The sequence below is a fragment of the Glycine max genome, chromosome 13, assembly GCF_000004515.6.
Source record: "Glycine max cultivar Williams 82 chromosome 13, Glycine_max_v4.0, whole genome shotgun sequence".
In the NCBI taxonomy this organism is placed as follows: Eukaryota; Viridiplantae; Streptophyta; class Magnoliopsida; order Fabales; family Fabaceae; genus Glycine; species Glycine max.
Window position 1 is genome coordinate 30,130,047 of NC_038249.2, and position 72,089 is coordinate 30,202,135.

Consider the following 72,089-nt stretch of genomic DNA (forward strand, 5'->3'; position numbering starts at 1 on the left):
TTTTAAATAATGATATTATGTGAAGTATACTGATATACAAAAATTGATTAATCATTTATAATAATTTTTTTCTTTCAATTACATTTTATCTTTTTTGTTTCCAACACTTAGAATTCAAGATTTATATAAGAATAATCAAACTCAATTTCACTCATATAAATATATCAATGGTATGTTGGTGGTTAAATTGATACTAATAAAATAAAAAATATCTGAGGTTTATTTTTGTTTTTTTAGAAAAATTGAAATAACATTATATTGACCATTATTGATCCATTATGAACCTTTTTTTTCGGTTTATAATTGTTTCGTTTTTACTAATTTTCTGATTTTTAACAAGTTTTTCTTAAAGTTGACTTTGTAATTTTTTTGAACCGAATATTTAGCAATCGTAAGTTTTCGATCTAGTCTCCCAATCTCCCATCCTGTTTTCAAAATGCTACTTTAAACAATTGAAAAAGTATTTTACGAATGTAAATTGTACTTGAAAGGATAAAATATAGTCTTTTTTAGTATTTTTTTTACTAGTACTTGATAATAGTTTTGACTTTATACAAATCTAGTTGCTTTTATCATTCATTAGTGGCTAACTAGCTATGAGTTTGTTCTTCATTTTTCTATGGGTAAACTTTTTTTTGGGTCAATGATATATCTTGAATTTTAGCCCAATGAAACGAATATTTTGGAAAATTAAAAAACAAAATGATTTCATTGTCTAGGTTTTCTAGAGGCAACTCACTTCCCTCATTTGACTAAATTTAACCGCTTGTAATTAAAAATATAATCAAATCAATTTAAATTAAGCATTTGAAAGTTAATTTCAGTTAAATTATTTATATGATAAAAAGGTAGTATTTAAATTTTACTCATTTGTCTAAATGAATTAAATTTGAAATATAGACATAATTTATTTGAAGTTATAAAATTAGAATTTAATTAACTTCTTTAATAAAAATCAACATCTGGTTGATACAAGTAACATTGAATTCAACCCTCTTAAATAAGATGTTGAATTTGAATTTGTGGATAAAAAAATATAATTAAAATAAAAAACTTTATTAAGTAGTTACTTTTTTGATAAAAAATAGTCATAGATAAAATTAGTGGATATTCTACAACAATATTATGTTATAGAAAATATTTTTTTATAAAATAAAATAAATATAAGAAGACAAAACAAGAGTAAGAATCTTTTTAACAGAAAAATTACACGCACATTTTTTTTTCCGCTGAAGGCAATATATCACATGGCCGAAGTTATAAAACTAATCCCCTAAGTTCACATACAAGACATATTTTATCTTATTTTTTATTTAATTTTTTTAATCAAGTATATCTCTGGACATGTAATACAAAATCACTTGAGAGCTTATTTTACACATGAAATTAAAATTATAGTTTAAATTTCTAATTTTAGTTCTAATATTTCTCTTCTAATAATGCTAGCTAGGATTATAATCCGTTCAATATATTGTTGGTGTAAAGTGATTCAAGTGAGTATTTTTTACTATTATTATTTTATAGATGTGAAGTATTTAATGATGGTTAGTTTCCATTTGTGATTTTTTTTCTTCCGATTATATTTTTTATATATGTTGGAAATTAAGAGATATTTAAGAAATCTGAACCTAATTTTATTTGAATCAATGTCAGGTTGATCATGTAAAATGAGTATAATATATACAAAAATAAAATATATTTTTCGTCCTTGTCAAATTCACAAAATTTGAATTTCATCTATACAGATTTTTTTTATTTTTATTTTTGCCTTTGGCAAGATTTGGTTGTATGTGAACCTACAATGATTTTTACAGGTTAAACATATAACTTTGTTGGCCTTTGGTTTTGCCACTTTAGTGGGTGCTGCGGGTTTCACTTTGGTTTAAGTTTCCATTTTCATTTTATTAAAATTCAAATTTGTTTATTGAAGACTTGTGTTGTACATTTTTGTTTTTGATTTTGTATTGATTAGAGATTTGAGAAACTTTGAACATTATAAAGTTTTGTTTGTTTTGAATTTTTTTGTGCTTTGCCTTCTCTGTTCTCTACACATTGTTGTTTTAACTCTTGGAATTTTAAGATGAAGGGGAAAAAAGGATGAAGGTGGCTTACATGTTCCGTAGGGAACGGTAACTTAGCTCTTGTGATGAGAGAGAAGAGAGAATTAGGGGCAAATGAGAAAAACAAGGAGAAAAAAGAAAAGAGGAAAAGAACAAAAATCTAAACCCTTTGATTAAAATGAACAGCTACAATGAACTTTAGCATCGTGCCCAACAAGTTGTTTCACTTGTACATCTTAGCCATTTTAGTGAAACTCATGATCAACTTCTAAGTAAAACAAAAGGAGAAATAATTAGTACTTTAAAAAAAAAAGACCAAATGATTCTTATTTTTTCATACTTCTTTTATTTTTAAAGTTTTTATATTTTTTTCCCACTTTCTATACAAGCAAACAAAAAAAACATTTTCTTTTCTTTTACTTTTTTATGTTTAACAATTTAAAGAATCGTCTTATTTTTTTTAGTCTTTTTGTTTTTCTCTTTTCCTTTCAGTTTCTTTCTTAAACTAAACATACTCATCTGGTTCAATTAAGATGTACACTAATATATTTCCTCCATGCCGCTTCATGTAAGCAGGATAAAGCAAGGATTGTGGTGGCTCCTCTTTTGTGATGAAGTTCTTAACCTAGAGGCCTTAGATAATTTTTAATGGAGTTTTTGAGTTGAGTTTTTTTAGCTCAAGAACTTGCCCACCAGATCTATTAGTATTCTTGCTCAAGAATTTTGCATGGTTACGGTTAAGTTTCAGGGAAAAAATTCATATTTTTTCTCCGTGAAATAAAATCTAATAACTCAAATTAGGTTATACCACTAGAAAAAAAATGACTTTTTTTTTTAATCTTATGTGACATTATGAGATTCACAAAAAATAATTCAAATAGTATTATAAAAATCGGGTAGATCATCGATTCAATCAAAGCTTTAGATCAGAAGTCCAATTAATAGGTTTTTATTAACCCACTTAACTTGATATATATAAACTATATGTAATATATTTAAGAAAATGTGATCAATCTATATTTTTATACTTCAAAATTAAATTATTTTCCTGATCAAACTATAAATATTATATAATTATTTATTATTATAAATTATTTTATGAGTATTATCATTAAATAACTAAAAAAACTCTTATTTTTCAATACTAAATAAAAAATTTATCATATGAACAAAAGTAAATCCGGCAAAATAATATAAATTACATAAATATTAAATCATATCATAATCAATAGAATAATAATTAGTTATTATATATATTATTATCACGATAAAAAAATTTATAGAAACATATTATATATTATTCAATAATTAATTATTAATAATTTAATATGTTATAGGAATTATAAAAAAATAATTAAAAAAATTAAGTCAGGTTAAATTGGATCAACTTAGTTCGGGTCACCAATTTTATCAAATTCAATCGGATCAAATCGATGCAAAACATATTACTTGCTTTTCCAACCTAATCTGACTACCCAATAGACTAAGATCTGGGCTTAAAAAAACTGAGCACGATAAGACAAGTGAATTACAACTTGAGGGGGACGAGGAAATAATGCAAAAAGACAGAGGCCTCGATCACCAAAAAACCAAAGCACTGTTCATCGAAAAGTAATCAATTAAGCCTAGCCAACCCTTGCTAGTTGCTACTATCAGAGTACCTTTGAATTTTGAAGTTTAGACTCTTGGGTAGCCTAATGGTATTTGTTGGATTGGATAATGGATATCCCTTCTAAACTTGTTTCAAGCCATTTGAGTTGAGTTATTGCGCCTGTTATTCAGTTATTCTTCAATAATTTTGTCTAAAACTTAAAGGTTAAAGTTGTTTTTTTTTATGCCAAAAGTTGAATTATTATATTATTAAAAATATATTTTATTGCATCTCAAATCTGGACATAATTTTCTTTTAGTCCTTTCTTTTTAAAAGAGATTATTTTCATCTCCAAATTTAAAAATAACCCACTTTTGGTAATAAGGGGTGCCAAACAGATCATAAAATAACTTTAAGGACCAAAACTAAAGTGAGATACTTTGAAATTAGGGGATAAAAATAATCACTTTTAAATTTGAAGGATAAAATATAAATTAATTTTAAATTTGAGGATAAATAGATATTTAAGTCCAAAAAAATAATGATAATCAGGTTTTACTCGTTAAAAGAAAAAAATGAAAGTTGAGTTTTGTTTGCTTAGTTCTTTTATAACTTAATAATTTTTTTATATTAAATATTTTTTATGTTTACTAATTTAATATTTAATAGACACTTTTACCTTAAAAAAGAGATAAAATTAAGTAGAAAAAGATAATAAAAGATATTTAAACTTACTATTGTTATAAATGAGAGACTAAAAAAAATAATTTTAATTTAATAAAATTGTATAATATTTTTCAAATTTGAGAAAATATTATAAGAACCTCCACAAATTCAAACACTAAAGAAAGGGATTACTCCTTTTAAAATTTATCTTGATTAACGATCAACGTTCAGTGGGCTGACCTCCCATTTCAGATTTTGGGCTTAGGCCCATACAAATTACAGCCGAGTGAAGTGGGCCGGCCCATTTAAACATCTCTCCCTAAACCCCTTAAACCCTAAAACCATTTCTGAAGCGCAGAAGCTACATAGGAGACTAACCATTTTTGATCTTGGGAATCAGATCCTCAACGTTAGTGCTTTCTACTCTCTCTTTACGCAAATATCATCTTTCTACAATTTAGTGTCACAATGTGTATATAATTTGTAAAAACATTGATTCCTTTGTTATTAATTATTATTTTCAGACACCGAAATAAGAATCAAAGTAGCGTGCGTGCGTGAATTCGATGATGTCTGGGTACGTTAGACGAGCATTCTCGTACCGGAACATGCTGTGGCTCCGAAACTCAGGTGTTGTTCGTGGTTGCGACGTGTGGTCTCCCATTCAGATGTGCGATAGCAACAGAGTGTTGACTCTTCCGGCAACGCCTAATTTTGTTGCGGAAAGTCGCAGAGCCTTTGCCAAAGGGCGAAAGTCAAGTACGTCTTTGTTTCTTATCTCGGCACAAGTGATGGTTTTTCTTGTTACCGTTTGTTTAGGTTTGAGCTTTGTTGGTTTAGTTTATGGAGGGGAATTGAATATGGACATGTAGAGGTAGTTTGGTAGGGTCATTTTGGCATTGTTTTCGGATTGAAATTGTAGTTCCAGCTGTGCAACTCTTATAATAATTAATAAATTAATAAATGTCAACATTTTAGTATTTTGAGTAATAAACATGCTCTATTCTCTTTAATTTTTTTATTCATTTTAAGTGTTCTGATTTTGATTTTCTGTTGTGAATGGATTTTCTTGGTGCTATTACGTGTTTTTTTTATGGGAATTTAGCCTAAATTTCAAGCACCAAACAAAAATTCTAGGGTGGATTTAGTTGAGACATTTCTGAAACACTGAATGGCAGTTCTGAAGATGAAGAATAAGAGAAAGTTGGGATAGTTTCTTGAATTTCACAGCATTTTTGTATGAATCAGATGCATGTGATTTTTCTAGGGTTGTTGGTGGAATTTGCTTATTGAATTGAGTTTGCAGTCTGTGAAAATGAAATGTTTAAGTAATGAGGGTTTGTAAAGTTTTATGATTGTAAGTACAAACCTACGAGGCATGCAATTCTCTTTACTGGTTGGAAATTGCAATCAGCGAACTCCAAGGATCAAGCTGTTAGATTTTGAAATTGATATGGGTTTTTTCTGATTGAAACATGTTGATATTTGATAGCTTGCCTGAACAATTTTCTTTGTTGAACTATTGTAGTGTGCAGAACTTTTAATGTCTAACTATTATCATGCATTATAAATGTTGATTTTAATGGTCATTGGTTTATACATTTTAGAGGATGAAGGGGGTGCCAGTACAATTGAAGTTCCACCAAATGCTGGTCCTACTATCAAGGCAAATGCTGTCTCGCAGATGGAGGCTGCAATGGCTGCATTATCAACAGAACTAAGCAAGCTACGAACAGGAAGGGCATCCCCAGGTATATTAATGCGTGTTTATAGATCATCTGTGTCTCTTGATAGTTAATGATCGAATGCAATAATGATGGGCATGCCTCTACAGGAATGCTTGACCATATCATTGTTGAAACTAGTGGTTTGAAGATGCCTTTGAATCGGCTTGCTGTTGTTTCAGTCTTGGATCCAAAAACCTTGTCTGTTAATCCGTATGATCCAGAGGTACTTTACCTTAGGACTTCGAGTTTGTTATTACTTATTTGTAGATTGCTTAGTACTAAACTAGTATTACTTTTGCATATGATATGCCTAACTTCTGCAGACACTTAAACAATTAGAGAATGCTATTGTTTCATCTCCATTGGGGTTAAATCCTAAATCAGATGGTGAAAGATTGATTGCTGTTATTCCACCGTAAGCACGTATTCTATTGACATTCAATTACTCATGCCTGTCCGAGTGAATTTGGTTGGATATAATAGCTATTAAAGAACTTGAATTTCAAGCTCAATATTAATTAACTAATTTACTTCTTCACTTTGAAATGACCAGATTGACCAAAGAGCATATGCAGGTAAACTCATTACACTCCAGTTAATTATTGTTTACCCTTTAAACATCTCATTTCATATATCATGCTGATATATCCTTTTTGTTTGACATTTATTTCAGGCTATGACTAAGTTGGTTGCTAAATCATGTGAAGATGCTCGTCAAAGTATTAGAAGAGCTAGGCAAAAGGTTTGGTGTGGTTTTGGTTTTGGTTTTCCTTGACATTTTTTTGGAAGGTTTGCCTTTTAGCAATTTAAGGGAATAAGAATGGTGTAGTTGTTGAAATAATGGAATTCTCCGTCACTCTGAAATCTGAATATTATCGGCTTCTTTAACTTGAATTATTTTTGCTCTGGCATTGATTTGCACTATCTTTTATGCTTAAGCATTCTTATGAGTATTGAGTTTTCAAATATGGAATTGGTGTTTTTCCGTTCACCACTCCATTCGCCCTTGAAGAAGTAGCTGCTTATGTCCTGTTCTAAAATGCATTTTTCTTAATCATTAGAGCAAATTAAATATTTCGAAACCTTAAAAAATGAAATACAGGAGATCCTGGTCTGATAGTTCTGGGCTATCTTTATATTTTCAAATTAAAAAGGGTGGTCCTGTAGTCATTATTTTTTCGGATTATACCATAATTTTCTGCAGACTCTGATGGAAGTTGTTAATTTTACAGGCAATGGATGCGATAAAGAAGTTGTATTCAAGTCTCCCCAAAGATGACATAAAAAGATTGGAGAAAGAAGTATCTAACACATGCTAATTGCAGCTGATAAGATAACTGTAATCCATAGCTTAGGGTGTCTGATTTCTGATATTTTCTTCTTACAGGTTGATGATTTGACAAAGAAATTTATCAAGAGTGCGGAAGATATATGCAAGGCAAAAGAGAAGGAAATTAGTCAAGGTTGAGATACGGCATTTTTGTTATTTTTTGGTGGAGGATTAACTGCTTCGTTTCTCCTCTTAATTTGGTAGGACCTGACATTTTGTGGTCTTAGCCTAGTGTCAGTCAATCAGTAGTCATATATATAAGGATTATTATAGTGTTCTGGCAATCTTTTGAATACATAAAACATGATTCCCCCAGTTGAGTTGCCACATTGGTGCAGGCTGCCGTGCATTGTGGTTGATCAAAATCTTGTGCTTAATGTAACTCCGTTTGTTAGGCGAAATTTGTGAATGTTATGTTCTAATCATTGAGGGTGTGTATAGATTCAAGTGGGGGATATATAAACTAGTCGAAGCTGACACTCAATCAAGAGGGGTTTGTTGGCATCAAGTTCATTGTTTCACATGTTTTGTAGACTTGCTATTATCATTGCTTGATGCTGTTCATACTCAGTAGAATTTGTTACCATGAGTTCAAATGACATTTGATGAAATTTTAATTGAATTTTTGCATTTTAATTCATGTAGTTTTTATTTATTTGTTTACTTTTCGGTTTCATTAACAATTCATTTATATATATATATATATATATATATATATTAATTTTCTTCCTTTTTAATAAAGAGATATCATATATTTCTTTATCATATTTATAGCATTAATTTAGGAATAATTTAATTAGTAATATTAGAAATACATTATATTTTTTTGTCCATACTTTTAAAAAATCTATAATTTTAATCTCCTGATCAATTTCAAACTCGATTATATATGTATTAAATTTTTTTTTTTGAATAAATTAAGTTTGTTAGTACTTAAATAATTTTCTTAAAAAATATTTGTGATATGAATAATCAACAAACATGTATCAATTAACATTTATGGAATACATTGATTAATGTTTAAATTATACATTAGAATTGAAATTGTAAATTTTTAATCATGAGACCATAATGTTTCAATTAAATAATAAGAGATTAAAATCATAATTTTTTATAAATGAGAGATGAAATATTTTAATTAAAAAAGAAATTAAAATCACTTATTAAAAAACAAGAAATGAAAATTAGATTTAGTCTTTCTTCTATAAGGAAAAACATATGTATTCAAAAGAAAAAGATCATTATTGAATTATTGAATTAAAACCTGAGGTTTTTATATTTTTTTAATCTTTGATATCCTCTTGAATCAACCCGTGGTTAAACCCTATCTGAACCTCTTAGAATTCTTATTCATCAACGAGCTATTCTTGCTAATCTTGTTGATCAGGGAAAAACTAAAGCTACACAATATGTAATTAGTTAAAGAACTTAATACCTGCAACATTTGAGTATTTCTCATATTTATTATATTTTGTAGATACTTCATTTTAATAACCAGAAAAGCTCTTTGAAACAACGTTGTTGGTATTCTTCAAAGGCTATATATACCGCAGGACATGCAATAGTCTATAGAATTTTTTGAATTTGCAGATTTATGCATGCTTCTTTCTCCTTTCTATTTTTTTTTATTTTTTCCTTATTGGTTAGAGTGTTGACCCTCTGAGTAGTGAATACCATGCTCTTCAAACATGACGGAATATTCATTCACATTCACAGGGAATTCGAAATGCTGGTTAAAGATTAAAATGTAGATTTTTATTTTTATTTTTATTGGAAGCATAAATACGTACTCTTCCATAAGCGCGCGAAGGTTATTTGTGTGTGTTTGGAAGTGGAGAGGTCTAGAAAGAATCAGATGCTTGCTATGGAAGATTGTTCATGGAATGCTTTCAACAAATTCGTTACGCAGCTGTGGAATGACTCAGGATGATGTCTTTCATACACAAAGATTGTTCTTTGAGATAATATTGTACACAAAAAGTTGGTGAGAGAGGGTCCATGGACAGTGTGTGGGACAAATAATAATTTGAAAAGAGATTCTTTTTTACCCTCAGGAAAACTATTGCCTCATTCATTCATGGAACACAACTGTTAAGTTAAAGTTTGTGTTGTCGGAAAGATCGTCCAATATTGTAGTTTTCACAAAGTAGTTTTAACAAAGCTTATGTAAAATGTGCACAAATAATACTCAAGCTATTAATGAATTCTCCAACTTTTGAGATATTTTTATATTTCCATTTGGTTGTTGCTGTGTTGATGCATGATTAGTAAGTTGAATGCTCTTTCGGTCATATGTATAACTTTTTGATGTTTATGTTGCATTTCACTTTTCGATCTATGGAATAACCTCAATTTGGTGTTTTAGGGATACAGGTATTTTATTGAAGAGATGGCGATCAACAACAAGGGATTCTTGGGGAAAGAAAAAAACAATGCTGCCGTGAATAATTGCCTCTGACGGCGGCAAACGATGGTCGGAAGGTTGCTGGGAGGGAGGAGAAATACATCTAGTGTGAGTAATGTAAATTGCAACCATATAAATCAGATGAATCTAACCGTTGATAAAATTGGTTTATCATGAACCACTTAAAAAGCTTTTCCACCGTAGTTAGGACAAATAATTTGGAAATATATTATTTTTTTACACTCAGGAAATTTATAGCCGCTCATTTATTCATGGAATACAGCTGTTACAGTTTGTGTTGTCGGAAAGACTTAACAATTATTGGTTCATTGACCCATCAAAGAAAACGATGTTCAACCCACTACCTCAAAGTAAAGCCATGATCCATAGTTACTCATTTTCATTCATATGCATTGAGACATTGGCATAAGCTGCACTTTCATTCATCCATTTTCAACCATGGCAGTAGAATTAATTGCTGGTGCTCTTCTTTCTTCTTTCCTTCAAGTTGCATTTGAGAAGCTTGCTTCTCCTCAAGTTCTGGACTTCTTTCACGGAAAAAAACTTGATGAGACGCTTCTGAGAAAGTTGAAAATTAAGCTGCAGTCCATCGATGCTCTGGCTGATGATGCAGAACGAAAGCAGTTCGCAGATCCACGCGTGAGAAACTGGCTTCTTGAGGTCAAAGATATGGTTTTTGATGCAGAGGATCTCTTGGATGAAATACAACATGAATCATCCAAATGGGAACTGGAAGCTGAATCTGAATCTCAGACCTGTACGAGCTGTACTTGCAAGGTACCAAATTTCTTCAAATCTTCTCCTGCTAGTTTCTTTAACAGGGAAATTAAATCCAGGATGGAAAAAATCCTTGATAGCTTAGAATTTCTCTCAAGCCAAAAGGATGATCTAGGCTTGAAAAATGCTAGTGGTGTTGGCGTTGGATCAGAATTGGGTAGTGCAGTACCACAGATATCACAATCAACATCTTCGGTGGTTGAAAGTGATATTTATGGCAGAGATGAAGACAAAAAAATGATTTTTGATTGGCTGACATCTGACAATGGCAATCCTAACCAGCCATGGATACTTTCTATTGTGGGCATGGGTGGGATGGGTAAGACCACACTTGCTCAACATGTATTCAATGACCCTAGGATCCAGGAGGCTAGATTTGATGTCAAAGCTTGGGTCTGTGTTTCAGATGATTTTGATGCTTTCAGGGTAACAAGAACAATTCTTGAGGCCATCACTAAATCGACTGATGATAGTAGAGACCTAGAGATGGTTCACGGAAGATTGAAAGAAAAATTGACGGGGAAGAGATTTCTTCTTGTTTTGGATGACGTTTGGAACGAAAACCGACTTAAATGGGAAGCTGTGCTAAAACATCTTGTTTTTGGGGCTCAGGGGAGTAGAATTATTGCCACCACACGTAGTAAGGAAGTTGCTTCTACCATGAGGTCAAGAGAACACCTCCTGGAGCAATTACAAGAAGATCATTGCTGGAAGTTGTTTGCTAAACATGCATTCCAAGATGATAATATTCAACCAAATCCAGATTGCAAGGAGATTGGTACGAAGATAGTTGAAAAATGTAAAGGACTTCCTCTGGCCTTGAAAACAATGGGAAGTCTATTACACGACAAGTCATCTGTTACGGAATGGAAAAGCATATTGCAGAGCGAGATATGGGAATTTTCAACAGAGCGTAGTGATATTGTACCTGCTTTAGCACTAAGCTATCACCATCTTCCTTCTCATCTCAAGAGATGTTTTGCTTATTGTGCCTTATTCCCCAAAGATTATTTGTTTGATAAGGAGTGCTTAATACAATTGTGGATGGCTGAAAAATTTCTACAATGTTCTCAACAGGATAAGAGTCCAGAAGAAGTTGGTGAACAATACTTCAATGATCTATTATCAAGGTGTTTCTTTCAACAATCAAGCAACACAAAGAGAACACAATTTGTCATGCATGACCTTCTCAACGATTTGGCAAGATTTATTTGTGGGGACATTTGTTTCAGATTGGATGGTGATCAAACAAAAGGTACACCAAAAGCAACCCGTCATTTTTCAGTTGCAATCGAACACGTTCGATACTTTGATGGGTTTGGAACTCCATGTGACGCAAAAAAGTTACGTTCATATATGCCAACAAGTGAGAAAATGAATTTTGGTTACTTCCCTTATTGGGATTGCAATATGTCGATACATGAATTATTCTCCAAGTTTAAGTTCTTACGTGTCTTATCTTTATCTGATTGTTCTAACCTAAGAGAGGTGCCTGACTCTGTGGGTAATCTTAAATATCTCCATTCCTTAGACCTCTCAAATACTGGCATAAAAAAACTACCTGAATCAACATGTTCACTCTACAACTTGCAAATACTGAAGCTAAATGGTTGTAATAAATTGAAGGAGCTGCCCTCAAATTTACATAAACTCACTGATTTGCATCGCCTTGAATTAATAAACACTGGAGTGAGAAAGGTACCAGCACATTTGGGAAAACTGAAGTATCTTCAGGTATCAATGAGTCCGTTTAAGGTTGGCAAAAGTAGGGAGTTCAGTATCCAGCAGCTAGGAGAACTCAATCTTCATGGAAGTCTATCAATTCAGAACCTGCAGAATGTCGAGAGTCCCTCGGATGCATTAGCAGTGGATTTGAAAAATAAAACACACCTTGTCAAGCTGAAGTTAGAATGGGATTCAGACTGGAACCCTGATGATTCAACAAAAGAAAGGGATGAAACTGTAATCGAGAATCTACAGCCTTCCGAACACTTGAAGAAGTTGAAGATCTGGAACTATGGGGGTAAACAATTTCCAAGGTGGTTATTCAACAATTCATCATGTAATGTGGTGTCCTTAAGCTTGAAGAACTGTCGATCTTGCCAACGTTTGCCTCCCCTTGGACTTTTGCCTTCTCTGAAGGAGCTTTCAATTGGAGGGCTTGATGGGATCGTGAGTATTAATGCTGATTTTTTCGGGAGTAGCTCTTGTTCATTTACATCCTTGGAATCTTTGGAGTTCTCCGATATGAAGGAATGGGAAGAATGGGAATGTAAAGGTGTGACAGGTGCTTTTCCACGTCTTCAACATCTTTCTATAGTGCGTTGTCCCAAGCTGAAAGGGCACTTGCCAGAGCAACTATGTCATTTAAATGATCTAAAGATTTATGGGTGCGAACAACTTGTACCTTCTGCTCTCAGTGCCCCTGATATTCATCAATTATCCCTAGGAGACTGTGGAAAGCTGCAAATTGCTCATCCGACAACTTTGAAAGAGCTTACCATTACAGGTCACAACGTGGAGGCAGCCTTACTCGAACAGATTGGACGCAGTTACTCTTGTTCAAATAACAATATTCCCATGCACAGTTGCTATGATTTCCTTGTAAGGTTGGTCATCAATGGTGGCTGCGACTCTCTAACGACCATTCCGCTAGATATCTTCCCAATACTCAGGGAGCTTCATATCAGGAAGTGTCCTAATCTACAGAGGATTTCACAGGGGCAGGCTCATAATCATCTCAAGTTTCTGTATATCAACGAGTGCCCCCAATTAGAATCATTGCCTGAAGGAATGCATGTCCTCCTTCCATCTCTTGATGAGCTGTGGATAGAGGATTGTCCAAAAGTTGAAATGTTTCCCGAAGGAGGTTTGCCATCAAATTTAAAATGTATGCATCTCGATGGTTGTTCCAAACTTATGTCGTTATTGAAAAGTGCCTTGGGAGGCAATCACTCTCTAGAAAGGTTATATATTGAAGGAGTGGATGTTGAGTGTCTTCCTGACGAAGGTGTACTGCCACACTCTCTTGTTACTCTATGGATCAGGGAGTGTCCAGATCTAAAAAGACTGGACTACAAAGGTCTCTGCCACCTCTCCTCTCTCAAGATATTGCATCTTTATAAGTGCCCCAGGCTCCAATGCTTACCAGAGGAGGGTCTGCCCAAATCCATTTCATATTTGAGAATTAATAATTGTCCGTTGCTCAAACAACGTTGCCGGGAACCCCAAGGCGAAGACTGGCCAAAGATTGCTCACATTGAACACGTGGATATAAGGTAGTGAGGTTGATTTAAAAGAATAATGGTGAAAGTTGTAGATGCTTCTCTATTGCCTGCAATTTACTAATTAATTGTTTTCTAAACTTATTTTTGCTTTCTGCTTGCTAGACGCCACCGCTCAGTTATTTATTATTCGACTAAATAATTGTTTAATATAGTTTCAAGTGATTGATTCTGCTTGGTTAAAATATTTCACTCTTCAATTTTACTAATAATCTTTTCGATAAATTATTATGTTACCGACATCATGTTTTCGACATATTGTTAATTAACTTGAAGAGTTTTAAGTTCTAAAGAGATGATAGGTTTAATATAATTAAAGGTGATTTCAGCCTCACGTGTTGAGTAATATGGAATTCAATTTATTGCATTAGTATCATTTATATAATTTTTTTTATTTTTAAAAAAATAAAATTGAACTTTAAAAATAAATTAGAGAACTAAAATAGTAATTAAACCTATAATTTACTACTCTTTCAATTCATTCATATTCTTAAAAAAATTTATTAATTTAACTAGTAATATTAAATTTATTAGTAACTTATATTATTTTTCTAAATTATTCTTAAAATTATTGAGACTCATTATCACTCTTTTTTCACTTAATTACTTTCTAGTTAATTAATGAATGTGTGTTAATCTTTTTCTTTGATCTTTATAAGAGAGAATGTATTTATATTTTTAATTGATATTTATTATAAAATAATTAAGAGTATTCTGATAAAAAAATAATTAATGTGAAAGAGGACTTAAAAATAATATTATAAAAAAGATAAAAAAAATCTTATTATAAGGATGGAGGTAGTAATTGAAGCGTACATACAAATTTATGTTAAAATTATAATAATACTTCAATCAATTACTATATAATCATTTATAAATAAAAAAATAATTATTATATATATATATATATATATTTCAAATTTTATTTTTATTTAATTTTATATAATTAATTAACTTCTTTATAAAAAAACTTAAGATAACACTATAATTAATTAATTACATAAAAAATAATATATCATAATTATAAATATATTTATAATTAAAAATAAAAAAATAAAATTTTCAAAAAAATGAAAATAATCTATTTTTTATTAAAATATATTAACTATTTCAAAACAACATTCTAAATAATATATTATAATTAAAAAATACAATAAATATTTAAAAACATAGCTCAAAGTAATCTATTTTTATTTATAATACATAAAATAGATATTTAAAAATAAAATAAAATAAATATATTTAAAATTGAAAAATAACTATTTATAAACATAATTCAAAATAAACTATTTTTATTTAAAAAATAAACAATAGCTATTTAAAAAATAAAATTAATATATTTACAATTAAAAAAGATTAACTATTTAAAAACATAATTCAAAATAAAATATTTTTTATTTAAAAAAACAATAGCTATTTTAAAAAAATTAATATATTTACAATTTAAAAATTAAATATTTAAAAGCATAATTCAAAATAAACTATTTTTATTTTAAAAAAGAAAAAATAGATATTCAAAAACAAAAAGAAAATTAATATATCTACAATTAAAAAAATTAAATATTTAAAAACATAATTCAAAATAAACTATTATTATTTATAAAAAATAGCTATTTAAAAACAAAAATAAAATTAAGATATTTAAAATTTTAAAAAAAATTAACTATTTAAAAATATAATTCAAAATAAAATATTTTTATTTTAAAAAAGAAACAATAACTATTTTAAAAAAATAAAATTAATATACTTAAAATTAAAAAAATTACTATTTAAAAACATAATTTAAAATAATCTATTTTTATTTAAAAAATATACAATAACTATTTACAAACAGAAAACAAAATAATATATTTATACTTAATAAAAACAATAACAATTTAGAAACAAAAATTAAAATAGTACTTTTTATAAATAATAAATATTTATTATTAAAAAAATAAATTAATTTATTAATGATTAAAAAACATGCAAATTATATAAATATGAATTTATGTAATCCATGTGTTTTTTTAATTATAAACTCATACGAATTAGTCTTATAACTCATACGAATTAGTTATACGGATTCTAAAGAAGACAAAGCAACCATTAGAAAAGAGAAGAAGAAACCTTACCTCGACGGTGGAAACGTTCTCAAAGCCAGCAATAGAAGCACTCAACGGCAGTAGCACAACACAAAACAAAAAAGAGGATGCAAGAAGACAAAGAAAGAAGTGAGACGAAGAAAGAAGAAGTGGCGTACAAACAAAGAATAGGAGGGAAGGTTTTTAAAATTTGAGTGAAGGACATTTTTGTCACTTTATTTAAATGATTGGTGCACAAACAATATTACGGGGTGCACCTAACACTAGCGTTCCTGTATATAAGCAATTGAAAGGGGAAGATGAGGGTTTGCCCAGAAACCAAAAAGCAAAGACTTGCCAAAGATTGCTCACATTGAATTCCTTGGAGATTTCACCTTGATAATGGTGTTGATTTTTTTAACCATGGTAATCCAATTAGCATTATTTAGGGGAGGGGGGGGGGAATGGGTTTGTATGACCACACTAATATTCAATACGACAAAGTAAATTTTTGCATTAGTTGAATTTTTTGTTTTCCATTTTTTTGTATTAAAATTGGTATATGATAATTGGTTATAAAAGTGAGTCAAATTATTTCTTAACTTTAACGTTCAAATAGAAAATTTTATGCTATATGACCATGCTGCCGTGAAGAACTCACTAAACTCATTCTAAATGAAGTGCTTATAAGTTTTATCCGATCGATATATTTTCAATCGATGTCATCGTATTGGTAGACATGACATAAGGGATAAAATGTTTGAAGTTTAGATTGGACACATCAGAGTCATTATGAGGAATTTAAAAGGAGATTGGATGTTCGGAGTGTAAGAATTTAGGACTCTTGGATTTTGTAGTTTGGATGATAAAAATATTTTTAGTCTTTACTATTAACTTCTTAGCAAAAGGTAAAGGGTAACACTCACTAGTATCTATGGTATAATATTGCTATGTGATGCTTAATTTGTTTTCTTCTAAATTTCTAAAAGAAATGCTATTTATCTACTTTAAAATGAACTTTTAAGATAAAAAATAAGAATTTCAGATTTTAGAAACAACAACAAAATCTTATATCATTAGATGAAGTCAGTTACATGAATCACATAACTTTATTTGACACAATTGAAAATTGAAATTTTAAAAATTAATATATTATCAAATCTTAAGTTTCCCTTGATGAGTTGCTTCAATGTTCTTTTCAATCTCTCTTTTTCCTAGGCTAAAAATCATAACATCTACTATTCTAAGTGATGCCTCTTGTTGTCTTTTTTGTAAATGCCCAAAGATTTTGGAAAGGTCGGAAGAAAAATATTTGAGAGACATTTTTTTTACTCATTTTAAAGGAATGGTAAATAATTAATTTTAAATTTTAGAGGGATGATAAATAATGAAAAAAAGCAAACTATGTTTTTTCTACTATAACTTTTTAAAAAAATTTATTTTTGTCCCTGAACTTTTTGAAGATTAATCATAATCCTCCAACTTTTATTCTGTTTATGATTTCCGTCTTTTTCATCTATTTTGGATATTAACTAATGAGTGACACTTGATTTATTATTATTACATTTCCTTATAACTAAAAATCATCAGAAATTATTATTATTTTTCTTTATTTTCCAAATTTGTCTCTTGTGGTTCTTCTCCCTCATGTACAATTCTTTCCCAGCGCAGTCCCATTGTCACTACTACCCCTTTCACCTCCACCCACCATCATTGCTACTTCAATGAAAATGCTCTGTCAACACAAGAAGTTCCTTGAGAGGAATGTTTATGGATCAAGGTCTACCCTTGACCCAACCAGATCCAATTATGTTGGGTTGACTTCTTTTTTTAAGTGTTTATGTTAAATTCGACCCAACTCAATTAAGCCTTGATTATATACAAATTAGATAACAAGATCTATTTTTTAACTTGATTCAACCAGACCTAACTCATATCATATAATTAAATTTATTATTATATATAAATTACTTATTAAATACAAAACATATTAATTTTTAGTTCACATAATTTATTAAATTAAATCACCCATGAATTTTTTCTTTTTTAAGTTAATATTTTTATCATTGTCTTGATTTTGTTTATGTTTGTCATGCTAATACAATATTTTATTTATATCTAAAATAAAAATATCGTATTAGAATTGAAATAGTTAATTTTATTAGTCAAATATTGTCTCTTTTGAATACATTTAGTCATTATATACTTACAAAGTTTTAGGAAAAACAAATTATTATTCTATAAAAATTTAGATTTTGCCTTTGTATTTTTTTGTGTGGTTTTGTTCTTTTGGTCAATTGTCGAAGTGGATGTTGACAACAACGGGATTTTAGATAATGGGTTTTATTTATTTATTTTTTTTGTGTGTGTGTGCAAAGGAGCCATCATGTTGTCGTAGTTTGAGGTGGTTGAGGGAGCAAACAAGGTGCAATAGAGGAATTGCAAGATCTATTTGATGGTGACAATGAAGGTTGATGGTGGTTTGAAAATTTGTAAACAGGGTGGTTTGAAGACTTGTTAGATCTACGTAGGGTTTGAAGATTTTGTGTCCATGGTCATGGATTTGACTTTACCCATTAAAAATTGAATCTTGGCTAAATTTGAAGAATGAAGCTTGCCCGTTTCCATGAAATTTGAAGAATGAAACTTACCTTTGAGTTTGTTGATCTGATTTGTGTTTCAATCTTAATTTGAAATCGTGCATAAGATGAATTTTGATTTAGGCGAATCATTTTTGTGCTTGAATTTAAAATTGAGATATAGTAATTTGTGAAGGCTTTTAGTTGCTAGAATATGTTTAAGACTTTTCAAATAAGTTATTCATGTAATTTTTGGCAATTTTTAGCCACCAAGAAATAAAAAAATAATAATAAACGAATGTTAGGTCACCAGTTAATGTCTAAAATAGATAAAAAGGATGAAAACTGTAAATGTAATAAAAGTTGAAGGATTAAGAAAAATTTTCAAAAAGTTTCGGGATGAAAGACAGAAATTTAAAAAAGTTAAAGGATGAAGAATATAGTTCCGCTCTAGAAAAAATTTATAGGAACCAAAATCAAAACATGCTCATTTTATAGAAACTAAAAATATATTTAAGCCTAAGAGTATATAAAAAAAAGAGTAATAGGTGAATGTGTCAACCATCAAATCACCATTTCATATATCAACAATGTGATGAGCCTTTATAGAAGACCCTTCTTCAAAAGGACAAATGTTTTCAATAGGATTACACAAATTCTTCCATCTAACGGAAATTCTATGTTCCATTTCTAATCTGAGTAGATTTTTGTGATCATCTACTACTTTTCATTGACTTCATGCATAAAAGATAAACTGCTCTGTCAAAAAAAAGAAGATAAACTGCCCTTATAAGCAAAATGCACCTGTGTAGGGAGTAAACTACAGATAGGTAGGGTTTTGCCGTTCAAAATTAAACACATAAAGCCAAGTTGCAAAAGATTGTAGCTTCCATGACAGAATGCTTTGCTTCATATCATTTATTCCAGAAAGGCCAAATTTTTTAAGTGGCATTATCTACATGCAAAAATCAAAAGGTCAGGGGAAGTTGACAGAAGAAAAAAAGGAGGGAAAAGGAAGCAGAGGCTTGGGTGGTGGTGAGTCATCATATCATATATACACAAACTTACTCCAGAACATCTTGCCATCAATAAGGTCAAAAGGAACAGGACCAAATTTTCTTGAATCGTTGCTGTTATACTTGTTATCTCCCTCTACCCAAACCGCACCCTTTGGAACCAATAGAGGGAAGGCATACTTAGACAATGAAATCTCCAAAACACATTTCAGCAATGGAAAAAATTAATTATTGTCAAAATTCTCTAGACCAAAGGCTATCGAATATCAAGCCAATTCTTAATGTGAAGAAGCAAGGATGCCAGATACCAGTCATCCCAAAAATAACAATTGAAATACTAGCAAAGCAAAACCCATAATCAAAATGATCACAAAAAATGAGAATTTTATTTTTATAAGAAATTGACCATACCACAATCGTCTTAGACTTATCACCGTTATCAGGAGAGGAAATTTTTGTAAAACTATCACTCTCCAATTCATAGGTCTCAGGATTGGAAATGAATGTAACGCTATCACCCTCCATGATTGAGAACATATATCAAACAGTTTGCGGTCTAAATCAAACATAACAGCAAACAAAGTGAATATTATCAATAAAATCAAGAATAAACATCCAAATTGACCCTAAAAGAACAACAGACATAAGCAGCGTGAGTTCTTCTAAGTTACTTAGGGCTTGCATATATAGCTATTTATCGGTGATTAGAATGAAATTTTTGCAATGGATGAAACTAATAATCAAGGGAATTGGGATTGAAGGAAGAAATCTCGAAATTAGTTAGTTACCTCTGAGGAGCGAACTCAACTCCCCAATAGTTCTCTACTTAGCGTTGAGGCGAGAAAAGGCTGAGTGGGTGAAAATGCTCGAATGAAGAAAATTATAACCGTTCTAAAACTGGTACTTACGCAAATCTATGAAAATAAACTTGCCCAATGTCCATGCATACAAAATAAAATAAAAAAAGGTGCCCCTTTATGCCCACACACCACCTAAAGATGAAAGTCTTAAAACCAAGCATAGCCTTTGTTGATGCAGGATCCTGGTCACGATTCAATTTTTTGCCTCATATCAATCAAACCCAACAATTAATAACTTTACATAGAGATACATTTTAATTGAAAAGGACCAAGAATGATATGTGCATTGTGATCACTGAATAATTGCAGATTTGATTAATCAAGCATGACACGTTCCGGATGAGAGAAATTGTGGACATCACACCTGTATGTGTGACGGAAGTAGGAAAACACTAGCAACCGGCGGGAAAAAAATTAGAAAAGAAAGGCACTACATTTGGGTAAGATTGTTTCACATACGTGGTGGGATTTATATTTTTTTTTTTACTGAAAGGTTATATAAAATTCATTAAAAAATCAATAAAAAATAATTCATTAAAATTCGTATGATTTCGAATATGAAGAAGTTTTTTTAAGTTGTAAAATTTCTTCATAGGATATCATCAAATCTTTTTGACATTAAAAAAATCTTAAAAGTCTTTATTCAATATTATAAAAAATTATTTTATTCAAAAGTCTTAATTGAATATTACAGAATTTTTTTTATAAAAATAAGTCTTTTAAAATTATTTAAAATCTCAATTAAATATATATTCTTAGTTTCATTTTAGTATATTAATTTTTTTTTATATTTTCAAAATATATCATTTAGTCATTCATTTAATTGTTGCTTCCAAATTTTAATATTTCGTTAACATATAAATTTTAAAATAATTAATTAAAAAATCATTTAAAAAATATCAAGTGAGGAATGGAGAACTTTGATGTTTTGTTGATGCTTTTGGACTCAAAAGAAATGAGCATAATGATTTGTGTATGAGAATAGTACTGATGTAATTTATTAGGGTGTCTCTCATATCCTGTTGTAAATTGTTTAAGGCAACTTGGTATATGAAATCACAAGGCTAGTTTAATTACTTTGGTAGTTTATTTGAAAAATCAAGATAGCTTATCTTATAAATTATTTTAGGACAAATGATTATTTTTGTCCTAAATGTGTGAATCAATGTCAATTAAAGCAAAATATTGTTCCTGATTATATATTTAAAGACTAAATTGGATTTTCCTTTTTTTAGATACTAAATTGTCATTAGTTTAAACATTTAAGAATTAAAATGTTTGTTGATACTGGAATAATGTATAAGATGGGAGAGACCCTAATAAATTACAACACCATTCTCATTCACAAATGATTATGCTCCTTTCTTTTGAGTCCAAAAGCGTCAATGCAAGGAAGTATCAAAGTTCTCCATCCCTCACTTGATATTTTCCATACCTTGATATTTGAAGGATACCCATCTTCAATTGTTGTCCAATTGACGCGGACATATCTCATCTCATTTGATGAAAGGGAATTAAATCCTTCTCAAAGTTGAGTCATTGCAGAGGAGTTAGTTAATAAGGAAGACCAACAAATTCACACATACAACAAAACCGAAAGAAAATCAATGTTATCCATTTAATATATCATCTTAAAGAACAAGTATGTACATGTGCTTTGGTTTGGGCCATGTTTTGATGTGACAAAGCTCATCAATGTTTTGCTGTACATTTGGTGTCTCACCATCGGCTCCAAAACACACCTAATTACTTGTAACAATAAACAATCACAATTGATAAAACAGTTTTTTCGCAAAAGATGTCATGAGTGTAATTTAAAACATAACCCAATAATAAGTTACCATAGCTATCATTTATTATCATGATAATCAATTGATTGCTAAAACCTTATCAAATAATATTTTATAATCATTATCAAATAATGATTGGAAATCTTATCTAGTAATTATTTGTAATAGATATCATTATGATGAATTAGTAAATGTATGTATCATTTATAGTGTTTTAAAGGTTAAAGTTGAGGTCAACATAGATAGTGTCAATGATAGATTTAGTGGTGTTGGTGATGTCCTAAGAAGTAACAAAAATTCAAACATTAAACTATTTGGTTAATGAACTTAAGTCATTATCACTTTTGCAAATCTGTATTAGTGTTACCAGCATGAATGAGAAAGAGTGTCGTTAGAATTGAAAAAAAGATAAACAAATAAAGAGATAATACTTTGTGATAAAGACTCATAATGGTATCTCCTATTAACTTAAGAAGCTCATAACTTAAGAAGCTCATAAGAATTTCTTTTAAAAGTTTCTTATTTTCAAATATGTAACCAAGAATTATCTCATATTTTAAAAAATATCTAATTAATAATCTTGATTGTCCTTCTCTAATCTTAACCATTCAATTTTATAAAATAAGATCTAACAGTTGTCAAAGAGAATAAAATTAATATTTCTAATTAAAAAAAGTTAGTCCCGTAGGTGAATCACACTTATTTAGTGGTTCAGTGAATTAAATGAAAGAGTGAAAAAATTAAAAGTTTCAATCTCTATATTATAAATGACTCTGACTAACCTGAGCATCCCTTACATACATGATATGCATGGTGCGAGAAAGTTTTAAAAGAGTTGCATCGTGGGTATTCCCTTTTTGGAGTAGACTTTTATTTACTTTATTGTTAAACTAAAAGTTAAAAGTAACTAAATTAATTAAAAGTATAAGTCAGATTATTTATCTTATTAAATTTTGTTAATTGTTGAATTAACTTTGTTAAATGTTCTGACATTTAATTTACTTTTTCTAATGCCATTGAAATTGATTTTAAACAGAACACCTTAATAATCATTCCTGTGACATATGATGTTAGAAATTAAAATGTTGTTAGGATGACTTTCTAAAAAAAATTACTTTTTAGATCACTTATGATAAAATTAATCTCAGAAAATCATTTTTTTAGAAAGTAACTGACTCGTCGTCCACTACGCTAAATCTGTGGATGGCGGCGCCAAATCTGCTGCCTGTTAGATCTGTTGTCAGTGGCACCGTAACTGACCACCATGTTCTGTTGTCTTTATGAATGCCAGGTGCCTTGCATGCTCGTTACCCTAATAATTATATGGATTATGGATGGTGTTTTGACTCTGATTCTGAAGCACTGAAAGGCTTCTTGGCCATGCCTAGGGCAATCACCAAGTAATATGGTGGGTATGCCAAAGTGGCCATGCTTGATGCATCTTCTACTACTAAAAAATAAAAGCTTATGATCCATCTACTGCTTTAAACAAAAGAGTGCTCCACTACGCAACTTTTGTTTCCAACTTATAGTTAGTTACGTTTTATGTAAACTCAATCCATGTACGTTTTGGAGCATTCCAGGTAATAAAAAATGTTTCTATACATATGTCTGTTGTTTTAAAAAATTATTAAGAAAAGAGAAAGACAAATAGTTATCAACTGACATAAAGAAGAAAATAAATGGTTATTCATTGGTGGATCAATTTTATAATCTTATGATATTATAAAAAGCGAGTGTTTAAATTAAGACTAAACCTTAGCGTATGATGAAGAAATCCAGCAGAATCATGAATCACTAAATTCTGGCAATTATCATTTCAGTCCGATTCGGGGAACAAGATACATCAGTGAAGTATGTCTTATGAACTTAGAACATGTTTAAGTAAATTATTTTAGAAGTATTTTTAAGAGAAGAAAATAAAAAATTAAAATCAATTTTTTCATAAATAAAACTTAACTCTAATAATTTAAAAGAGATATTCAGTCAAAGATTATATGTGACAAAATTAGTTGAAGAATCCGTTCAAAGCTGTTTAAAAATTAAAAAATTAGTTATTAAAGTAAAAGATGAAAAATTAACTTATTATGTTAAAGTATTTAATAAAATTAACAATTAAAATAGATGAAATTGTAAAATAACAGAAAAAGTTAATACCAAGATTTATTTAAAAATTAAAACTAGAAAAATGAATAAATATATGAAGAATAAATGTGAAAAAAATATAAAAATTAGTATCTTAAAAAATGTTAAAAAATATTAAAAAACTTATTTATTTAATTAATTAAATGATTTTTTCAACTACTAATAAAAAATTAAATACTAACATAAATATCTTAAAGTTTGATAACCCTGATTGGCGATGTCGAAACTAAGTCGTCCACAACGCAAGATCTGTGGTTGGCAGCGCCAAATCTGCTGCCAGTAAGATATGTTGTCAGTGACATCTTAACTGACCACAATCTTCTGTTAAATCTGTTATCATTGTCTTTATGATGAATGCCAGGTGCCTTGCATGCAACTTACGTGCAACCCTTTACACGACAAATACACAGAAATGGATTTTTTTTTTTTTAAATTATAGGAATGGGTAGACTTGAAAAACAATACAGTTATATGTAATAAAATCTTGTTTTAAGATAAGACTTCATAAAGAAACATTGTAATTTTCGAACATAGTAATTTTTTTTTAAAAAAAATACTAACATTCTATTCTGGATCATAATTTTAGTATTTTTATAATGTAAAATATTTAAAGTGGTGATCCAAAAAATAATCTCAATATTTTTTTAATATAAAATGTTTGATGTTTTTTTTTAAAATATGATTTCTTTATTTTTATTATATCATAAATTTTATCATATATATATATATATATATATATATATATATATATATATATACTTCTTTTACTCTCTAAATATTTAATAGCAAGTTAAGTGTTTATTAAACATTTTCCTATATAATTACAAACTAGTTACTGAAAGGAAAAATTTACGATCCCACGCACTCCAAAGGCAAAATCTTCTCAAATTTGGGAACCCTGGAATTTTCAAAATTGATTTTTGGACATTTAAAAATATATTTGATGTCGAGATATAAAAGGACAAAAATATAATAATAATAATAATAATAATATTATGAATGATACCGAAAAGGAATTAAAAAAAATAAGTATTAATAAAATATTTTCCTATTAAAAAGTAGACATCTAATAATAAGACGCTATTAGTACTTCTCTCATTTTCTTATTTTTATTACTTGTTTGTCATTATAATATCTCCTTTAATTAGAGATATTTTAATCTAAATTTTTTTAATACAAATGATATTATAAATTGAATTTTATATATAAAAATATTAAATATTGCTTATAATCCGAGTCTTATAAATAAAATGGAAGAAAATGTCCTCTTATATTATAATAGTATTAATTATAACAATAATGATATATATATATATATATATATATATATATATATATATATATATTTGTATGCATGTAAATTAACGATCTGGCAATTGTTTGGTGCCACAAGTGTTTGCAAGAAGCTGACAGTGATACGTACGTGTCCCTGTTGCTACATGCATGTTCCCTATTCCTATGAATCACGACAAGGAGTACGTAACTTGAATAGAGATTTAAGTTTAATGTAATGACAAACTTCAACATTTATATATCTTGATTTTCGTACAATTATATTGTTTTTTAAATCATATCTTGTATTGAAGAAAAAGAAATACTCATAAACAGCGACTATAAATTGCTACATGCATGCATGCATGCAAGAAGGAACAAGCAGTGCAAAACTCACAACACATCTAAACAAAAAATCAAGAACAATGGCTTATGCTAGGCTTGCTCCTTTTGCTGTCTTCTTGCTTGCCACTTCCAGTACGTAACCCTTCCATTTTTCTTCTTTTTATTTCTTCATGATTTTTAATTATATATTTTAGAACTATGAGAATTTAAAATGTAATTAATGCAATTTTTTTTCAAACATACCCTTATTTAATACTTCATACTACTAATGTAAATATCAAATATCAAAGTATTAAATAATATCATTTCAGTTCAAATCCTTTAATGTTTTAGCTTTCTATTTTTTTTTTTCAAAATATTTGATGTTTTAGAATCGAAAGTATATTCTTATTTAATACCTAATATGTAAATATCAAATATCAAAATATTAAATAATATAATTTTTGTTCAAATATAATAAATTTTAATTCCATTCAATATTTCTTAATCTATATTTCTTAATCTATATGTAATAACCTTAAACTGTATATATGGGAAGAAAGTAGTACTTAATATGTAATATGCTCTCAAAATTTGTATGTGTGTATTAATTTATTCTAACTTTGACATATCGTTTTTAGTAATGTTCCCAACGAAGATAGAAGCAGCAGATTGTAATGGTGCATGTTCACCTTTCGAGATGCCACCGTGCCGCTCAAGTGATTGTCGTTGTGTCCCTATTGCACTATTTGTTGGTTTCTGCATACATCCAACTGGACTTTCATCTGTTGCGAAGATGATCGACGAACATCCCAACTTATGTCAATCTGATGATGAATGCATGAAGAAAGGAAGTGGCAATTTTTGTGCTCGTTACCCTAATAATTATATCGATTATGGATGGTGTTTTGACTCTGATTCTGAAGCACTGAAAGGCTTCTTGGCCATGCCTAGGGCAATCACCAAGTAATATGGTGGGTATGCCAAAGTGGCCATGCTTGATGCATCTTCTACTACTTAAAAATAAAAGCTTATGATGCATCTACTGCTTTAAACAAAAGAGAGCTTCACTACGCAACTTTTGTTTCCAACTTATAGTTGGTTACGTTTTATGTAAACTCAATCTATGTATGTTTTGGAGCATTCCAGGTAATAAAAAATGTTTCTATACATATGTCTGTTGTTTTAAAACAAATTTAAGAAAAGAGAAAGACAAATAGTTATCAACTGACATAAAGAAAAAAAAAATGGTTCATTGGTGGATCAATTTTATAATCTTATAATATTATAATAAGCGAGTATTTAAATTAAGACTAAACCTTAGCGTATGACCAAGATCCAACAGAATCATGAATCACTAAATTCTGGCAATTATCAATTCAGTCAGATTCGGGGAACAAGATACATCAGTCAAGTATGTCTTATGTACTTAGAACATGTTTAAGTAAACTATTTTAGAAGTATTTCTAAAAAAAGAAAATAAAAAAATTAAAATAAATTTTTTCATAAGTGAAACATAACTCAATAATAATTTAAAAGAGATATTCAGTCAAAGATTATATGTGACAAAATTAGTTGAAGAATCCGTTCAAAGCTGTTTAAAAATTAAAAATTAGTTGTTAAAGTAAAAGCTGAAAAGTTAAAAAATTAACTTATTATGTTAAAGTGTTTGATAAAATTAACTATTAAAATTGATGAAAGTGTAAAATAGCAGAAAAATTTAATAGCAAGATTTATTTAAAAATTAAAACTAGAAAATGAATAAATATATGAAGAATAAATGTGAAAAAATATAAAAATTAGTGTCTTAAAAAATGTTTTTAAAAAATATTTATTGATTAATTAAATGATTTTTTCAACTACTAATAAAAAATTAAATGCTAACATAAATATCTTAATTTTTTTAATTATTAGTTTATTTGCATACTTATTCTCCAATTCCCATTGTGGTAAGTAAAATAGTAAGATTCAATAATTTAATTAAAAATAATTATTGGTATAAAAATTAAGATAATTATTATAAAATTAATAAATTAATCACACGACAGTCTATATAGATAATATTATATAACAATACATATATTATTCATTTTTAATTTTCTTTCCCAAAATAAAATCGGGTGATTCTACTAGGAATTGGTATTCTATTCCATTAAACTTACCTATTCATTTAAAAAGAAAATGAGTAATTTTAATAATTGATATTACATGCACATAAAAATTATAAACATGTTGGAATATTAATTATTAATTTATCGTTAACTTATTAAATGAAGAGTACCATTTCTTTTTCCAAAACAATAAAATGGAAGAAATGAAGAGGATATTTTTTCCTAATTCTAAGGGGGAGGCCAAAACATATTATTCGCCTAAGAAATAGGTTTCAGTGGCGATGGTTTTTGTTAAAAAAAAAAGTTTACTTCATATATACATAAGCACTGAAGCCTTCTATCCACATGAGTCGTTGGTTTTAATAATTTTAATTTCCTGTGAAGACTTAGCTTTTTTGTTCCTCACGTTAAGCATAAAAAATGACTGCGTGGTCAATGGATGCCGAAGGGGAATCTTAGTGCAAGGGCACAGAGTTCTTACTTTGTGTGCTAGAGAGTAAAGGGGTAACATGGTAACTTGCTTCAACAGTCCAAAATTCTAATCCTTTCTCACCAATTGAGAGAGGAAGTACTGTGCTGAAGCACCAACAAAAAATTCAAATATTTTGTCATAACTTCTCCCATCTCAGACCAATGAATTTTTCAAAGTTCATAACTTCTGCGCTTTTCTACTCTCATCAACAAAATTTCACACCTCCCAAACCAATGCCTCACGTAGATGGAAGGCTTTGGTACTTAAGTATATATGAAGCAAACTATTATCAACAAAAAACATCGCGACTTGAGACCCATTTGTTATGGGGACTGAATGAAAATAATATACTTTTATCATAAATATTTTTAGCCACTTTAATTTAAATATATTTTATAACAAATAATTTTTATTTTTATTCATTTCTCGCCTACTTTTTTCTTACTCGCCTATTTTTTCGTTTTCTATTAAGAAGTGCAAGAGAAATCTTTTTGTTTTTTAAGATAAGAGAAATTGTAACCCATAACGCCAAGAGGCACCCACAACCGATCCCACATCTCCCTTTGCGAGTTTGTGTGCAAAATGTTGCCATTGGCATTGAATCTTTCTTGTTGCTCCCTAGTGCACTTTAAGTTGATTGATACAAACTAGATTTGAATCAAACCCAAACATGATTCGGGATTATTTTTTTTTGGGTTTGTGCCTAGGATGAAGGGTTCTCGAGTTGTTGAAGTTATTCAATACTTGATCTTATTCTTCTTCTAGCTCCTTTTAATTGGTTGCTGTTCAATATTTGTTCCGTAATGTTGGCCTTTGGATTGCCCAACTTTTAATTCATGTTCAATTTATTATTCCCCTCCAACTAAAGGAAAAAATTTTGAGGAAAAAAAATATTGGTATTAACGGTGATGTTTAATGTATAACCATTAAATTCATAAATAAATAAATATTATTGTAAAAGAAAATTTTACCACGTAGAAAAAAGTTCTGTAATAACATAATATTTAATTCTTTTTAGACAAAATGTTGCTAAATTTTTTATTTTATTTTTATTATTCATGAAATTATAATTATAGTATTTAAGAAAATTAAAAGAGGTATATATTCTGATTAAATAAATCAATTAAGTTATTAAAATCTTATATGAATTTTGATTTTATATAATATGTTAATAAAAAAAATTACATTTTTGGAATAATTTTATGGTAATCAATTATGGTATATGTTCTTTAACATGATATATTAAATAAATGACATTGATTTTCTTTCAATTTAATTGCATGAGTGAAATTTTTAATTTTTCTGGTTGACTAACTCATAAATTACTCATTTTCAATGACTCACGACATTGAAAAGGACATATCTCATCTCATTTGATAAATGCGAATTAAATCCTTCTCAAAGTTGTCATTGCAGAGGAATGAATAATTAGTGAGTTAATCAACAATTTCACGCATACAACTAAACTAAAAGAAAATCAATGTTATCATTTAATATATCATCCTAAAGAAGAAGTATCTACAAGTACTTTGGTTTGGTCCATGTTTTGATGTGAGAAAACTCATTAATGTTTTGATGTACATTCAATGTCTCACCATGAGCTCCAAAATATGCCTAATTACTTGTAACAATCACAATTGATAAAGCAATTTTTTCGCAAAAGATGTCATAAGTGTAATTTAAAACATAACCCAATAATAATTTACAATAGCTATAATTTATTATCATGATAATGAATTGATCATTAAAACCTTATCAAATAATAATTTATAATTATTATCATTCATTATCAAATATTGATTCGTAATTTTATTTAGTAATTATTTGTAATAGATATCATTATTATGAATTGGTAAATGTATGTACTATTTATAGTGTTTTAAAGTTTAAAGTTAAAGTTAACATAGATAATGCCGACAATAAATTCAGTGTTGTTGACGATGACTTATGAACTAATAAAAATTCAAACATTAAACTACTTGATTGGTTAATGAACACTTACCAACATGAATGAGACAGAGTATTGATTAGAATTAAAAAAGAATAAACAATAAAGAGATGATACTTGATGATAAAGACTTAAAATAATATCTCTTATGAACTTGAGAAACTCATAAGTAAATAAAATTTTCTTCTCAAAACTTCCTATTTTCAAATATGTAGCCTAGAATTAGCTCATATTTAAAAAAATGCCTAATTAATAATCTTGATTGTTATTTCTGTAATCTCAACCATCCAATTTTATAAAATAAAATCCAACAGTTATTAAAAAGGATAAAATTGACATTTCCAATTAAAAAAAGATAAGTTCGTGGGTGAACCTCACTTATTTAGTGGTTCACCATAGAACTCTATGAATTAAATAAAAATGAAAAAAAAAATTAAAAGTTTCACTCTTCAAATTAAATGCACCCTGGTTAAATCATTATCACAATGAACACTGACTAACATGTGTACCTCTTACGTGGTATGCATGGTGTGAAAAAAAAGTTTTAAAAGGATTGCAACATGTGTATCCCCTCTTTAAGGGGTAACTTTTTATTTTACTTTATTGTTAAACTAAAAGTATATGTCAGATCAGTTTTCTTGTCAAATTTTGTAAATTGTTGAATTAACTTTTGATAAATGTTATGACATTTAATCTATTTTGTTCTAATGCTTGAAATTAATCTTAAACAACACCTTAGTCATCATTTATGTGACAAGATCATGTTAGAAATTGAAATGTTGATAGGATGACTTTCTATAAAAAAAATTACATTCAACATTAGTTCTGATAAAATTGATTTTAATTAGAAAGTAACTTTTTTTAAAAATTGACATATTCTACATTATTTTTAACTAGAACTACGGTAGAAAATACATTTATAATATTAATTTTGTTCAAATAGATATTATAAAATATTAATTTGAAAACCAATGTTAATTTTTTTTTAACGGATGATGTTAAAAGTGTTTTAAGTGAGATGATTTGGCTGAAGGCAGTAGATGTGTGGTTCCACGACGCTAGATCTGTGGTTGGCAGCGCCAAATCTGCTGCCAGTGACCTCTTAGCTGACCACGATCTTCTGTTAAATCTGTTATGATGAATGCCAGGTGCCTTACATGCAACTTACGTGCAAGCCTTTACACGACAAATATGCATAGGAATGGGTTATTTTAAAAAAATTATAGGAATGGGTAGACTTGAAAAAACAAAAGACTTCATAAAGAGAAGTCCTTTTTAAAAAAAATATATAATTTTCGAACATTGTAATTTTTTTAAAAAAATACAAATTCTATTTTGGATCATAATTTTAGTATTTTTATAATGTAAAATATTTAAAGTGGTGATCCAAAAAATAATTTCAATATTTTTTTAATATAAAATGTTTGAAATTTTATTTAAAATATGACTTTTTTCCTATATAAGTGTTTATTAAATATTTTCCTATATAATTACAAACTAGTTACTGAAAGGAAAAATTTACGATCCCATGCACTCCAAAGGCAAAATCTTCTCAAATTTGGGAACCCTGGGATTTTCAAAATTGATTTTTGGACATTTAAAAATATATTGGATGTACGCCGAGATATAAAAAAGACAAAAATATAATAATAATAATAATCATATTATTATTATTATTATTATTATTGTTATTATTATTATTATGAATGATACCAAAAAGGAATTAAAAAAATATAAGTATTAATAAAATATTTTCCTATTAAAAAGTAGACATCTAATAATAAAACTATCATTCCTATTAATACTTCTCTCACTTTATTTTTCTTGTTTATCATTATAATATCTCCTTCAATTAGAAATATTTTAATCTAAAAAAAATTAGTACAAATGATATTATAAATTGAATTTTATATATATAAATATTAAATATTGCTTATAATCTGAGTCTTATAAATAAAATGGAAGAAAATGTCCTGTTATATTATAATAGTATTAATTATAGCAATAATGATATATATATATATATATATATATATATATATATATATTTGTATGCATGTAAATTAACGACCTAGCAATTGTTTGGTGCCACAAGTGTTTGCAAGAAGCTGACAGTGATACGTACGTGTCCCTGTTGCTACATGCATGTTCCCTAATCCTATGAATCACGACAAGGAGTAACTTGAATAGAGATTTAAGTTTAATGTAATGACAAACTTCAACATTTATATATCTTGATTTTCGTACAATCATATTGCTTTTTTTAATCATATATCGTATTGAAGAAAAAGAAATACTCATAAACAGCGCCTATAAATTGCTACATGCATGCAAGAAGGAACAGGCAGTGCAAAACTCACAACACATCTAAACAAAAAATCAAGAACAATGGCTTATGCTAGGCTTGCTCCTATGGCTGTCTTCTTGCTTGCCACTTCCACCAGTACGTAACCTTCCAATTTTTCTTCTTTTTTTCTTTTCTTCATGATTTCTAATTATATATTTTAGAACTATGAGAAATTTTACTACCTCTTTCCCAAATCTTTTAATGTTTTAGCTTCTTTTTTTTTTTTTCAAAACATTTAATGTTTTAGAATTTAAAGTCTAATTAATGCATTTTTTCAAATATACTCTTAGTTAATACTTAATACTTGTAATGTAAATATCGAAGTATATAATAAATGTTAGTTCAATTTAATATTTCTTGTAATAACGTTAAAGAACATTAAGAGATATGGGAAGGAAGTAGTACTTAAATGCTCTCAAAATTTATATGTGTATTAATTTATTCTAACTTTGACATATCGTTTTTAGTAATGTTCCCAACGAAGATAGAAGCAGCAGATTGTAATGGTGCATGTTCACCTTTCGAGATGCCACCGTGCCGCTCACGTGATTGTCGTTGTGTCCCTATAGGACTAGTTGCTGGTTTCTGCATACATCCAACTGGACTTTCATCTGTTGCGAAGATGATCGACGAACATCCCAACTTATGTCAATCTGATGATGAATGCATGAAGAAAGGAAGTGGCAATTTTTGCGCTCGTTACCCTAATAATTATATCGATTATGGATGGTGTTTTGATTCTGATTCTGAAGCACTGAAAGGCTTCTTGGCCATGCCTAGGGCAACCACCAAGTAATATGGTGGGTATGCCAAAGTGGGCATGCTTGATGCATCTTCTACTACTTAAAAATAAAAGCTTATGATGCATCTACTGCTTTAAACAAAAGAGTGCTCCACTACGCAACTTTTGTTTCCAACTTATAGTTGGTTACGTTTTATGTAAACTCAACCCATGTATGTTTTGGAGCATTCCAGTTAATAAAAAATGTTTCTATACATATGTCTGTTGTTTAAAAAAATTATTAAGAAAAGAGTAAGACAATAGTTATCAACTGACATAAAGAAAAAAAAATGGTTCATTGGTGGATCAATTTTATAATCTTATAATATTATAATAAGCGAGTATTTAAATTAGGACTAAACCTTAGCGTATGATCAAGAAATCCAACAGAATCAAGAATCTTAACTAAATTCTGGCAATTATCAATTCAGTCAGATTCGGGGAACAAGATACATCAGTCAAGTATGTCTTATGTACTTAGAACATGTTTAGGTAAACTGTTTTTGAAGTATTTTTAAGTGAAGAAAATAAAAAAAAATAAAAGGAATTTTTTAATAAGTTAAAACATAACTCAATAATAATTTATAATATCCATAATTTATTATCATCATAATGAATTGATTGCAAAAATCTTATCAAATAATATTTTGTAATTATTATCATTCGTTGTCTGATAATAAGTTGAAATCTTATCTAGTAATTATTTGTAAGAGATGTGAATAACCAATTTTACCTAAAAGAATATTTTAATTTTTTAAAAATATTAAATAAATATAAAAATAAAAGGTGGTTACAAGAGGAAATCTTGTCATCAAAAAATATTTTTGGTTACAAGAGAGAAGATTGCTTAGAAGATAATGGAGGATGAGTGAAATTATGTGGTTACAACAAAAGCATAAAAGAGGTATATAAAAACAACACTTATATGATAAGAAAAAAATACTTTGATTAGCGGACTTGTGCAAACCTGTTACACCTTGACAAAATTAAAAACACTCTAGACAAGTGAAAAGTCATCTCCATAAATTTTACATTGTTTCATTTTTTTTATCCTTTCTCTTTTGTAATATATAGAAATAGAAATTTGTATGACATTTGTTCATGAATGTAACATATACACTTCTCTCACTCTCTCTTTATATTTTTCTTTATTTTTATCAAGTCCGCGTTTCCATAATTGAAGTTTTGTATCCAACATCCATTTTTTTCCAACTCATTTTTTTCCGTTACGTAGTGGGTGTAATGCGGTGCTATTTGTTTTTGTAGATATGAGTAACAAATAAGATATTAGGAAGATTAGTTTTGATTTTAAGTTTTTGTCTCTTTTATTCTTTTTTTAATATTTATTTCATTTTGTGCTTTGATATGTGTATGAGGTGGTGCTTATCCCGGACCTCAATGTTTAAGAGTTATGATTTGGTTTCTAGTTTGTTTATTTATGAATAAAAAAAGATCAAAATTGTACATCATTTTATTGGACTTGTTTATTCAAGTCAAAGAAGTTAAGCCAATTAACATTGACATAAATGATATATGAGAATTCAATGAATTGGGAACATGTGTTACATAATAAAATTTATATAAATGTTTTGAGATATAAAACACATGTCATATATATGATTTATTCATATAACAATCAATGTATATTGATGTTCTCCTTTTAGTGATACACCAACACACAACATACAAATATGATGATGCTAATAAAAATTCTTAACATTATTTAATAATTAAATATGCACCAATTAGTAGTATCTATGTCATTTGAGTATATATATAAAACTAATGATATACATAAATCGCCTATAATTATATTCATTAATTATAAAAACAACTAATTAACCTTTGGACGATCCATAAATATCTTATAACAATGAATTTCAATGTATCTATAAATCAATAATCATATAATTTAACATCCATTATTCTATGAGTAATTAAAATAATCACTAATTTGGAATTAAATAATCTTACAAATTTGGCAATTAACAAATTCATCATACATTTAATTTCAACCAAATATATATGGTCTGCACATAATTATTGCTATTAATAATTCATAACCATTTTATTAATTTCATTCCAGACTATAAAATAATATTCATATTTTTTTGTGTTTTGCATTCAAACACGTTCAAGAAAATATGAAGCATATACATGTTTAATGCTACTGATAATTTCAAAGCATTCATATGTTAATTTAATTGCAGGATATAAACTTTCAATTTTTTAATCACGTTTAATAATGATATTTGGAAAAAATTAAGGAAGTGGAATTGAGAATAGGAAACATTGGGTTGCAAATAGTAATTCCAAAGAATTCCATATACGCTCTAACCGTGCAGCAGCACTTTCTTTCTCCCCGTTCAAAACAATTCGTGCACTTTCATTCCAAATAAATGCTTAACGTGCGTACATGGGACGGCAGCAAAAATGTTTGTATTTGTGGTGTAATGAAAGCAAACAATACAAAATTGACTTCTTTTTTAATATAAAATTTGATAGCAGTGGAAAAAAATTTATAAATTTTGTAATTAGAGTTCATGCATAAATGAGAGAAATTAAATAATTTTTGAAGAATCATAAATTTTATAACATATTAAGTGATTTTTTAGATTATCAATTATAGGAATTATCAAGAAAATTAACAAGATCTTAAAATTTATGATTCTCATAAATAATAAATAAACCAATAGTGTATATCTTTTTTTTTTATAGTGAGACTTCTTTCCAGTGTGTTTTGATTCTCTTGACAAATGAAAGAAATAATATTTAACTTTCTTAATTATTCTTTTTTGTTTCTCTTTAGATTTGTGAGGATTACTACTTTGTCAAGAAATGAAACCTTATTTCACTTTAAGGTTCCTTTTATAACCATTAACATGAAATCAGAGTTCCTTTATAATCACTATTCTCATCAAGTGAGAAAATTTTCATATTTAATATAATTACAATTTAATTCTTAATTCTTAATTATTTATTTATTAATCCTTACACGTAAGTCATGTTTTTCGCATGAAATATTAATTCTAACATCTCATCGAGTGACACATTTATGCATAATGCTTTGCTAATAAATTTCATGTAACATTCAAAATTGAGAAAGATTGCTAAGAATTCAGAAATTAAGCATACATACTGGTCGAATTTGGTGATAAAGGAGTTGAACAGAAATGGAGATAGTTTTAAGATATATCATCCTGTACAGTATTGTCATCAAGCCACAATCTACTGCACTTACTAGGCTCAAATATTGATTCTTGCCTTACAATTTCCCTGTCCATGTCCTGAATTAAGTCATGCATGTTCACACAACCAGAATTATCGATCTTTATGAGAGATTTGTCAGCCAACACTCTAATACCATTTTCTGCATGAAAACCATGAGCATGTAGCATTTGTTGGACAAATCCTATATTTTAAGTATTGAAAAAACAAGCAATGTCAAAGAAAATTCCCTTTTCATCTTCTTCCAAACCATCATAGCTCACTTTAAGTTTATCATGGATCTTTTAATTTTATGAGAAATTCTTTCATATTTATCTAGTGCAGAGTTACATTCACATAAACTTTTCCGAAATAAGGGAGAACCTACCACTTTCAAAGCCAATGGAAGGCCACGAGCATAAAAAAACTGCACGGTTTAAAATATGAAAATAACGTGGATCAACTTTTTTTTCTCTTGAAGGCATGCCAGCTAAACAATTCAAAAGCTTTTTCATCACTTAACAGTTTAACCTCATGTAATTTTACAGCCCCACGAGTGGCTAGCAATTGTTTTCTCCAGCAAGTGCCTTTAACTGCACCCATTTGTCAGCATCATAAAAAATCAAAAGAACCTTCTTCTGTTGAAACCTCCATTTTATGGTCAGGATTCGTCCATTGGCATCTCCCGCTTTCTTTCCCTCTTTCCAAGTATATATGAGAAAAATAGTATTTCTTGTAACATCTTATTTTTTCATAAATTAAAAATTAATTTATTTAAAATAAATAAAATTTTAGGAAAATAATGAATCTTTTGTAATTAAATAAATAAGAAAAATAATTTTATTAATTAAAATAATAATTTTTAGGTAAATAAAATAAATATATATATTTTTTAAAAATATATTTTATTTATTCACTTGACAGGAAGTAAAATACATTTAACACTCAAACATATCCAAGTAAAATTATGATCTCAAACTTGTCAATCATTGAATCGTCATGCAATTTGGATACCACTTTTGGAATCCATTTTCGCACATTTTTACTATTGAAATTTGTGCAATAATATTTTTGCAGAGAGAAATTAGTCTCTCACAATTACAGTGAAATGAAGGCTACAATCTTTAATTTTCCTCTCTAATGCTTGAAAATCTTAACAGAGCAAATAAAAGAAAAACTTGAGGAATCTTAGGGAATTGTTAGAGACACTGCCATCACTGCCCAAACTATACACGTGAGTTCTCTTAGAGGTAAGAGATGAATTTATTGCAATTGAGGTTAGAATAAACATGTGTAGAGACCCTTAGGAGATCAAATTGAGGTTCATTTTCAAATGCTTATTGTGTTTTAATTCTTCATGTATGATTATAATTGCGATATTGTTATATTGAGATCATGAAATCGTGATTGAAATTGGGTGTAAGTGATAAATTGAATATGTGATGAATTGTGAGATAACATGTTGCATTGAGATCATAATATTGTTATTGAGATTGAGTATAAGTGAACAGTTGAACATGTGTTAATTTGTGAGATACACGTAAACATGTGACGGTGAATTGTGACACTATGAGATTTTGTTGTGAATAAGTGTGTGATTAACACTTGATGTGATAATACTTGTGTTGTGAGCTGCGAATTATACAATAACTAGACTGATGTTTACTTTGAAAAAAATGTTTATGCGCAGTGTTAAAGGAAAAGTGTAAGATTCTTAGTTAGAAACCTAAAGTGTTAAATTATAGCGCAATGTGTTTAACATGTTTGAAACACGAGTGTGAGGTCGTGGGTATTGTATAATTCATGAGCAGTGTCTGTATGCAAAAAAAATTATTTTAGGGGTTGTACCTGAATCAGGAAGGTGAAGCCCTAACGGATTCTCCGGAGTCTAGGCAAAACATTGAGTTTGAGTGCTCCTTTAAGTCTATGTTGATTTCATATGGTTGGAGCATTCTTGCAAAACAGAGTGACCCTAACTGGTCACCTTATGATTTTATTTAGTGAAAGCGACCTAGAATACTTATTGTGTGGTGTGTTTTATTATGTATTCCTAAGCGCCTCAATGTGGTTTTTTAGTGACATGGTACCACATTGCATATAAGCTTAAGTTTTAGTATAATTGTTGCATGACGTATGTAAATTGTTTATTATGAAATTGATGAATATTATTATGTGTACATTAACCCGAGTGTGTGATTCATGTGTAATGTGATTGGTAATTGAAAAATTAATTTTAAATGATAAAGTGGTGAAGGGACGTGGATTGTATTAAGTTGAGTTATATTATAAATACTTCCATAATTTATTTTGATTACGTCTTTGTTTATTTGTATTTTTTTAAAAATGTGATAACTCACTTATTGTGTGCTATTTGTGTTTGGATCATGTGATGATCTTGAACCTTGTGTTCGTGGGAGCAGATGACAAAGTGGATAACTTTAAAGAACCGTGCTAGAGGACGCTCTGATAGGATGTAACATTGGAGGATGAATTTTTATTTTAATTGTATAATATTATTTTATTTTATTTTATTTTACCTCTTTGATTTAATAAAATTTCTCTTGTAAAATATGACAGTCTTGTTCTGAGTCGGATTTACTTTTAATAAATTTTATTTAATAATAATGAAGTGAATGTAAATTTTTTATCCACGTAAATTTTTTTACCTTTATTTTTATATGTTTTTTTAGTTATACATACATTGAGGTAGCGGGTGTCACAATTCTTGGAGTTGTAAAAGACCATCTTAATTGCTTTTTCTCTACTGTCAACATAAAAACACAAACCTTCAAATTGATTAGAAATCTTGTTATACACCGCACAAGAAATTATGGTTTTACCTATTCCTCCAATACCATAAATACCAACCATGTTGACCTCGGACCCAAATCCTAGGATATACAACACTTTTAAAGACTCTAGCCAAAAAACTGGGTTATCAGCAACATGTAAAGGAGTGCGATTGGTTCTTAGGGACCTCATCAACAATCTTTTTAATAAACTTATATTCGGATTCAGACCTGTCCATCATAGAAATAAAGTACATGTGAAATGAAATTAAAGCATTGAATTCATGTCTAGTTTATTCACTTTGATCAAATTATTAACCACTTACAATTTAATCCCTCAATTCAGTAGTTTCATTCACCGTGATTCATATGTTTTATTTCCCCTGATCCCTGTCATCTGGGAACTTTTCCTCATGGTTTGCCAAAGCTTCTGCAGAAGTCCCTGTCTAATGCCGAACTAGTGACGGATATACAACATAAAAAACTGGCCAAACCAGTCGACCTTCCACCTTTAAGCACTCAAGGATCACAGCAAGTTCATCCAAACAATGCATCGAGGATGCATAGCTTTTAGAGAAAACAATGATGACAATCCTAGATTCTGAATGGCTTTGAGAAGAGCTGGTGTAATTTCCTCCCCTTTTCTAAGCCCTTCATCATCAATGAAAGTTTGCATGCTCCTTTGTTGAAGAGAATTGTCGAGATTTCCCGCTAAACTATGGCATGTATTTTCGCCTCTAAAACTGAGGAACACGTCATAAGTGCATCCACTAAGGATGGTGCTGCCTGGTTTATCATCACTTAGGAACTCGAAAATTGCAACTACCTATTTTAGAATATGGTTTGAAAAAATGCCAAGCACAACACAATTAAGTTGCAATTTGCAAAAGAGCATAACCATTTCTCAAAAGAGTATGATTTGACCCATTTTTTTTCGGAGCAAGATCTTCAGCATTTAGAAATCATTTTATGTTCAACTAATTTGTGTCACATTAAATGAACCCAATTTGCAATGCTCTATTGGTTTATGTAATATGGTCCTAATTTATTTCCCTTATTTTTCACCACCTCCCCTGCAAATAAAATGCTGGTATGACGTTGACCTTGAATTTTACGGTAAGGTCAATTATTTAGAGTAACGATATACCAGATAGTTATAGAATTAATGTAGTTAAAGCGTAAGTATAAGCACAAATATAACTTATAGCTTACATCCACGTTTAAAGATAATTGATATATGTTTATATAAAAAAATGATGGGGAATACAGAGAGTTATCATGCTTCACTCAAACCTGAGTATCTCATCGTAATTTCTAATTTGTGTATGCACTCAACTCTCAACAAATATACAAAGATCTAAAGAAACAATTCTCCAGTGAGAGATTATTGATTATATAATCCTACAATTGTGTTTTTAATTAAGTATTTTGAATTTATAGGCCTTCAAGCTTTGGCTAATGAATATTCTTAACTTTAATCCTTAATTCATACAAAGCAGCACAAAGATGCTTCTGTGGTAAGCATCATAACAGTTGTTGCCTGTGTGACAAAACTTAGGGCTTTTGCTGCAATAGAGGAAATCCTCCAAAATTGATGACTTTTAGCATATGAAATTCAAGATATCAAACAACTCCAATTTACAGATAAGGAAATAATACAACAACAAACCTTATCCCACAAAATGCAAGATATCAAACAACAACAAACCTTATCCCACTACGTGGGAAAATAAGGAAATAACACAGCTAAAGTAAATCAGAAAGTTGACTGAAAAGTGAAAACATTCCCTTAATTGCAGAATTTAATAAACTTCCCCAACATCTGGGATTTCTTCAGCCTTCAGGCAAACATTATTCTCGATGTGGTGATGTGCAGAGTAACATTTGCTATTGCAATCTAGCATGATTTTCATTGTTCTTCAGTTTCAAGTGATATATGTCTTCCCCATCAATTTCTAGGCGTTGGAGACCAGGAATGAGGTCCCAATAAGCTCCGGTGTCTCTTTGGCATAGTGGGACAGGCAGTGGACAGTCAGAGATACTGAGAGAAGCCAAGGAGTTAGGAAAACCCTGTCCAGGTAGAGACTCTAGATTTTGGCATCCTTTTATTTCTCTGTGTCTGAGGTTCTGAAGATTCCAGAGCAACTGTGGTAAAACTGAAAGAGAATCAAGATTACATTCTAGTATGTGGAGATCATGAAGTGCTGTGAACAGGGATAATGGAAAGGATGAAAGACTGTCACAACAACTGCTTTCTATGTGCAAATGCTTACGTGCCCGGTAATGCCAGGTAACATGTTCGTCCCAAAAGCGGTCCAAATTCCTACACTCAGATACGTGTAGTGACTCTAATGTCTAGTGTTTGCGCTCTTTAGGAAAGGACTCCAGAGATGGACAATTGCAGATGACCAATTCCCTTAGACAAGTATTGCCTCGCATCATTTCCCTGTATGCAAAACACTCGAAGAGAAGGAAAAACTCTGCCCGCGTCTAGCTCCCACTGTTCCCAGTTAGGCATTTATCCGAAGTCAAAATTTCAAGGGAACTAAATGGCATATCATGATTGCCAAAGAATTCAGACTTCACAACTCTTAGACTTACCATTTTTTCTCTGTGAAGTGTTTTAAGATATAGAAATTGATCAAGTGGTGGCAACGATAAGCAAATCTCACAAGAAACAAGATGCACAGAAACCATATTAGAGAAAGCAGAATTCCCCAACCAATCTGGGAACACTGCACCACCATAGTGTTCAATTTTGAGGCCTTTCAAATTTGTGTGTGGCCGCAGGTTATCAAGAACAATTCTTTCCCTCCTAATATTATGCCTACATTGTGTCTATTTGAGTTCCAATTCATCAAGAAAATTCTTTTCATTCAAGTTGGCCTCAGATGCTTCTTTTCCTTCAGCATTAAGGCAGATAGTATGTTGCTTTTATGAGCTGGAAGATCTCACATATTATTTTGCAGTATATTGTTCCAATTCTTAGCTTCTGTTTTGAAAGCCAAGAGACTTCCAAGTGTTTTAAGAGATAAAGGATGCCTTTTGCATTTGCTAACTATTTTCTCACCAATTTCCTTTAAGGTGACAGTTGCTTCAGGATTTCTGGTTCTGAATGCACGGCGAGCAAATAACTACCAGCAAGCCTTGTCTAATAGATCTGGAAGTGAGTAGGATTTAGCAACATGCATAGTCAACCCAACTCTTTCATTTCATGTGGTAACCATGATACAACTTCTGCGAGCCCCACTTTACATGGGTCTCTTGAGGAGGTTTCAGTCAAGAAACCTTCTTCCCAATAATTATTGGACAGAAGGTTTCTTGACTGGAACTGGGCAGAATAGTGGTGGTAACATAGATTTTACCATGCATGACATGGTCTGTGTTTTAGCCTTGTTTGTATCTGCAAAAATTTATCCTATCTTTGACAGAAATGATGAGAGCATTGAAACTTCTTTCTTGATCTCAAATCTGCAAAATGTTGAAGAAAGTTCATCTGAGCTTTATGGCCCTCTAATGGAAGAATATATCCCCTTGAAGGATAATATTGACGTTGGCAACATAACTCATGGCCTTGACCAACAAACTCCAAAAATTGAACTTAATTATTTATCTACTACTGCAAATGATGCTGTCCAAACTACATTTGAGTATGGGACTCATTTCGATACACTCAGAATTTTGGATGCATCACAGCTAGTGGAATTACCATCCGAACTGCACAGCCTCAGAATTGAAGGGTGTCACTCTTTCAAGTCCCTGCAAGATGTTTTGATGGACAGAAGAACCAACTTCTTTGAATTGTTTATAATTGATTGTTCTTTTCTCGAGTACTAATTAACTGATGGATCATGCCCCACTTTCTTAAGAACTCTTCATGCGCATAAGTGTGGAAAATTAGAATTCCTCCCATCTCGTGAGAAAAAGCAAAAATTTGATTTTTTGGAACATTTTTTCATTGGTAGTAGCTGCGATTCTCTAATGTCTTTCCCAATGAACCTTTTTCCAAAACTTTAAATTGTTTGCATCTGGGATTGTCCCAATTTAGAGTCCCTTTCTATAGAGGAAGGCCAGAACCATAATCTATCACTGGAGTCTTCAGAAATTTGGGATGGAGAGGATCTGTTGTGAAGGATTTTGTGAAACAATGAGCTTGAGGTTATGGCTATGAAAGAAAAGCAGATGGCAGTCTTCTTTGGATGTGTGTATTGATTATTTATATGTATATGTGTTCATGTTGAGAGTGCCTAGAGTGTGTATTTTTCTCTGAGGTATGTGTTAGAGAGGGAAGGAATAATGTATTTGGTGAGTGAAGAGTATGAAGTTTATGTAATGTATGAGTGACCTTATACTGTTGAAGAAGGAAATAAAAGTAAAATTTGTTGAGAAAATGCATGATACCTTTTTTCAACATCAATGTATATGCAACGGCACAAAGTAAGCGTAATTAACATCATTTGTGTTATGGAGATGATATTAAGAGCCACCACAGGACAATAAGAAGAATGTTATAGTATAACTAGGCATCAATTATTTTGCTCCTTTTAATCACATCCGCTTAATTTATTGGGTATGTTAGTTTATTTTGATGCGTGTATTACAATTTACAAATAAAAATAAAACTATTTTAGTTTTAGAAAGTTGAGAAAGAAAACATTTTTCATATCCAAAAGAGAAATATTGAAAATGTCTAATAGAAAGGAGGAGAGTGAGAATATATTGCTGGCTTTTTAACCAACCAGGAATAAAAAAAATTTCAACTTTCCAATCCAGAGAATATTTTAAAAAATTACCAAAAATGAAATAAGTCGTAACAGATATTACGACTTCTAACTCATAAGTCGCAACACCTGTTACGACTTGTTATTTTTTGTATCTGAAGTCGTAAAAATATTTACGACTTCAATGTAAATGTAATTTTTTATGACTTTAAAATCATATTTTTTTATAAAAAAAAAAGAAAAGAAAGTCATATTTTGTGTTACGACTTTAAAGTCGTAAAATTATTTTATTTTATTTTTTTAATTTTTTAAAGGTTTACGAGTAAATCTTTTTCTAAAAAAAAAAATACTATTTTACTATTTGCATATATGCTTTTGTTTTGCTAACCTATTTTCTTTTCGTAAATCTATTTTTTTTTTAATTTAATATTGTTTACGGTTTTATTTTTATTTTAAATAAAAAAGTTCAAAAAATATATTTAAATATATAATAAATAATATTAAGTTGATTTTACTAGTATATTTTTTATTTTATTTGATATGTTATTATTTTATTTTAATGTTTTATTAATTAAAACATATTATATATATTTTTAATATAGTTTACTTTAAATTTTTTTATTTAAAGTTTAAATAATCTATCAACAAAAATTAAAAACAACATAATTAATACATTAATATAAAACGCACAATACAAATAAAAGAAAAACATAAAAATTGCAGCGTGTGTTTTCTGTAATTTAAATTATGATAATTTTGTTGATCCTGTATACAAGTTGAAAAGCATTTTCAAAGTTTATCAACATCATTTTCATTCCCTTAGTGAAGACACATGGCCTCAATATTTAGGCCTGCATTTTATCTTTGATCCTTTAAAACGGCTACAGACATCAGGCAGAACGGACACTACTCGAATACTTAATGAGATGGATGAACCAATTTTAAATAGGTCTAAGAAATGCTCATTATGTAAAACTGAAGGACATAATCGGACTAATTATCCATACAAACAAGTACATGATTAAAATAACTTGTAATTTTTATGTTTTTCTTTCATTTGTATTGTGCGTTTTATATTAATATATTAATTATGTTGTTTTTAATTTTTATTGATAGATTATTTAAACTTTAAATAAAAAAATATTTAAAGTAAACTATATTAAAAATATATATAACATGTTTTAAATAATAAAATATTAAAATAAAATAATAACATATTAAATAAAATCATAAAAAATATACTAATAAAATAAAAAATATTATTTATTATATATTTAAATATATTTTTTTAGCTTTTTTATTTAAAATAAAAATAAAACCGTAAACAATATTAAATTAAAAAAACATATTTCCAAAAAAAGTTAGGTTAATAAAACAAAAACATGTCTGCAAATAATAAAATAACAGTTTTAATAAATAAAAAATAGACGTACTACTTTGAATTCGTAAAACAAAATATGATTTTCATTTTTTTTAAATACAACTTTAAAATCCTAAAGCTTTAAAAAAATTTTAAAAAAATAATTTTACGACTTTCATTTTTAAAAAAAATACGAATTTAAAGTTGTAAAATAATTATATTTACATTGAAGTCGTAAATAGTTAAAAAAAATTTAAAAATAATAAGTCGTAGCAGGTATTACGACTCTTAGTTAGAGGTTGTAAGTTACGACTTACTTCGTTTTGAGTAATTTTTTAAAATATCTCTCGGATTAGAAAATTGGAAATTTTTTTAACCTAATGGGTAAAAAAGCCTATATTGCTCTCCAAATTATTACTCTGATTTATAATATAAGAGTATATAAGTTTTTTTCAAGGGCTAAGTGAATTTGCATGCTGTCTTTAGTGTTTTTTTCTTCTTCTTTTTTAAATGATTTTCATATTTGATTAATGTATTTGAATAATTTATTTTAGAGCGTTTGATGTTTTGTTGAGACTTTTAATATTTGTTAACATGTTTGGCATATATTTAATAATTTCTAGTCCTAACATTTTGAAAATGCTTGTCAATTTTGAAAGTCAAATTCTTCTAAACATTATATTATTATATAGTGACAGTTATTTGTTTTTTATTATTAAAATATATTGTTATTTTCAGCGTTTGAATATATTGATTTTTGTAAGTTATATTTACTTGAATATATTAATTTATGAACTTGAATATTTTTCAGTAAAAGAAATCAGCTTGATTATTTAGTTTTTTTTTTAAGAAACTTGAATATTTTTTTAGTTTAATTTTATTTTTTAACTATTGACAAATTCTTTAAAAACAATTATTGAAACTTAATTTAGAGTTAAAGATAATATATATATATATATATATATATATATATATATATATATATATTACTAAAAAGAGGTAGACGATTAAGAAGAACTGAAATACAAATAGAAATAAAAGAAAAATAGAAGAGAGAAGAGAGTGAAACTATAATAATAATGTTATTATTATCTTTAAATTTAAACTAAATCAAATACCATTTTATATTAATTTGATTTACGAAAAAAATAATAAAGTGATATTTAAAATTAAACTTAAGTATATTTTTTATTCCTAATAAATATTTAATTTTAACATTTGTTTTATAATAAATTTTTTATTTCATTGACTCTCTAATACAATAATTTTATTTTTATCCTTAACACTCTTTTTTAATCCATAATAAAATAGAAAATTTTGGATTTACTTATTAATAAATTTTTTATTTATAATTAATGTAAATTAAAACAAAATCTAATAATTTATCAAGTAGCAAATATAAAATATAAAATTCAAAATACTAAAAATAAAAAACTAAAATTATTATTTTATTAAAAACTGAATCTAAAATAAAAATTTATTAAGAAATAAACTTAAAAATTAAATATTTATTAAAGATAAAAAAAATACTTATCTCGTACCCAGTTTCTGGAGTCAACGCTTGAAGTATAGCTTGACTTACCTGTTGTTAGCATTAAGTATTACCTCTGTTCTATTATCGACTTAACGTTGAGTCAATCATTCACAAAACTAAGCTGCACTTCCAGCATTCACAATCCTTTCTTCTTTTTTATTCGCTCACTCACTTTTCTACCATGGCAGAAGCATTGGTTGGCGGTGCTCTTCTTTCTGCTTTCCTTCAGGTTGCATTTGACAGGTTGGCTTCACGCCAAGTGGTGGACTTCTTTCGCGGAAGAAAGCTCAATGAAAAGCTGCTGAAGAAGCTGAAGGTGAAGCTTCTGTCCATAAATGCTGTGGTTGATGATGCAGAACAAAAGCAGTTTGAGAATTCATATGTGAAAGCATGGCTTGATGAGGTCAAAGATGCTGTGTTTGATGCAGAGGATCTGTTGGATGAAATAGACTTAGAATTCTCCAAATGCGAGTTGGAAGCCGAATCCCGGGCCGGTACTAGAAAGGTACGAAATTTTGACATGGAAATTGAATCAAGGATGAAACAAGTCCTTGATGACTTGGAATTTCTTGTAAGTCAGAAGGGTGATTTAGGTTTGAAAGAGGGCAGTGGTGTTGGTGTGGGATTGGGTAGTAAAGTGTCACAGAAATTGCCATCAACATCTTTGGTGGTTGAAAGTGATATTTATGGCAGAGATGAGGACAAAGAAATGATCTTTAATTGGCTCACATCTGACAATGAATATCATAACCAGCTATCAATACTTTCTGTTGTGGGCATGGGCGGGGTGGGTAAGACTACGCTTGCCCAACATGTATACAATGACCCTAGGATAGAGGGTAAATTTGATATCAAAGCTTGGGTTTGTGTTTCGGATGATTTTGATGTTTTGACAGTAACAAGAGCAATTCTTGAGGCGGTCATTGACTCAACTGATAATAGTAGAGGCCTAGAAATGGTTCATCGACGGTTGAAAGAAAATTTGATAGGCAAGAGATTTCTTCTCGTTTTGGATGACGTTTGGAATGAAAAACGAGAAAAGTGGGAAGCTGTGCAAACTCCTCTTACTTACGGGGCCAGGGGAAGTAGAATTCTTGTCACGACGCGCACTACGAAAGTTGCTTCTACCGTGCGATCAAATAAAGAACTTCACTTGGAGCAATTGCAAGAAGATCATTGCTGGAAAGTTTTTGCTAAGCATGCATTCCAAGATGATAATCCTCGGTTGAATGTTGAGTTGAAGGAGATTGGTATAATGATAGTTGAAAAGTGTAAAGGATTGCCGCTTGCCTTGAAAACAATTGGAAGTCTTTTATACACAAAGGTATCTGCCTCAGAATGGAAAAATGTATTTCTAAGCAAGATATGGGACTTACCCAAAGAAGATAATGAAATTATCCCTGCTTTATTATTGAGCTATCACCACCTTCCTTCTCATCTAAAGAGATGCTTTGCTTATTGTGCCTTGTTCTCCAAAGATCATGAGTTTGACAAGGACGATTTAATTATGTTATGGATGGCTGAAAATTTTCTACAATTCCCTCAACAGAGTAAGCGTCCAGAAGAAGTTGGTGAACAGTACTTTAATGATTTATTGTCGAGATCCTTCTTTCAAGAATCAAGGAGATATGGAAGGCGCTTTATCATGCATGACCTTGTAAATGATTTGGCTAAATATGTTTGTGGGAACATCTGTTTCAGGTTGGAAGTTGAAGAAGAAAAAAGAATACCAAATGCAACTCGTCATTTTTCATTTGTAATCAATCACATTCAATATTTTGATGGGTTTGGGAGTTTATATGATGCTAAAAGGTTACGTACTTTTATGCCAACAAGTGGGAGAGTGGTTTTTCTTAGTGATTGGCATTGTAAGATATCGATACATGAGTTGTTCTGCAAGTTTAGGTTTTTACGTGTGTTATCTTTGTCTCAATGTTCTGGCCTTACTGAGGTGCCCGAGTCTTTAGGCAATCTTAAGCATCTCCATTCATTAGACCTTTCTAGTACTGACATAAAACACCTACCGGATTCAACATGTTTGCTCTATAACTTGCAAACACTGAAGCTTAATTATTGTTACAATTTGGAGGAGCTTCCTTTGAATTTACATAAACTCACCAATTTGCGTTGCCTTGAATTTGTGTTTACTAAAGTGAGAAAGGTGCCAATTCATTTGGGAAAACTGAAAAATCTTCAAGTATTGAGTTCGTTTTATGTTGGCAAAAGTAAGGAGTCCAGTATACAGCAACTTGGAGAACTCAATCTTCATAGGAAGCTATCGATTGGGGAGCTGCAAAATATTGTGAATCCATCAGATGCATTAGCAGCAGATTTTAAAAATAAAACACATCTTGTGGAGCTAGAGTTAAATTGGAACTGGAATCCGAACCAGATCCCTGATGATCCAAGGAAAGACAGGGAAGTACTCGAGAATCTACAACCTTCTAAACACTTGGAGAAGTTGTCAATTAAGAACTATGGGGGTACACAATTTCCAAGTTGGTTTTTGAATAATTCATTGTTGAATGTAGTTTCCTTAAGATTGGACTGCTGTAAATATTGCCTATGTTTGCCTCCACTTGGACATTTGCCATTTCTCAAGTGTCTGTTGATTATAGGGCTTGATGGGATAGTGAATATTGATGCTAATTTTTATGGGAGTAGCTCTTCTTCATTTACATCCTTGGAAACATTGCACTTCTCCAACATGAAGGAATGGGAAGAATGGGAATGTAAAGCTGAGACAAGTGTCTTTCCAAACCTTCAACATCTTTCTATAGAGCAATGTCCCAAGCTGATAGGGCATCTACCAGAACAACTTCTTCATTTAAAAACACTATTTATTCATGACTGCAACCAACTTGTGGGTTCTGCTCCTAAGGCTGTAGAAATTTGTGTATTAGATCTACAAGACTGTGGAAAGCTGCAATTTGATTATCATTCGGCTACTTTGGAACAGCTTGTTATTAATGGTCACCACATGGAAGCATCAGCACTAGAAAGTATTGAGCACATCATATCTAATACTTCTCTTGATTCCTTGCGCATTGATTCTTGTCCGAATATGAATATTCCCATGAGCAGTTGCCACAATTTCCTTGGAACTTTGGAGATTGATAGTGGATGTGACTCTATAATTAGTTTTCCTCTAGATTTCTTCCCAAATCTCCGTTCACTTAATCTCAGGTGTTGTCGTAATCTACAAATGATTTCACAGGAGCACACTCATAATCATCTCAAGGATCTGAAAATTGTTGGGTGCCTTCAATTTGAATCATTTCCCAGCAAAGGATTATCTGCACCATTTCTAGAGATCTTTTGTATTGAAGGATTGAAGAATTTGAAATTTTTGTCTGAATGCATGCATATCCTCCTTCCATCTCTTTATAGGCTATCGATACACGATTGTCCACAAGTTGAGTTTATCTTCAATGCAGGTTTGCCATCAAATCTAAATTACATGCATCTCTCAAATTGCTCAAAACTCATTGCTTCACTAATAGGGTCTTTAGGAGCCAACACCTCTCTAGAAACCTTGCATATTGGAAAAGTGGATGTGGAGTCTTTTCCTGATGAGGGGTTGTTGCCACTCTCTCTTACTTCTCTATGGATCTATAAGTGTCCATATCTTAAAAAAATGAACTACAAGGATGTTTGCCACCTCTCCTCTCTCAAGGAATTGATTCTTGAAGACTGTCCCAACCTCCAATGCTTACCAGAGGAGGGTCTACCCAAATTCATTTCAACTCTTATAATTTTGGGCAATTGTCCATTGCTCAAACAGCGTTGCCAGAAACCAGAAGGTGAAGACTGGGGAAAGATTGCTCACATTAAAGATGTGAAGGTTTGGTAAACCAATAAGATGAACCAAAAGTTTGAAATTACACATGCACCTATTCTGATACTACCTTCTCATCAGGTGCCAATTCTCCTCAATATCTTTAGAGCTTTTGAAATACAAGCTTGTTAATTGGATATATTCCATTCTCTTGTTAGCATTTACTAAACAACAGAACACAAGTTGCACTTAAACTGATTAATGTTTGTTGAAGGAGGACGACTTGTCCACTTTCTTCATGCATCAGTTTTTTTCTTACATTCTGTTTTACATGCATGAATTTGTATTATCGTATCCGCTGTTGAAGTTGAATTTCAATAAAATGTGTTGCTTATATTTAGGACACTGGAACAATGATGACGAGGATGAAGTGCAAAAGTTCATATCCCGTAAAGAGTATTTTGCCATTGGGAGTTATGGGGGGTTCATCTTTTATCTTCCTTTAGCTTGTTGGGTAAATTTGTTTTCTTGCCCACATTATTCTCACTTTCTTCTTAGATCACACTTCTTACATTATTTTGAGGATTTATTTTTCTCATGGTAAGTTTTCTTGCCTAGAATCTTTTTCTATTGGTTATGTTATGGCATTTTCTTTTATTTTGGAGTCAATTGAACTCAATCTTAGACTGAAAAAGCATTGAGAAATCATACTATGTATTATGAACTTAGTCTTACCCTTTGCACGGTTTTCTATAATGTGGATTGGGTTTCTTTTCCTGTCTCTTCTTAACTTTTCTTGCTTAATGTTCTTGACATATATGTCTTTTTGTTAATAACATATTGTGCAAATTCATCCTTGTTTAAATTTATACTTTACTAATTGTTCATTTTTTTTCCAAAGAAGTGCATATTCGATGAAAATATGGTGGTTTCAGTTACATATTGACTAAGGTATCATCATCATGAACCTCGTGAGAGTCTTGTTTGTGTTTGTCATTTGTCATCATAATTCAAAGTACAGAGAGAAGTATGTATAACTATTCCTATAAATTAATTGATAATTGTGTGGATTAAAATGTATGGATACCTTCCTAGCTGCAGTAACAGTCAATTTTGTTTGTCACGTGATGATAATTATCACTGTGTTTCCAAACTATCTCCTAGGATTATGATACTGCAATATCTTGGCTTCACACTATATAACCTCCACAATCCACAGGCCTTTGTTGGTGTCCTAATGCAAGGTTTCACTGAATATCCAGAGAACATGAGAAAATTGGTTAATCTGCATCACCTTGAGCAAGAAGCACTGATGTGAAGGGATGTTCACAAAGTAGGCACACTGCAAAATCTCCAAGCACAAAGTGGAGGAGTGAAGGTTGTTTTTACAAGGGGAATTTTCCTTCATAAAAGTACAAAATTTTAAAAGCTTTCAAGGGATCAAGGCATTTTGAAGAGAGAACAGATTGATGTTTGGGGGAGTTGTTTGTTTTCTAACGGGCAATTGAAAGTGGCAGTGTTGGAATCTTGTATATTAGATCATCTGCTCAAAGGAGATATAACTAATAAATACTTGACATTTCTTAATGCTGTTGTTGTATTTTTATTTTTTTTTCTGGCTTGTTCTGGTGGCATCACTGGTGTTGTGCACTCTTGTTATTTTATTTGTACTCTCTCTTTTGCTGATAATGATAACGCTGCCACCGATATAGCATCACTGGTTCGACAATATTGTTTGTTGCTTTTGGTATCAAATTTTGATGAATGTTATCAACAATCTAACATAGCACTTCACTAAAGTCCATATACAGACTAGGCATCTACTAAATGTTTCTAGCAACAAAATTAAATTCAGATAGCAACAAAGCACAAGACTGGACCAGAATCACTACAATCGATCACTATGCTCAACATGATTACGAATGTGTACACAGGAGCAGTGAAATCACAGACTTGCTATCCAGCAATCACAGAATTGCAGCCAGAATAACGGAACTAAAACGTGACCTGTTATTATCTTCACGTGATCAAGGAGTTACTCAACCATGAGAATGAGGAGTCAACTTTTCATAGGCAAACTGGAATTTGCTTTCTCAAATTGGGTCGACTTTCCTTAGGCAATCTGAAAGAGTTGATTGAAATTAAAGACTAAATCAATACAAGCTTTTCTTCTTTTTGTTATAAGTGCATAAGATTTACAGATTTTGTCGCGTGCCAGAGAATTTGGTTAGTCACCGTAAATCTTTTTTTTCAATTACATTTTTTTTATTCACCAAATTTAAAACATAGACATTGCTTACTCGGACCAACTTAATGTTGGTGTTAATGTTTTTGGGCTTCTTATTTTAACTAAATTTTATATGTATAAAAGTTCTCTTATTTTCTGTCTGTTTAGTAGAATTGCCAATAAACTTATAACATTATTGTCTGGTATACGATGTTTTGTTTTCTTATTCACACACTCTTAAGGTTACACCACTTAATACTAATGGAGTTTAGCTCAATTGGTTTACAGATAAAAAAAAATTACAGCATAAATTAATTTTGGAGTGCACAGATCCACCACAAATATTCCCTATTATTGCAGGTTTGTCGATTTATTACATTCGTATTGTATCCTTTATAAGTTTATGTTTTAAAAGCCATATGTTTTACAAAATGTTTGGCTTTTCATCACCAAAACATTAAATGTGGTGTGTTGGATTAGGATTTTAAAAAACTATTTTAATATAAAAAGTCTAATAAATTTTAAAGATTATGTTGTATGATTAGGACTTATTAGATTTTAAAGACTTTTATGATAATTTGAATTTTAATGGATTTATATCATGAGAATTTAAAGAATTTGAAATGATTGTATAGATTTATAAGATTTGAAATGATGAGATTTGGATAAAGAAAAAAAAAGTAAACAAATATATTTTTTTTAATCTTTTAATAGTTAAATTGATTCTAACTTTATGTCTTCTTATACTAACCTTTCTTGCAATAACATTTTTTTCATTCTCATTTTTGGATTTGAAAAATAAATTTAAAATTATAAGTTGGTTTTATGATTTTTTAATTACTACAATTATTTCATGATAAATCTAATGACATATTTAAATGGAGTAGAATGGAACAGTAAGAATAAAAAATTTATAGAAGGGTTATTAAATCATTTGGATGACAAAATTAAGTGATAATCACGAAAATATTGTGTCGAGCAAGTGATGAACATTGTTAGTATAAAAAAACATAATTAACCTTAACACATAAGACAAACATTAATTTAAAAAACAAAGGATCATCTTCAATTATTATCCAATTGGCGTGGACATATCTCATCTCATTTGATGAAAGGGAATTAAATCCTTCTCAAAGTTGTGAGTCATTGCTGAGGAGTAATTAGTGAGTTAGTCAATAAGGAAGATCAACAGTTTCACACATGCAACTAAACTGAAAGAAAATCAATGTTATCCATTTAATATGTCATCTTAAAGAACAAGTATGTACATGTACTTTGGTTTGGGCCATGTTTTGATGTGACAAAGCTCATCAATATTTTGATGTACATCCAGTGTCTCACCATCAGCTCCAAAACATGCCTAATTACCTGTAACAATCACAATTGATAAAACATTTATTCACAAAACATGTCATCAGTGCAATTTAAAACATAACCCAATAATAATTTATAATAGTTATCATTTATTATCATTAATAATGAATTGATTGCTAAAACCTTATCAAATAATATTTTATAATTATTATCATTCATTATCTAATAATGATTCGAAATCTTATTTAGTAATTATTTGTAATAGATATCATTATGATGAATTAGTAAACATATGTATCATTTATAGTGTTTAAAGGTCAAAGTTGAGGTCAACATAGATAATATCAAAAATGGACTCAGTGGTGTTGGTGATGACCTAAGTGTTAATAAAAATTTTGAACTTTGCATTACTTGTTAAGAGACACAAGTCATTATCAATTGTGTCAATCCTTATTAGTGTTACAAACACGAATGAAAAAGAATATTGGTTAGGATTAACAAAAAAGATAAACAATAAAAAGATGATAGAGATTCAGAATGATGTCTCCAATGAACTTGAGATGCTTATAAGAGACACCCTTGATGAAGGGGTGAGTAAGGACTTCTTCTAAAAACTTTTTGTTTTCAAATATGTAGCCTAGAATTATCTCCACGCCCTCTCAATCCAATATAGTTTCATCTCTACATATGTAGTAGTAACACAAACACAAGTCGAAACATTTCAACAATTTGTCTTTGTCGTGTCTCGTTCTATTTGTATCGTTGCAAGTGAGGAACAAGGCTTTTTATACGCCCCTCCAGATTTTTTTTTAATTATCAAAGAAAAAAATACTTATATGGTGTGAAACGTTTTTGCTGATTAATTGAAATTTTATAAAAATTACTTTATAAAACATGTGTGAAAAAAAAAATATTTAAATGTATATTAATATGATATAGACTTTGAAATATACTAATTTATAATCTGTATAAATAAATTATACATGAAAATAAATATTGATATGATATTTAAAAATTATTAGTATAATATTTATATAAATATACACATAAATATATTTTCCATATATATTATGACACAATTTGTGTATTTAATAATATATTTTCAAAAATTAGTTTATAAAAATGTAAACATTTTTATCTTGATGTAATATGGTGTCACATAGGCTTTTGAAATGTATCTTGGAGAGGTCTATTTATTTGATTGTAAAATTTTTAATCCAGGAATCGAATATAACTCCTCCGGAACTTGACTATATAGCCATTCACTTTGAAACTGATTGTAAGCAAGCTGTGGATGTTCTTCAGAGTTTGTTCAAAGGGCGAATTTTATTAGGAGGCAAAGCAAGAAGGGGTTCGCCTATTAGCAACGGCATCTAAGTTTTATGCTAGCAACATGTGTTTGAGTCTATTTCCAATTGTATCTTTATTCTTTATCATGAATCAAATGTTATAAGTTTTCTTCTCTTAAAAAATTACAGAAATAAAAAATTAAAAATTAAAAACTCAACTATATTTTTAGTTAAATGTATATATTTAAGTTTGTTATTTAATTACTAAGTTAACTGATTTATATTTTCAAAAATTATAACAACAAAATCTTTAATATATATGTATATAGGAAAATGTTAATATTCATTCCAGCAGGAGTGCATTAGTATTTAACACCAAACTTTGGACCGTAAAATCATTGGTTATTTGGTTTTTTTCAAAATTTAATTTGAGAATATTATGATATTTTATCATTTAATTTTAAAACTAACCTTTTTTTTCTCTTCAATCTCTGTGTGTGCACGCTTGTATGTGTGTTTGTGTGATCAATTTAGTTATTTTGAACATGCCTATGGGTAAGTGTGAAAACAAAGAAACACACTATAAGTGTACCATGTTTAAAGTCTATCTTTAATGTGTGTGTATGTATGTGTGTCTGTGTGATCAATTTAGTTATTTTGAACATGCCTATGGGCAAGTGTGAAAACTTTAGTTATTTTGAACATGCTTATGGGCAAGTGTGAAAACAAAGAAACACACTATAAGTGTGAAAACAAAGAAACACATATTATAAGTGTGTGTGAAAGGTACCTATAAGGCTATAACGTCTGGAGAGTTGATATTGATCTCTATCACATTTGCTATTAATTCTTACACACCTAGTAAAAGAACCTCTTACCCTTATGAGTTCTTCATCCCTCCTCCCCTTCCCCACACCCACAACCCCATCGACACCACACCATCTCCGCCTTAGATTTGAACCAGTGTTGAGCCCCAACATTGGCGACTCCTGTGCGCACGACCTCAACCTCCATTCGTGCCGCAACGAGAGTCTTCCTTGTTGCACAGTGGGAGTGAGTGGCAAATAGATCTATTGGTGTAAGATGTTTGGTCATGCAATGATGTTGTTGGTATGGTGATGGCTTTGATGATTGACGCAGCGATGACGTGATGGAAGGTGGTGATCTGGTGTTTGGGACGTGTAAATCTTGGTGGTGTTTGATGATGGTTATGGTTAACAATGTGCAGTGTGTACAAGAAGAACAAACATACAGGGGTATTAAAACAAATAACCAATGAAAACACAATTTTATTATACAATTTGTAATATAATGTGCTTTTTATGCTCATTTTTTTGCACCCCTCAAAAAATAAACAAAAACATGATTTTGTTATATAATTCTGTGCATCTTCTTCAATATGGCCAATAACAACTCCCTAGCACTTGCCCATTAATGGTTTAGTTAAGGTGAAGATCTGGAGTTCTTTAGTTGGAATGCTGTAAAATTGAATGACAAAGTCTCTCTGAATTTTGTTAATATATTAAATGACAAATTATATTTTTAGTCCTTAAACCTTTTGAGGTTTTTGATTTTAGTTTATAAATTTTTCATTGATTGGTCAAAGTCTTTCAACTTTTCTTCCATCCTAAGCAGTGTCATCAAACTCTCCATTGATCGGATTGGTCCAATCGGGTTTCAGTGACCTAACCGGATCGATTTTGTTATTGGACTATTTATGCATATGACCCAGAATAACTCGGCCAAACTCAAATAGTTTTTGAGGAAATCTAATGACCCGACCCAACTTTATAAACCTGGACTGGGCTATGCACAAAAAAATAAACTACCTTTATAATGTTGTTTTGATGTCTCATTATTATTTATTGTTATTTTAGATTTTTTAATCAAATAATATTAATTATATTCTTATTTATATAATAAATATATATATATATATATATATATAATTTTAAAATTTTAATATATATTAGATCAATTGACTCACCAGTTGAATTACTTATTCACTACCTTGATTAGATCAATAATCAAGACCAATTTTTATAACAATGATACTTAAGTTTTAGTCTTTTCGTCTATTTTGATTGTTAACTGATTGTGCGTCATAAATTTTATTACTTTTAGTGGCAGCTCGTTCTTTAATAGTTTAAAGTCGGAAGAAAATACGTAATTTAAATTGTTTAAATGCTATGAAACAAAGGCGGCCTCTAGGTCGGGAGTGATGAGTAAATCTCTCACTTTGAGAAAGAAAGCTGGTGCATATGAGTTTGGTTTTTTTCAAGATGTGTGAGAGCACCATAGATAGTTCCAGTGGCCACCCTTTTCTTTTCTCGTCACCCCTCCTTCCCTCTAATTAATCGTTTTCCTTTTATCCCTGTTGCTCTCCCTCTCCTTCTCCGTGCTTGGAGCTCTTGCACCATCATGCTCCCTTCGTATCTTGCTCTTACCTTTTCTCTTTCTCCTTCACACAGTGTTGACATTGATGATAGTTAGGGGTGAGAATAGGTCAGACCGACCTACAGGAACTTACGACCTGACCTATATAAAGTTTGGCCTGGACTAACCTATTTAATTAAAATGTTAGGCTCAAAAAGTCTATTAAATTAAATAGATCAGACTTTGACTTATTAAAAAGCCTTATAAACCTGATAGGCTGTCATATATATATATATATATATATATATATATATATATATATATATATATATATATATATATATTATTTTTTGGGTACCAATTTATACTTATATTATTTTTTAGGTATAATTATTTTTTTTAAAATTAGTAGACTTTGATTACAGATTACTGCTCCATAACCATAACTTTCATTTTTATAATCAAGTAAGACTTTAATTAAAATTTAGGTGTGATTCATGTGCCCATTTATATTCTTCATTATTTTTAAAAAGGCTTTTCTATCCCGGGTAACGTTTCCTTTTTCTTTAACTTTTTTTAAAAAGACTATCAGACTAGGTGAGGCTTTTAAAAAGACCAGGCCGAACAAAAAAATAAAAGTCTTTGATAAGCTATAGGTCAGACCTCAAAAATTTAGGCTAGACTTAGACCTTTTAAAGCCTCGCCTATTTTCACCCCTAATGATAGCTTTATATTGTATTGGCTTTTGTGAAAGGACAACAAGAAGATTAATTTTAATTTTAATTGCTCAAAGTTATACATATTAGAATACTAAAATGGATACTAAAATGGATGCAGGAGAATTCATCAATTATTTTCATCACAATAATGTTCATTGGAATTGAAAGTCTTCAAATTTGGACTCACCAAAAATCTCAACAATGGTAGTCAATGGCCATGAGTCTTGATAAAAGATAAAAATCATAGGCATTAACTTTGGGGTGGACGTATCTATGATAATCATGCACATATCTCATAAAAGATAAAAAAAAATCATACGCATTAACTTTTTTTTCCCCCGTGGGGGATATGCTCATGCTCCCATCCTAGAAGCCCCCATAAAACATTTATGTCGGTTTTGACCTCTAGAAATCGTTGAGTTTTGAACAGACCTAAGAACCCTATATCTCAACCACACTAAACTCTTAGTTCAACTTCTCTCAGTGCACAAGTCACAATAACAAGAAAACATCACATAACACATTAAACTTCTTCCACTTGCGAATATAAAGTCAGACCACACAACCACAGCAAACGGGAAGGGTTTCTCTCATTCCATTTTCTCGCACTTCTGCGCTGCGAATCAAAGGGAGCTTCACGAAGAACAGCTAGTTCAGCAGTTCCGCGCTCACCACGAACCGCTCCATTACCTCTCCCACGTAGACCGGCACCCCCACCGGGACTCAGATCGGAGGAGCGTGTACGGATCGGAGAGCTTGCAAATAAGCTGCTTCATCGCTTTTTATGGTCTACGTATTTCAATATTGCACCCCCATCGCTTTTTATGTTTTTAGATTTTTTTAAAAGATAAATATATTTTTTTCAAAATTAATTTTTGAAATGTATTTTAAGTTATGATAGTGGTTTTAAAAATTAATTTTCAAAATGTAAATAATACATTCTAAAAATTAAAATTAGTTTCTGGAAGTATGCATTCTACCTTTGGTTCCGGAAATATAACCCCTCTTAAAATCAAAGAGAGGGGAACTTCAAACTTGCTTTTGTGTGCAAATTCGCTTCATCTGATCTCTCTCTGTCATAAAGCAAATGTGGTCATCACATCTCACGGCCACGACTACTTCAAAGAAATAAAATCAATGGCAGAAGGAAAATAAAAACCCTGACAAACAGTTGAAAGAAGCGGGATGGGTTGGAGAAGAATAATTGATGGGAAGCATATTTTACCGAGAACACATGCTTCCAGAAAATAATTTTTTAACACTTCCACATCTGAAAATTAGTTTCCAAAATATATTTAATACATTTCAAAAATCAAATTCTGAAACATCTATCGATTAATAAAAATAAACTTCAGAACTTAATTTTAAAAAAACAATTAAAACAAAATGAAAAGTGGTGTGCATAAGTAAAAAAAAAATTAAAAAAACTAAATATTACTTCTAATCAAGTATGTTTTAATAATTTACTAGCCATTACTCATGTATACACACGGGTCGTCCCGCTTAAATTAAAAAGTAAAATATTTTAAAAAGTATAAAAATTACAATAAAAAATACAAAAAATCATTTGCATTATTTTTTATGGTGAATAAAAGAAGTTAGATCCTTTTCATTACTAAAAAATAGACATCTTTTATATTTATCTTCCTTCCCTCACCTCCTACGCAAACGTGACACGTCTCGTTATATTTCTTCCTGTTATCCTTTCTCTTTTCAGTTTTTACATTCAATAGTAATTTTTTTAAAATTCTCATTTTATTCCTATTTATAAAAAATGTCAATAATATAAAATATCTATTTTAGCCTTTTCACCAACCTATTCTTTTATATAATAGAGATAGATTTCTTACTTTGTTTTCAAAAATTTTATTTTGATACATTAAATTTTAAAAAAATTATTTGTTTTTAATATTTTTTAAAATTTCATTTTGATCATTTGCTTTATTTTCCTTTGAAAAAACATTAGTGCTCGTCCATATTTTAAATTTTAAAATAAATAATTATTTTAATAATCATTATTTTAAATTAATTATTTTACTTATATTTGACGTTCCATCAAAATTTAAAATATTGACAAAGCACTAGCATTTTTAATAAAAAATACATAAATGATTAAGATGAAACTTTAAAAAAACATAAAAAATAAAATAAAACTTCTAAAACTTAATATGCCAAAAAAATATAAAGAATACTAAAACATAATGAACTAAGAATGACAGTTAACCTTAATAATAAAAAACAAAAGCAACTCCCAAAAAATCCCAAAAACTTGTGGCTTAAGGTTTGTCTCTAAGCTCGACCGCTAATTTTGGGTTAAATTAGTTTTTTTTTTCTTTACTTTATTATTTTAGTTCAATTTAATCCTTTAATTTTTCATATTTAACTAGGTTCTCTAATTTTTAAAAAGAATTTGATTTGATCTTTGTCATCCATTTTGTCTAACTAAGTTAAGTTTATATCCGTTTAAGTGAAGGAAACATCAACAACTACCTAGACTCTACCGTTTAACAATTTTGATAGAATGGACGACAAAGATCAAATTAAACCCATAGAACCTAATTAAATCGGTAAAACTAAAAGATCAAATTGAACCAAAATAATAAATTAAATGACAAATAAACTAATTTAACCCTTGTTTTATTTTGAAAAAAATTAGCTCACCTTCAAATGCACTAGCCCCGATATCCCATGCCAACCCCGCTGGTGTTTCTCTTTCTCTCTCTTTTAAATACCGCTATTTTAGATAAACAATGTATCTTCATTTTTTACCGCCGGGAGTGTAGACCTATACCCGAAGTGAAAACTTAAATTAAACCCCAAAAATAAATTGCTCATATTCCGTTATCTAGGCAAAGGCAACATGATCACAGGTAATGGTATAAACCAACCTGCAATATTGTTACCATGAACTAGTCAGGATCAATCTTCAGAATAGTCCTATATAGTTTAAAACACCTGCATACATTGCCGGTTTAGGGTTTAATTTTCCATACTCATAACAGCGTACATTGAGTCCATCTACCAGCGTATTTGAGATTAGAACACCTGCATAACATAAAGCAGATCAAAACACTCTTCCTTAAGAATATACGGTGATTAAGAAAATATTGTAATTCAAATTCAATCCATCATGAGGGCAGTTAATTACAGACTAGACAATGTACTGTTTTTTTTTTTTTGCTCAGCAAAATTAGATAATTATATTATATGCAAGGTACCAGAGGTACTGAAAATACAAACAGTAGTGCTATACACAGATGGTATCAATACTATCCTAGAGATTAGTATTAGATACCATTTGAGCCCAAGGCCAAGATTACAACTGTGGTGTGTCTACTATAGAGAATCCTAACCATTACCCTTCTTTCCTATTTACCCAAATACCTGTGTCTACTATAGAGAATCCTAACCATTACCCTTCTTTCCTATTTACCCAAATACCTCCCCCAGTTGAGATGACCATTGGTTGTAATGACTAGACAATGTACTGTACTTCGAAAGATACGCATAGGATCAGGAAATAACATCCTGGTGACATTTAATGTCAAATAATCAACCACACCTCCAGCATTTACCAATTTAATTCACTAGTAGCATAAGCATTAGCATTTTAATGTCTTTTTTCCTACAGCCAGAGACCACTCTTTTACAATATCCAATAATGCAATTCTCATATGTAACATGGCTGATATTCAGTCCTTGAGTTCAAAAAAAAATATTCCATAACTCTTTTATCCACTTTTAGAAGGGAGTACAATATATGTAATGTTTCAAATATTCCATAATTCATCATAGTCAGTCTGAAATTCAGGAAAAGAATGAAGGTTATGCTAGTAAACATAAAACTCATCGATATATTTAACATGGATCACTCACAAAAAAATTTACGTGCTAATTTTAGGTAACTTAGAATTAATGATTGTATAGGAGACCATCAATATTATTAATGTTTATGCACAATGGTTAGATTGTAAAAACTTGTGAAAGAAAAGTTTTGCAAAAATTTGGAGGGATTGGTTCAAAGCATTTCATTAGAGAGAAAAGGTCTCTTAGGCAAGGATCTAAGCAGACATGTTGGTAGTCAGTCAAGGCAACTTCATAGGAGTTCATGATAGTTTTCGTATGGAAGAACTAAATGATGAAAAATGGTCTATTCTTGATTTCTCTGACTTATGAATTCATAATTATGAACATTTGTTTCAAAAAGCGAGAAGAACATCTAATTAGTACCGTGTCTTTTCTACCTTTGGACTTTCTTCATCATTTCCAATCTTGTGATTTTGCTCTATGGGCGCTTCAATGGTTTTACAGCCCAACTTGCTAGCTTCTTTGAGGAGATCAAGTATATATTTTCTCTGAGAAATGAAGATACCCTACCTAGAGTATGCAACCTCTATCCCAAGGAAGTACTTTACCTTCCCGAGATCTTTCATCTTAAATTGGGCAGCCAACCTCTCCATCAAGGTCTGTTTTTCAAGCTCATCATCGCCTGCAATAATTATATCATCGACATAGACCAAGAGCAAAGTAAGTTTACCATCTTAGGAGTGTTTTATAAAAAGAGTATGGTCACATTGGCTTTGCTTGTACCCCAAAGATACCATAGCTTGAGTGAACCTACCAAACCAAGCCCAGGGAGACTGCTTGAGACCATATAGGATCTTCTTTAGTCTGCAAACTTTATTTCCTCCATTAGTGGCACCATATCCAGGTGGAATCTCCATGTATACTTTTTCTTCCAAGCTTCCATGTAAGAAGGCATTTTTAATATCAAATTAATGCATCTCCCAACCAAAGTGCGCTGCTAAGGAGATGATGACCCTGACTATATTCATTTTTGCCACTGGAGAGAATATCTTCTCATAATTGATCCCATAGGTTATGTATATCCCTTTGCAACCAACCTCGCCTTATATTGGTCCAATGTGCCATCAGCCTGATATTTAACTATATATATCCACCTACAACCCACTGCTTTTTTGCCTTTCGGTCTCTCTACAATCTCTCAAGTCTCGTTCCTTTCCAATGTTCCCATTTCTTCATTCATGGCTCGAACCCAATTCTCATCCTTTAAGGCTTCTTGTACTGATGTAGTGATTCTAATAGAATCAATAGCTAACATAAAACTCTGGTGTTGTAGAGAAAGATTTTTAGTAGACACAAATTGGGATATAGGATAACTGGCACAAGATCTTTTTCCTTTTCTTAAGGCAATTGACAAATCATCTAGGTTAGATTCACAAGAGGCATCTAAGGTGTCCTCAAGAGTATGAGTTCTTACTTCCGATTTGGATGATTGAAGTTGTTGTTGGACCAGGTCGGATTCTTTTCTTCGCTGGTACTGGTTCCCAAAGCGTTTGTCCTCCTTATGTTGAACTAATGATGATGCTAGTCCAGGGTCTTTGTCATCCTCTGTAGGAGTGGAATAGTATAACAAGGAAAAACATGACAACTTAGGGATCTCAGCTTCTAGACTACTCTTCCCCTGAAGCAGAGGACTAGTGAAGAAAGACTCTGTTTCATGAAAAGTGATATCCTTGAAAACATAGACACAACGACTTTGAGGGTGATAACATTTGTACCCGTTTTTGTTTGAGGCGTAACCTACAAAGACATATTTGACAGCCCGAGGATCTAACTTTTCCCAATGGGGACCATGAACATAAACATGAACAAAGATAGGACATCGAAAGACACAACTCTGAAGACTAGTCATAAGGGGAACATAAGGATAGAATGTAGTCATGAGTAGAATAGGACTAACACCATTTAAAACATGAGAGGTAACCTATTTATCAAGTGGTGGTTAGAATAGCTTACCCCCAGTAAGACTTAGTAACAGACATTTGGAAGAGTAAAGCTTTGGCAACCTCAAGGAGATGTCGATTTTTCCTTTCTGCAACCCCATTTTGTTGAGGGGTGTCCACACAAGTTAACTCATGAATAACACTATTATCTTTGAGGAAGTTGAAAAGGTTTTAATTCACACATTCTCTCCCATTATCAGAATGCAATCTTTTAATCGGGCTCCCAAATTGTGTTTGATTTATACAGTAAAAGTTTGCAAACAATTGGAAAACTTCAAAAAAAAATTTCATGAGAAATATCCAAGTGACTCAAGTGCAGTCATCAATAAAAGAAACAAGCCACTTTGCACCAAAAATATTACTAATAGGTGTAGATCCTGACACATCCTAATAAACAAGATCAAAAGGTTTAGAACTTTTATTAGTATTGGGAAGAAAAGTTGTTCGATGGTGTTTAACAAACTCACAAACACCACAATGGAAAGACTCAACTGACATTTTTGTAAACAAAAAAGGAAATAAAGACTTAAGGATACTAAACGGAGGATGACTCAAATGCCTGTGCTGAAGCCATATTTGGGAGGATGACCAAGGTTTTGAACTTGTCTGATGATTGGAAGTGAGAGTTTTCTATCTAGTACACTCTTTATTGTCTTCATCCTGCAAGTAGTATAACCCGTCCTGCTCTTTAGCAATTTCAATCGTCCTTCTCAAGGCAAGATCCTAAAAAACACAATAAGAGTGAAAAAATGTCACACCACAGTTTAAGTCCTGGGTGATTTTATGAATAGACAAGAGGTTATTAGATAATTTGGAAACATGGAGCACATTGTTCAAATGAAGGGAAGATTGAAGTTGAATGTTACCGCAACCAGTAACAGGGGTATGAGAACCATTAGCGACAGTGATGTGTTGGTTACCAGTTAAAATGGTGTAGGATGAAAAATAAGAAGAGTGAGGTGTCATATGATCAGTAGCACCAGAGTCTATAATTCAGATATTTTTAGTACTAGAAGCATTAAAGGATAGAAAGCTAGAACTCTTACCAGTCATGGTTAGGGAACAAGAGCTAAATATCTTACTGAGAAAGTCCATAAGGACCCGTAGACGTTCTAATTCTACTTTGCTATGAGCTGGGATCTCCTTTTTAGCATGTGGGATAAGTGTGTCTTCTACACCTTTGGAAGCAAACGTTGCTTGATTTGCATCTTCTCCTTTCCATGAAGTCTAAAACATGTCTCCTTAGTATGACCTTGCTTCCTACAATAGATGCACCAGCGATCATCACAGTTAGCCTTTGTGAGAGGCTTCCTAAATGAAGAGGATGAGCCTTTTGTGGAACCCTTGCCAGTAGCTAAGGCTGAACCATCAACAGAACTATCCTCTTCCAACATTAATGACCTCCGAGTTTCTTCTCCTTACATAGTGTAGAACACCTTTGAGAGAGAAGAAAGTTTTTCTTTGCCCAAAATCTGAACCCGAATCAGATCAAACTCAAAGTTCAGTCCATTAAGAAATTTAAAGATTCCCATCTTTTCAATGAACTGTGTCGATGTGGTAGAATCAACTGTGGACGTCATTTTCAAATCTTGATATTGATCCAACTTGATCCATAAACCATTCAACGTCCCATAGTAATTTGTTATTGAAAGACTCCCCTGCTTGGTATTGAAAACCTTGTTCTCTATCTTATAACATGTTGCAGTATCCTTCTTCATAGAATACGTCTTACTAAGATTCTCCCAAATCTCCTTAACAGTGGAGAAGAACATACAGTTCTGGCAGATTTCTTGAGTCATAGAATACCATCACCAGGTCATGATAAGAGTGTCTTCGTCATCCCAGGCCTCATACTTAGGATCTATGTGGTTCAACTTCTTTCAACCCTTGAGAGTATTGCGAACCAACCAGGCTCACTGGAGGTAATTGCGCCCATCAAGTCGATACAAGCCTTGCAATGCCTGAAGGTCATTGGGACTGAGAAGAGGGACTATCTTGTCTGTAGACATAATGGGGAGAGGAAAATCGCAGAAACAGAACAGAGAAAAAACGCAGAACAGTAATTGTAACCTTCTCAAGCTAGGGTTTCTTAACAGCTGCAAAAGGAGGCTGTTTTAGGGCAAAATAAACCCTGGAACAGAACCGGGGTGGGCCGGCAACCTGTTCTGTGACGGCACTGTCGGAAAAAAAATGGCATGTACAGTGGCACGTGCGCGCTTACACGTGCTGGAGAAAAAAAGGGCGAGTGGTGGCTCGTCCTGCGGCGGTTGGCAGTGAAACTTCAAGGATGGGCCGATCTGGAGAAGGTGCTTCTCCTGGTGGATTCTCCGGTCAGTTTCCCAACGGCAGACAGTGGCTAACGACGGCAGAAGGTGGCTGACGGCGGAGGACAGCGACCAATGGTATACACAGTAACTAGGCACTAAAATAGTAACAACTACAAAAATGAAGGCTGCCTAGAAAAATGCAGAAGCAGAGCCCCCTGGATCGGGAGCTCTGATACCAACTTGAAAGATAATAATCTGAATATTATTGTAATTCTATGTTTTCAAAGAGTAAATGCAAGACTTATTTATAAGCTATCAGCAACATAATTAAGGAAAGAAATACAATGGAACAAAATCTATACAAATCTAATATGTACTAATTACAGAATAAAATTTGTGCTAATTATAGAATGTATCACAACAAACCATATTGAATAAAGTCATGTGATCCATATAATCAACCTCACTTAATTATATAAGGCTTTTGTTGTTATTTCAAATTCTAACTAACCTCACGAATAACTGATAATTCTAACCTCAATATAACTTGAGAAAGGTAATATGACATGAGAAAAGGATTATAGTACACTTAATACTTAATTCTTTACATACTAAAATAAAGTCCATAACAACAGTCAGGGTTACACAACGAAATAGCAACTGAAAGAGAATTAGCACACAAAGTTTGTCCTTCACTCAGGACTGCACTTTCAACTGGTTCTAGACATACAACCAAACTTTGGTAAATCTGTTTGGATAAACTTCTCCAATACTTGTAGGAGAAGAAAATAAGGAAAAATGGTTTTTTTTTTCTTCTATAAGTGCTTTGGAAAAGATGTGTCCAAAAAGACCATCCATTTCTAAAGCTTTACAGATGGAGGGGTATGGGTTTGGATCCAAGAATCATTCCTCGAGTTCTTTGTTGAGACCTAACATAAAAATTGGTAATTTTATCCTCCACAACATTATTATATGTTTTCATCTACTTGGCAACACCAACTAAAAGATTACGACATGCCAAGTCGTTGCCAGTAATGAGTGAGAAGTGAGAACTCAATGTAGGAGTAGGATTCATCAACACTAGCCCAAAAATCCTTTGCATTTCTGGCCTATTTACTGGTTCATGATGTTGAGCAGTCATCAATCAAGACATGATCATGTGGTGTAGTTCTCAGACTTCCACTTTCCACTGCTTGTATATAGGATCAAATTTGGAAGGGGGTTCCTCAGTACCGGTAAGGTATTCCTCTTTGCCTTCACCACTGATAAACACAAGGACAGAATGAGACTTTAGGAGGTAGTTTGTTTCCACTGTCCAGTGCTTGGCATGACAGAACTCTCAGAGTTCATAAGGGATTGAGAGGATTCCCCATAGGAGGGTTGGTATTGGAAGAGCTGCAGCTGTCAGACGCCATAGCAGGGTTTAGGGATTTTGAAATCGAGAGCACACTGATGCCATGAAGGATCATATGATGGAATTCACTGGTTTCTATTGCAATACGAATTAGGAAGCTATAATATCTTGACCAAGGGGTGTTGCTACTTACACCCTTGTGCAAATTTGGTTAAGGATATTCATAAGTATGAAGGTCATGTGAGTTAGATATATTGCAGGAAACCAATCAGGATGCAGATTTTATGCAAATTTTAGATCAGTTTCATATTTTTTATGTAGTTCCGGATTTCATTTGTAATGTCTTGAAGGGAGATCATGTTAGTGTTTGTTTTTGTAGAGGTTTCTAGGGTTCTTCTGTGTGCATTTCACTAAAAAAAGAAGCAATAATTTATTTTTTTGCTGAAACCAAGGTATCATGAGACTAATCCCTTAAAGTGTGCAGAGATCTCCGAAATGAATTTTGTCTCTCCCAACAAAGTTTTCTCCATATACATGACAAGAAAATTGAATCCCTGTCAACATACTCTGTATATCAACTATCTACCAATTGTGCTAGACCTTGTTGGTAAAAGGAAGCTATAATATGTACAGGTGTTTTCGTTTTGGGTATCTTCACCCACAATTTAAGGATCTAAATCTGGTACCTAGAAATCAGGATATACACTAATTACAGGAAATAAACAGCTTAGCTAAATAAGGAAAGAATCTGAATCCTGAAACCAATATGTTGCAATAATTCCTAAATCAGAAGAAAACACAATAAGTTCTATGAATCTGATCAACTGACTAGGATAAGCTTGTAAATAATTGATTGTAAAAAAAGCTAAATGGTCAATCATGTCAAAGCTTGTAAATAATTTAACTGGGATGGCATCTGTGATTCATACCAATTGAGGGGGCAATGTGCCCCTTGGTGTTTTTTTTAAGAGAATTTAATGTAATATCATCTATTTGTATGCCATTATGTGGTATGCTTACCTTGGACAAGAGGGCAGAGGAACCTAGAAAATTCCCCATCCTGCTTCCATCTTCTTAGGCTGCTTCGACATCTTGCATGTTTGCCTGGGACAAGAGGGTAGAGGATCCCAGAAAATTCCCCATCCCGCTTCCATCATCTGAGGCTAGTTCGACATCTGGCATGTCATACTCCTGCTCCAATGTATACAGAGTAATATGAATAAACAATTATATTTCAATATCAAATAAGGCCAGAGAGGAAAAACCAAACCATCCATATCAGTCTTACCGTATACTCTTCTGAAATATCCCCGAACGATGGGATCCAATTGTTTTCTCCAATCATGCTCTCTATCAATTCAGAATAATGAATTCTTTTATATTCATCTAATGCAATCTCGCATTCCGCTATTGTTTTTCCACGAAAACTGGAACCAATAGCTTTCAAAGCACAAGGATTGCCATCAGCACAAGTTTCAGCACGGCTTATGATGTCCATGTATTTGAAACTCATATTCATGGAACTGAAAGCCTCTAGGCAAAGCACTTGATAAGCCGATGTCTTGTCTAACCCCTTTACTTCATATACCTTTTCAATTCCATTATTTTCAAGCAAAGTTATATCTGGAGCTATAATGAAGACTTGACTTCCAGGAGCAAAGCGAGGAGTAAGTCCAAGAGCAGCTTTCAACGAATCCAGAGAGTCAATGCAATCCAAAACTGCAAGAACCTTCTCATGCCTTATAAATGGCACTCCTTCCTGGGAATTTCCAAGCATATAAGGCCCAAGCATGTTTTGGAGATATTCCGGCCCATGTTCCCTAATTTTTTCTCCCACATCAGGAAGAAAGCAATGAGCAGGAAAACTTGGGGCAATTACCTCATAAACCTTACGAGTTATTGTTTCCTTTCCTGGTCCAACAACTCCAACCACGTTGACTCCATTGTCAGATTCGGGAGACAAAAGCAACATCGCTTCCGTCACTCGAGGAATTACTCCAATCGTGGAAGCAGCGTGTTTAGCGCTCACTTGAACAATCTTTTCGACACACTGGTATTCATATGTAACTCCATCCCTGCTCAATTAAAGGAGTCTAGGTGAAGTCATACTATACTAAAGTCATACAAGAGGAAGGTAAAGTTTGGTCAGAATCAGTACCCGAAACGAAAGCCAGTCAAATCAGTCACTTTAGTCAGAACCTCGTAAAATTTCTCAAACAGTTTTCCACCCATCAGATATCGCACATCTTTGAGTTCCAGCTTGTAAAGAAAAGGCAGAAACATTTGACACATCCTCTTCTCATCAACCACCGTGGCAAGTTCCTCCAAGTGATCTGGAGAGGATACAAGGTCCATGGAGAAGACAGGAATAACAACCATGGATTCTTCAATTTCCTTTCTTCCTAGCTCATTACCAGCCCCGACTAAGACTGCACGGAAACCACACAGTTGAAAAGCTTTGAGGAGAGTGCCCCCAAAACCCCACCGGGTGTCTTTATCGGAGATGATCACCACGTCATTGGTGAAGGGTTTCGGCTCGACGGAAAGATTGAAGGTTACCATGATTTGAGACAGAGTAAGCAAACTGCGAAATACAACTGAGGCGTTGAAGACTGCAGCAGGCAAAACAAAACCTTGAAATTTTCTTTTCTTTTTTTGAAGAAACCTTGAAATTTCTACTGTGCATAAGTTTTTACAATGGCGGCTACATAGCAGTTAAAAGAAAGTTGTTCTTTTCTCGGAATATTTTTTAAATTTTATGGCATACTAGAAGGTTCTTCTACCAGTACCCAGACAACGAGTATACAAAATTGACTTAATAATATGAAACTTTTTTATAAGGATAAAAGATGAAAATAGAATCATTTAAAAATTAAATCTTAAAGAATTAAAATAGTGTCACTTAAACCAAAGTGATTTTAATTAACATGTCATTTTATTACTTTAATCAGCGTTAATGAATATATTACATCTTTATATTGATATATTTAATGTTCTTGTTAAAAAGAATAAAAACAATAAAAATAAAAATATAAAAGAATTAAAATAAAATTTTAAAACTTAAAAGGTTAAAATAAAATAAAAATAGTCAAACATAATGAATCAGAATCACACTTAATCTTTTGAATATCTTGTTATGAAGTATATTATTCTAAAAAGTTATATTTAATATTAACTTTAGAAATTTATCTAAAAATCTTACGACATTTTTTAAAATAATAAAATTAATAAGTGTTCAAAATCAAATATTAATATTGTGTTGAGAAATGAGTCACCGCATAATTAATATATATAAACTCACATATGTAACAAAACACATGTATATTATTATAGCTTTACTTTTACTACAAAATTATCAAAGTTAAATTGAGATATGGATTTAAAATCATCCGTGAACGATAAAATCTTATAAAGAAAAAAAAAAGATAACATCAAATTAAAAGTTGAACGGAGGTAGTTACAGAAATATTAGAAGGAGCATGGGTAGCTACAAACATTAATAAAATAAATTTTAGGAAAAGTTGCAAGCTGAATTAGTGTGCATGGGTTTTATTTATATGTGGCGAGAGGGGATGTGAGAAAATGAGGAGAATGAAGAAATGAGAGTATATAGATTTATTTATTCATTCATTCATATATATATATATATATATATATATATATATATATATATATATATATATATATATATATATATCTTACCTGAAAATAAAAATAATTAATTTTAATTGTTAAATTATAAAATTAAAATTTATTTAATCCTTAAATTTTAAAAAAAT

General features: G+C 30.7%; 7 protein-coding genes across 11 annotated transcripts; 5 read left to right on the forward strand and 2 right to left on the reverse strand.

Moving 5' to 3' along the window:
• Nucleotides 1-4,666: 4,666 nt before the first annotated feature.
• On the forward strand, nucleotides 4,667-7,689 carry LOC100814905 (putative ribosome-recycling factor). The gene is made up of 9 exons (NM_001255170.2): nucleotides 4,667-4,726; nucleotides 4,842-5,076; nucleotides 5,925-6,068; nucleotides 6,152-6,267; nucleotides 6,368-6,459; nucleotides 6,598-6,619; nucleotides 6,718-6,786; nucleotides 7,277-7,345; nucleotides 7,432-7,689. The coding sequence occupies exons 2-9, from the start codon at nucleotides 4,884-4,886 to the stop codon at nucleotides 7,510-7,512; spliced, it is 786 nt and encodes a 261-aa protein (NP_001242099.2). The 5' UTR covers nucleotides 4,667-4,726; nucleotides 4,842-4,883; the 3' UTR covers nucleotides 7,513-7,689.
• Nucleotides 7,690-9,492: 1,803 nt separating this feature from the next.
• Nucleotides 9,493-13,999, forward strand: LOC547607 (putative disease resistance protein At3g14460). The gene is made up of 2 exons (XM_014765683.3): nucleotides 9,493-9,641; nucleotides 9,740-13,999. The coding sequence occupies exon 2, from the start codon at nucleotides 10,238-10,240 to the stop codon at nucleotides 13,856-13,858; it is 3,621 nt and encodes a 1,206-aa protein (XP_014621169.1). The 5' UTR covers nucleotides 9,493-9,641; nucleotides 9,740-10,237; the 3' UTR covers nucleotides 13,859-13,999.
• Nucleotides 14,000-19,059: 5,060 nt separating this feature from the next.
• Nucleotides 19,060-20,795, reverse strand: LOC102659912 (mitochondrial inner membrane protease subunit 1). 5 transcript variants are annotated; one of them, XR_003263823.2, is made up of 4 exons: nucleotides 20,307-20,795; nucleotides 19,930-20,074; nucleotides 19,571-19,670; nucleotides 19,060-19,457 (listed from the first exon to the last, which is right to left on the reverse strand). XR_003263823.2 is itself a non-coding variant. In XM_041008231.1 (3 exons), the coding sequence occupies exons 1-3, from the start codon at nucleotides 20,053-20,055 to the stop codon at nucleotides 19,444-19,446; spliced, it is 240 nt and encodes a 79-aa protein (XP_040864165.1). In that variant the 5' UTR covers nucleotides 20,056-20,795; the 3' UTR covers nucleotides 19,060-19,443. The 5 variants fall into 5 exon arrangements, 1 of the variants encoding a protein (XP_040864165.1); XR_005887921.1 differs by having other exon boundaries at nucleotides 19,567-19,670; nucleotides 19,930-20,795; XM_041008231.1 differs by having other exon boundaries at nucleotides 19,930-20,795.
• Nucleotides 20,796-25,952: 5,157 nt separating this feature from the next.
• On the forward strand, nucleotides 25,953-27,079 carry LOC100815970 (albumin-1). Its single transcript, XM_003542763.5, has 2 exons — nucleotides 25,953-26,062; nucleotides 26,551-27,079. Exons 1-2 carry the CDS (start codon nucleotides 26,011-26,013, stop codon nucleotides 26,877-26,879), a joined length of 381 nt encoding a protein of 126 aa, XP_003542811.3. The 5' UTR covers nucleotides 25,953-26,010; the 3' UTR covers nucleotides 26,880-27,079.
• Nucleotides 27,080-32,782: 5,703 nt separating this feature from the next.
• On the forward strand, nucleotides 32,783-33,785 carry A1 (albumin 1). Its single transcript, NM_001250785.2, has 2 exons — nucleotides 32,783-32,883; nucleotides 33,255-33,785. The coding sequence occupies exons 1-2, from the start codon at nucleotides 32,829-32,831 to the stop codon at nucleotides 33,581-33,583; spliced, it is 384 nt and encodes a 127-aa protein (NP_001237714.2). The 5' UTR covers nucleotides 32,783-32,828; the 3' UTR covers nucleotides 33,584-33,785.
• A 13,356-nt stretch (nucleotides 33,786-47,141) lies between these two features.
• LOC100781012 (putative disease resistance RPP13-like protein 1) lies at nucleotides 47,142-52,681 on the forward strand. Its single transcript, XM_006594314.4, has 2 exons — nucleotides 47,142-51,098; nucleotides 51,359-52,681. The coding sequence occupies exon 1, from the start codon at nucleotides 47,361-47,363 to the stop codon at nucleotides 51,030-51,032; it is 3,672 nt and encodes a 1,223-aa protein (XP_006594377.1). The 5' UTR covers nucleotides 47,142-47,360; the 3' UTR covers nucleotides 51,033-51,098; nucleotides 51,359-52,681.
• A 9,010-nt stretch (nucleotides 52,682-61,691) lies between these two features.
• LOC100781554 (disease resistance protein ADR2) lies at nucleotides 61,692-71,044 on the reverse strand. Its single transcript, XM_003541536.5, has 4 exons — nucleotides 70,469-71,044; nucleotides 69,599-70,385; nucleotides 69,331-69,501; nucleotides 61,692-61,927 (listed from the first exon to the last, which is right to left on the reverse strand). The coding sequence occupies exons 1-3, from the start codon at nucleotides 70,870-70,872 to the stop codon at nucleotides 69,385-69,387; spliced, it is 1,308 nt and encodes a 435-aa protein (XP_003541584.1). The 5' UTR covers nucleotides 70,873-71,044; the 3' UTR covers nucleotides 61,692-61,927; nucleotides 69,331-69,384.
• Between the last annotated feature and the right edge of the window lie 1,045 nt (nucleotides 71,045-72,089).

Excerpts from the sequence above, each read along its gene's own strand:
- LOC547607 (XM_014765683.3), top strand. The coding sequence starts at position 10,238 with ATGGCAGTAGAATTAATTGCTGGTGCTCTTCTTTCTTCTTTCCTTCAA.
- LOC102659912 (XM_041008231.1), bottom strand. The coding sequence starts at position 20,055 with ATGTTCTCAATCATGGAGGGTGATAGCGTTACATTCATTTCCAATCCT. Across the intron at positions 19,671-19,929 it reads ATAAGTCTAAGACGATTGTG|GGTGCGGTTTGGGTAGAGGG; the intron begins GTATGGTCAATT and ends TTGGTTCCAAAG.
- LOC100781012 (XM_006594314.4), top strand. The coding sequence starts at position 47,361 with ATGGCAGAAGCATTGGTTGGCGGTGCTCTTCTTTCTGCTTTCCTTCAG.
- LOC100781554 (XM_003541536.5), bottom strand. The coding sequence starts at position 70,872 with ATGGTAACCTTCAATCTTTCCGTCGAGCCGAAACCCTTCACCAATGAC. Across the intron at positions 70,386-70,468 it reads TTGACTGGCTTTCGTTTCGG|GGATGGAGTTACATATGAAT; the intron begins GTACTGATTCTG and ends TTAATTGAGCAG. Across the intron at positions 69,502-69,598 it reads ATATTTCAGAAGAGTATACG|GAGTATGACATGCCAGATGT; the intron begins GTAAGACTGATA and ends ACATTGGAGCAG.
- LOC100814905 (NM_001255170.2), top strand. The coding sequence starts at position 4,884 with ATGATGTCTGGGTACGTTAGACGAGCATTCTCGTACCGGAACATGCTG. Across the intron at positions 6,069-6,151 it reads AACAGGAAGGGCATCCCCAG|GAATGCTTGACCATATCATT; the intron begins GTATATTAATGC and ends ATGCCTCTACAG. Across the intron at positions 6,787-7,276 it reads TTAGAAGAGCTAGGCAAAAG|GCAATGGATGCGATAAAGAA; the intron begins GTTTGGTGTGGT and ends TTAATTTTACAG.
- A1 (NM_001250785.2), top strand. The coding sequence starts at position 32,829 with ATGGCTTATGCTAGGCTTGCTCCTATGGCTGTCTTCTTGCTTGCCACT. Across the intron at positions 32,884-33,254 it reads CTTGCTTGCCACTTCCACCA|TAATGTTCCCAACGAAGATA; the intron begins GTACGTAACCTT and ends TATCGTTTTTAG.
- LOC100815970 (XM_003542763.5), top strand. The coding sequence starts at position 26,011 with ATGGCTTATGCTAGGCTTGCTCCTTTTGCTGTCTTCTTGCTTGCCACT. Across the intron at positions 26,063-26,550 it reads CTTCTTGCTTGCCACTTCCA|TAATGTTCCCAACGAAGATA; the intron begins GTACGTAACCCT and ends TATCGTTTTTAG.